Source organism: Carassius gibelio, chromosome B24 (assembly GCF_023724105.1).
Source record: "Carassius gibelio isolate Cgi1373 ecotype wild population from Czech Republic chromosome B24, carGib1.2-hapl.c, whole genome shotgun sequence".
NCBI lineage: Eukaryota > Metazoa > Chordata > Actinopteri > Cypriniformes > Cyprinidae > Carassius > Carassius gibelio.
In genome coordinates, this window is record NC_068419.1 from 2942039 (window position 1) to 3014127 (window position 72089).

General features: G+C 35.6%; 6 protein-coding genes across 10 annotated transcripts; 4 read left to right on the forward strand and 2 right to left on the reverse strand.

Annotated features, from left to right (window-relative positions):
- Nucleotides 1-1071: 1071 nt before the first annotated feature.
- si:ch211-234p6.5 (pleckstrin homology domain-containing family A member 7) lies at nt 1072-13013 on the reverse strand. Of its 2 annotated transcripts, XM_052595533.1 has the most exons (19): nt 12865-13013; nt 9661-9733; nt 9479-9574; nt 9140-9212; nt 8894-8994; nt 8701-8819; nt 8393-8602; nt 7992-8220; nt 7846-7914; nt 7321-7365; nt 6554-6634; nt 6334-6471; nt 5798-5872; nt 5448-5556; nt 5311-5366; nt 3935-4336; nt 3507-3622; nt 3036-3121; nt 1072-2709 (listed from the first exon to the last, which is right to left on the reverse strand). In XM_052595533.1, exons 1-19 carry the CDS (start codon nt 12903-12905, stop codon nt 1796-1798), a joined length of 3033 nt encoding a protein of 1010 aa, XP_052451493.1. In that variant the 5' UTR covers nt 12906-13013; the 3' UTR covers nt 1072-1795. The 2 variants fall into 2 exon arrangements, with proteins under 2 accessions (XP_052451493.1, XP_052451494.1); XM_052595534.1 differs by lacking the exon at nt 3507-3622 and having other exon boundaries at nt 2563-2709.
- A 3255-nt stretch (nt 13014-16268) lies between these two features.
- Nucleotides 16269-17467, forward strand: LOC128013335 (pentraxin fusion protein-like). 2 transcript variants are annotated; one of them, XM_052596252.1, is made up of 3 exons: nt 16269-16345; nt 16479-16542; nt 16736-17467. In XM_052596252.1, exons 2-3 carry the CDS (start codon nt 16491-16493, stop codon nt 17356-17358), a joined length of 675 nt encoding a protein of 224 aa, XP_052452212.1. In that variant the 5' UTR covers nt 16269-16345; nt 16479-16490; the 3' UTR covers nt 17359-17467. The 2 variants fall into 2 exon arrangements, with proteins under 2 accessions (XP_052452212.1, XP_052452211.1); XM_052596251.1 differs by having other exon boundaries at nt 16284-16377.
- Nucleotides 17468-26890: 9423 nt separating this feature from the next.
- LOC128012816 (pentraxin fusion protein) lies at nt 26891-28018 on the forward strand. Its single transcript, XM_052595361.1, has 3 exons — nt 26891-27014; nt 27113-27182; nt 27271-28018. Exons 2-3 carry the CDS (start codon nt 27125-27127, stop codon nt 27897-27899), a joined length of 687 nt encoding a protein of 228 aa, XP_052451321.1. The 5' UTR covers nt 26891-27014; nt 27113-27124; the 3' UTR covers nt 27900-28018.
- Nucleotides 28019-32214: 4196 nt separating this feature from the next.
- Nucleotides 32215-34733, forward strand: LOC128012817 (pentraxin fusion protein-like). The gene is made up of 3 exons (XM_052595362.1): nt 32215-32294; nt 33143-33215; nt 33292-34733. The coding sequence occupies exons 2-3, from the start codon at nt 33155-33157 to the stop codon at nt 33906-33908; spliced, it is 678 nt and encodes a 225-aa protein (XP_052451322.1). The 5' UTR covers nt 32215-32294; nt 33143-33154; the 3' UTR covers nt 33909-34733.
- Nucleotides 34734-61986: 27253 nt separating this feature from the next.
- prr35 (proline rich 35) lies at nt 61987-66153 on the forward strand. The gene is made up of 2 exons (XM_052596521.1): nt 61987-63480; nt 64479-66153. Exons 1-2 carry the CDS (start codon nt 62159-62161, stop codon nt 65179-65181), a joined length of 2025 nt encoding a protein of 674 aa, XP_052452481.1. The 5' UTR covers nt 61987-62158; the 3' UTR covers nt 65182-66153.
- Nucleotides 66154-68353: 2200 nt separating this feature from the next.
- On the reverse strand, nt 68354-69826 carry LOC128012924 (pentraxin fusion protein). Of its 3 annotated transcripts, none has more exons than XM_052595515.1 (3): nt 69678-69826; nt 69210-69282; nt 68354-69130 (listed from the first exon to the last, which is right to left on the reverse strand). In XM_052595515.1, exons 2-3 carry the CDS (start codon nt 69271-69273, stop codon nt 68508-68510), a joined length of 687 nt encoding a protein of 228 aa, XP_052451475.1. In that variant the 5' UTR covers nt 69274-69282; nt 69678-69826; the 3' UTR covers nt 68354-68507. The 3 variants fall into 3 exon arrangements, with proteins under 3 accessions (XP_052451475.1, XP_052451476.1, XP_052451477.1); XM_052595516.1 differs by lacking the exon at nt 69678-69826 and adding an exon at nt 69529-69672; XM_052595517.1 differs by lacking the exon at nt 69678-69826 and adding an exon at nt 69549-69568.
- Between the last annotated feature and the right edge of the window lie 2263 nt (nt 69827-72089).

A 72089-nucleotide genomic window follows, 5' to 3' on the forward strand; every position in this document is an offset into this window, starting at 1 on the left:
CACAGGCTCGCGCAGCTACGCAGCGCTGTCATTGGTTTAAAAAAGTTTACAGATTAAACCAATGGCAGTGCAGTTGCACTGCGTTATTGAAAAAAGGCTTCAGTATCGAGGAAAAAGGAGCTTTTCCCCATACGCAGTATGAGTGAAGTATCGAAAGGGAACATAAAGTACATAAAAGTACAAACAAAAAATAGAAATAAAGACATATATTTGAGAACAATTAACATTTAGTAAACGAGCTGTGTCTCCCCCTGTGGTAAAGAAGTCTTTTTTAACTTATTTCTCTGGAAATCCTACCTTCGAAACTGACTATAACCGTAACGCGAACCAATAGCATTTAAGTTCGGGCTGTGAAACCATAATTTTATTGGTTGGACATATTGAAAGAACACGCCCCCTTTTTTAAAAAGTTTTTGAATGTGAACGCGAAGAGCACGCCTCTGAATGAATCATCTCATTAGTCAACCACTGTCGTAAAATAAAATTTATGTCTATGGTCGTAATGACCTGCAGAAGGAGTCACTTAATGAATCAGAGAAGGATTCTGAACACATTTCTTTAGAGAACAGATTCAAAAGTGATTCGAGTCACCAAGATGAACAAAAAAAGTCATGAGTTTTATTCAAAAACACAAATCAAAGTTTGTTTAATCAAACTTAATCAGACTTAAATTTCAGTGTATACCTCACAAATGGCTTTAGAAAGTAATATCATTTTTCAGTTCTGGACCATGGCAATTGTAAGTTATGTAACCAGTGGTGTTGTATTGAAAAGGAGCAGCTTGGACATTCTGCTAAACATATTTTGTGTTCCATAGACGAAAGTATATGGGTCTGGAGCAACATGAGGGTGAGTAAATGAATACAAAACTTTCATTTTTCAGAATTGGGTTTCCCATGCATATCATAGGCCCTGTATTATATCTAGATTAAAGTTTTGGATTTACATGTTGAGAGCATAGTGTCTCTCTGGGTTTGCTGTTGTTAAATACAATTATATATGAATATACGGGATAAAAAATGATATGATTCAATAAGTAAACAACAAATACAACATCAAATAACACTGAAATGAAAATACAAAGTGATTTTAATAAATAACGTCTAATATTATTATGACTTTTGCCATGCAGAACATTTTCCTGGATCAAAAAATTTTATTTGCTTTAGGAGCAATATTTATGTAAGGAAACAGAGGAAACTGATAACCTTAAAATCTTAAAAGTCTATCAAGGATGTTGATGATCAGGAACATTGTCAAACTTAGCAAAAGCAGAGAATGCTATTAAAAAGCCACAGATGTGTTTACATTATGAGACTATAATTGGTCAAACAAATCACAAAGATGAAAACTGATTAATGCACATGTAGAAATGTAAGTAATACAGTGTTTCCAGGTCAGTTATTCATAACCTTCAGAGTTTGTATGCAGTTAGAGGTATTATATAAGTAGTCAAAGAAATTTAGTGTGCATGTATAAAAATGATGAATTCTTCTCATGACAATTGCTAAATAACACGAAAATGACCACAGTGTTTAATCAGCAGCAATGTGACCCATTCTCAACTAAAAATGCAGTTTATGAGTTTCACATGGAATGTAGTTTTCTTCATCCCTAATAATCAGACAGGATCTCCACACACAGATAATCATCAGCATATTATCATATTCCATTAAGGATCTAAGCTTTTCTGAAAACAACACTTTTATCTATCTACTTAAGATATTCAAAATCGTGCTTCTTTTTTGTGTCTTATTGCCTCGTTCGCTCACACCTTCTGCAGGCTCTCTGTAGTCTACAGGCTGGTGCTGACCACGGTTATCCGCGGCCGACAGTCCTGGACATGATGGTTTATTACTGAGCTTGTCATTAAAGAGCTGTAAACTTTCTGCTTCTTCTCTCTCTTGCACGTAACATCACTTCCTGCTTGACTTTTCTCTGTATTTTTTGTACCGTCCTCCCCATTGACCTCAGTGTGAGACGGTCCAGACTCGTTTACTGTGAGGTTTAATGGTCGTGTTTCATCTCCACTGGTTTGATTCTTCGGATTCTCTTTAATATCTGCTGATCTTGGGGAACTAATCTGGATTTCCTCATAAATGCATTGCTCTGGTTTGGATGGGTCAGAAGCGGGTGTCAGTTGATTGTCAGACGATGTGATTGGTTGAGTGTCTGGTGATTGATTGGGCATTTCTTTTATTCTAGCTTGGGATATTTTAGATGTTGTTTTGGGACTTTGGCTCCACCCACAGTCTCCTCCCTCTGGTATATGAAGCGTTTGATTGGCTCTCTGGTCTGGTTGTTGATGTTCCACTGGATTGAGAGATTCTTGAGGTTTTGTGTCATGAACGTAGACTGGTACTAGCTCACACTGTTGGTTATTTGACAGAAAACACTCAGATTTCAGGTTAGCGGAGACTGAATACTTTTGTTGATCAGAACTTCTGTTCTTTTTATGAGGTTTGTGTGTTTGATTGTTTCCCTGACGTCCCTTAAACACAGTAAGAGTTGAAATATGATTGATGGAGTGGCTTTCTATGACGATGATGTCATTGTGAGATGATTGTTGTGATGTTTTGTCATTAAATTCATTGTGGGCTTTTGCATCAACACGTTGTGGCTTTATTGGGTTGGCCGACTCATTGCTGTGGCTTTTAAATTTGTGTTTATCAGCGCTGTAGCCATTACTCAAGTTTACAACAGCAGAATCTGGAAAAGAAGAGAAACATGACAGAATTGTATTATAATACAATCAATAAAACATAGATGCACTCATTACATGTTGATGTGCATTGAGGTGAAATCTTTCGTCCTTTGCCAATTTTGATGCAGGTGATACTGAAGATGCAGAAATGACTTCAAATAGTATTTAAAATAGTAATCGGCTGAAAACATTAATCATACAGCTGTATTATTTAGCGTTCTCCTTGTGCTTTTTGAGGCATTAATATGAATTAATACCTGAAAAATCCATATGAATGATTCATAGTAGTAAAATGAGTGTGTATGACTGGATACTCAGCAAATGCATGTACCTGCTGTGTACTTCTCTGTATCTTTCTCACTGGCTGTAATGAGTTTCAAGGGATGAATGTCGTCTATGAAGTGCTCTCTGGTGGCACTGGAAAAAAAGAGATTGAATATTTTTCAGAAGAATGTACAGTATATCAACAATAGATAAATTGAATGTTTAGGACTGAACAACTTTAGAACGAATAAGTTATTAAGCGAAATGAAAACAAAACTCAGACTGAATTAAAATGTGGTGTTCTCAAAAAGCAATTAAGTCATAACGCTAGAGATTTATAGATGTGCACAACAAAATAACATGCATGAGATATAATGCACAGAGAAATTAAAAATTGAGTGCAACTTTGAAACCATGCAGGATATCTTAATTCATGCAAATATAGGGTATGCATAGGGTATTTATATTCATGCATATATATATTTTATTATGGTAAATATTGACTGAATTGTCTATGGTTGTAAATTGTGATCCATACCTCATATTTCTGTCTCTTTTATCCGTCTGTCTGGGTTTAGTTTGGCGTTTCTGAGAGCTCACGGCAGCGTCACAGTCAGACTCAGAGTTTGTAATGCACAAGGCTCCAGGCTCAAGCTGTAACATGCATTCATGCACACATGCACATAGTCAGCCATATTTATATTGATTGCATTCTGGGTCATTTTGTTTGCAATTTCACTACGTTTCCCAGCAGCCTCTGAGTTATTCCATCTGTTTCCACATGGTGGTGCTTCAACAATTTAATTACCTTTGGTTCAAATTCTGACGTTCAATAAAGACTAATAATTGTGAAATATTATTTCAACTTAAAATAATTGTTTTCTAAGTGAATATATTTTAAAATGTAATTTATTCCAGTGATAAAAAGCTGAATTTTCAGCATCATTACTCAGAAATCACTCTCACCTCTTGCTGACAGTGTGTCCAGACCTTTCTGTCAGCCAGTGACTTCTCTCTGGCACTGCAGTTGTGATTTTGAGCCGGTATCTTTTGTTGCATCTCTTCCGGTCCGTCAGCCCAGTGTAAGTGTCTGTCTTTGTCAGTCGTCTCATGCTGAGTTCTGCTGGGTTTCTTTGCTGCTCTCCTCTGGCTGTTCCTCAGTCCTGACTGTAGATTGATCTGTTCGGGCGGTTCAGGATAGGAGTCATCCACAAAAATGCGCTCTGCGATTAGTGACGTGGGAAGTGTAGACGTCACAACACGTGTCAGATGCAGTGGTTCATGTGAGGCTTCATGTTCAGAACTCGTCCTGCTGTAACTCTGATGAATCTTCATGTATTCCTGCTGCTCCGCTTCAGTCACACACTCCTTTTACATGAGAGAAAAAGAAAGGTTTCATCTTTAAATCAAACTTTTTAATACTAAGGAACGCTCTGTGAGGGACCCCTTTCCTAAAATATAGTGGTCAATTATTAATATATTATTAATTACTATTTACTTTGTAAGTTAACCATTGCTGTTGTTGTTTTTTCTTCCCACTTTTAGCATTAATGTTGGATAAACCTGGAAAGAAACATTTCAATGTAACAGAATGCAAATTAATTTGTATTTCACATTTTCTTCAGTCTTTAGAAAGCAGAATGACATCATAGTTTTTTGCAGGGTTTTTTTTTTATTATTACTTTTTTTGTAATGTATTCTTATTTATGTATATTTATACTCAAAATATTAGTATAAATTTTTTTTTTTTTTTCAGGCTGACCAGTAGATCTGTGCTGATTCAGTTCAGTATCTTAATAAAATGTTTATTAATAAATTAAATAACATTAATGCAATTCATAAAATGTATTTAAAAAAATACATTTAAATGTATTTTCTCCTTTATTATATTATATTATATTATATTATATTATATTATATTATATTATATTATATTATATTATATTATATTATATTATATTATATTATATTATATTATATTATATTATATTATATAGCCTATCTCTTTTATTTTTATTCTTCCAGTTATGAGATTGTGGTTGGAAATACCAAACCAAACTAGTGAAGTGGTTGAAGAATAAGTTGTAAATTAAAATTTTGCAATCTCATGATTGTGTATTTGTGCCTTTAACCACAAGTTGCTTCATAGGAGATTTGGTATCAATTTAGCAGTATTGTGGTGTGATTTTAAACTCCGAGCTGGTAAACAGAAGTTTCCTGGTTCAATTAGAAAATAACAATGATTAAGCTACTGAAAGATATACTGTTTTTATCAGTAATTGATGATTTGAGGTGACGTGACTTTTAACTTTCTGAAAATGTAATGAAGTGCTGATTATTACCATGTTGATCCCTCCTAACTCGCCCTCAAAGTAGGAAACAGGTTTTGTCTCAGGAACTGTAGGATAGAAAGAAAAATAAATTTATGTATAAATGCTTCAGTGAATGCACTTTGTCACAGACTGATACATTTACTCACCACCCTGCCTCTGTAGACCCAATAAAGCCATAAAGTGGTTCTTGTTCACCCTCAAACCGCTCAAGATATCCTCCATCATCCAGAGCTGCCTCTGTGCCTGAATCTGCTCCTGTGTGCGGTCGAGGAGTTTGGATTGAAACATGTTTAATTAGTCATTTAGCAGATGCATTCATCTATGGTGACTTACAACCTTCAAACTGGTCCAAATCTTTAATGGTTTTAATGTTTGTAATCTGAAACTTTACAGTTTTTATGTATCTGTATGCAGACGGTTGCACCCAAAGGAAGTAGTAAAAGCAGAGCATCAGCTGATCTGTCCAAACATCACATTAAGTATGTGTGTGTATTACCTGTGGCATCCCGAAGTGAAGGATGTGTTGGAGATGAGAATGGAATTCATAATCACTCCACAATCTGTCCATCTCCTGAAGAAGAGAGGCATTGCCAATATAACAAACTGATAAAAGCACTGAATTGTATAATCTCTGTTGCATACATATATATTTTTTTCTCTGTCTAAAATTATGAAATACTTGCCAAAACAAAATTAAATCTGTACAAAACATGTGACCCTGGAGCACAAAAGCAGTATTATGTCGCTGGGATATATTTGTAGCAATAACCAAAAATACATTGCATGGGTTAAAATTGTAGATTTTTCTTTTATACCAAAAATCATTAGGATAATAAGCAAAGATCATGTTCCATGGAGACACTTTGCAAATTTCCTACCCTAAATAAATATATACATAATTTTTTATTAGAAATATGCTTTGCTTAGGACTCTAAATGAAAGAGCAATTTCTTTTCTTTTCACTTTGAAACAAACATATTTTAATGCATATTTCTATTCAAGCCTAACACACACATACACACAGCACTGTACCGATGACAAATCACATATTCTGGCTCTGAGTGTAACCAGCTCCTCCTGAAGCAAAACCTTCTGGGATACTTCCAGCTCTTCAGGAAGTACGTCTTCCATCCCCAGCCATTTGATTTCTAAAGCATACTCGATGCTTTTCTAAAGAAAAGGAGAGAGCAGGCAGGAACATATGTCAGGTGTTTTTATCTACAGTACATGATTTCAGTGTATGTGATCTGACCTTCTCTTCCTGTAACTGAGCCAGCTGCATAGAGACGGACTGCAGCAGTTTATCACAACCACACAGACGAGTGAGGACCACCTGAACAACAGGAAGAGGAGGAGCCAAAGTCTGACAGAAGCTTCTTATAGTTAACTAAAACTATTCAAATACTTTAACTGATGTAAAAAAAAAAAAAAAAAAAAATGCATTATATTTCAGTTAGTAGCTTTGGCATTTCTTATTTTCGTTAAGTTAAAGTTGAATACTAAAATTCATAAGACTGCAATACATTTTTTATTAAATTAATACAATTTAAAGTTAAAAATGGTGCCCTTTTAAAATAAAAATGACAAAAACACAACAAAATTACTTAAAGTTTTAGTAAAAAACTGAATTTAAAAATAAAATGTACATAACATTTTATAAAACTATAATAGAATATTAAGGATACTAAACTAACACTAGGGTGGATTCATGAAAATGTTGTTAAGGAAGATGTTAATTTAATAAGAAATGTCAGATGTAAGAATCTGTTGGATGTTTCAAGTGAAGGTAGTTCTTCAGTCAAAAGTACACTTTTGTTTTAATAGCATCTTTTGAGTCAATAGTCAGTTTCAACTGTTCTCAGATCATTAAGAAAGTTGGATTACTAAAAGTAATGTTCTAAAAATCATTGCATAAATATAATCTTGTAACCTCCAACATGACTATTTAAAGCCCCAAAGGTATACAGAATATTCTTAACTTTATTATGAATTCTCACAAACACATTCCAGTGCACTCACATCTGTGTCATTTTCCAGATCTCTGATTGGTTGTATTTCACCTGCCTGGAGCAAAAAGAAGTAAATAATGGTGTAGAAACTATATATATACTCAAATGACTAATACATTTTACAAACAATTACAAAGAATGGGCAAGTAACACATTGACTTAAACTTGAAATTTTGAAATAGTATTAAATAAACAGTATTTTTCTGTAAAACATGCTCCAGTAATCATGCAATGTAGAAACTTTTTCAGCAAAAGAATGAAAATGTCTGAGTCTTGTTGAACATAAATGCAATGTCAGTGACGTCCAAGTTCTAAATTAATTTTATGTACTGAATTATGGCTAAAAAAACTAGCATGAAAAAACTAATAATAAATCTAATAAAGGGATGTCAGAGACCATGTGATAGTGTTAAAGAACTGTACTGAAATAAAAACAGATGTTCAATCACAAATGAGGAATGTTATATTTGCTGTATTGCATTTAAAATTCACTTTAAAAGATTCATAACATGAAGTTATCGCAGGTTTGTCTCACCTTGCACACTGCCATGTGTTCTGCTGTGTGGTAGTTGGAACTGTAGCACACAGAACACTGAAGCTCAGGCTGAAACACAGACACAGAGTTAAAGAAACTGTGTTTTTGCACCGTATCAGCTCATTGTGTGTGTTCTTGATTCTCACCTTGTCGAGCAGATGTCCTCTCTCTCTGTAGATGCAGGGTGACATTGGAGCACTCGAGCAGTTATCTGAGGGCCAGACGTCCACTCTGCCCATGTTATCGTGACACGGTGACCCATACTGATCTCCGCGAAATGAAGGTTGCTTGAAGGTTGCCTTCGGATGTAGGAAGGAAAGAGGTTCCTCATCTGCGTTCAGCAAACTCTGAGAATATTTGGCAGCTTCAGGTGTGCTGACAAAGACAAATGGGCATCTAAAGGTAAATTATGACTGTTTTGGCACAAGAAACCTTGATTGACTTGGACTTAAATTTATGGGGCCTTTATATTTAAATTAAAAAGGCCAGCAAGACCTTTTTAAAGGTCCTTCATTCTGTATCATCTGAAGCATGTCAGATCATTTACATTTGTCTGCTCTCATATCTTCCTCTCAGCTCTGCTGTCTTCATTTTAATTCCCATCATGTCTTGATCTAGAAGAGTCAGCTCTGTATGCACCCTGCTCAGATTTGTTGTGGTCTGGGCGTTTCGTTCTGGAAAAGTGGCCGAGTGCTGGAGCTCCATGGTTTCAGCGTTATCTCCCATCTGAGTGAAGTCCTGAAAACTGGCACAGCGTCTAAAGAACGAGAAGATACATTAAATTACTGTTAAAATGGGAATTAAAAATGCAAACTGTAGAATGCATACAAATGGAGCGATTTCGGTTTGGTTCACCTATTGATGATGTCATCAGCCTCCATGCTTGCTGATTGGCTGAGAGCCCTGACCCAGCCCAACATGTCCTCCTGGGTTTCAGCGCTCATGATGTACGGCCGCATCCCCTGATGAACAACCTACACGCACAAGTGTACAATGAGACCGTATGAACATTTAGATTTCAGGAGCTCCAGAAGACATTGGCTTTCACCTTGAATGCATATTTCCGGTTCCTGCACTCTCTAGGGGAGCAGTAGAGGATCCTGTAGCTGGGAAGAGGAATACTGCCCAGGACAGAGTCCTCTCGGCTGTCTGGAGACAAAGGTTTAGAAAGGGATTTCAGTATCTAAAGTGAAAACTGTCAATTCATTCTGTTTGAAACGGAAAATGACTGCATTTCAAAACATTTAATTTCAACTAAACCCTGTATAAGACAATCACATAGAACTGGTTTTACCTTTATAATAGTACAGGCAGTAATTGGAAAGAACAAACCATCTTCTTTTCCACAATTTCAGTCCAGTGCTGTCCTAAAGAAAAATAATTAAGTATTGTAGTATTTTAAATTAGCTTTTTAGTTTGTATAATACATGTATTCAAGGTAAATATATTATAGAAAAATTATTTGATAAATTGAGCCTTGGTGTTTTTCATAATATATGACACCAGCATGAACAAAATAAAAATTACATAATTTAAAGTAAGAAAGATCAAAATAAATAAATAGGTGAGATCTTTATTTGTCATGATTTGGTGATGCTGCCACAGAGGTTCAGTATTGTGCTCTGTTCTTTACCCTCTTGTACAGCCATCCTCTGATCACCACAGGACAGTTGGGGTCTCTCTTCGCCGCTTGACATCTCTTTCCAAACGCCTGCACTTTTTCATGACACTGCATGTGTATAATCAGACAGACTCTTGTTAGTAGGTTTGAAATATGTAGTCGTTTGTGTTTGTCCATATGTGTATGTGATTCACCCTGTCTCTGATCGGCAGAAAGGACACTGTGGCGCTGCTGGAGGCCTGACTGACCCTGTCCTGATCCTCCATCCTAGACAGACAACAGCAACAGAACCAGAATGAAGCATTAGTAACCATCAAGCTGCTCAGGTTAGCTGACTTTTGAGTTTTGATTCATTGAGATATTAGTGCTGTCAGTCCTTCATTAGCTCAGTATCAGGTTTAGAAAGGCTTGCCCACATTGCAGGGCTTCTGGGATGCACTCCAGTTCTTCGTTTAAAGCTGCTATACATGCTATGTTTTCCATTTCAAATAACTGCATTGCAGTTAATGCAGGCCTGTCCATCAGATCTGTTTTAAACTGTAAGAAATACATTTTGTGAAATATTTATTCAGCTTTTTTGTGATGATTCGAGAGTTTTCTACTTAATACTGATCTTCAGATGCTTGTTGGAGGTTATAAAGCACTTTTAAAACAATAAAACAGTTTTGCAATCCCCGTACAAATAAATATGATTTAAATGATAGAAAATAATTATTTTGTTTATTTTGGCTTTAGTGCAGTGTTTCAAAAGCCTATTATTTAATTAAAGATTTGTTTTATATTTTTTATATTTCCTCAAAAAGTATAAATACAAACAATAATATATTTAAATTAAAAAATTAGGACATTTTTGGGGGGTTCAAAGCATCCAAATAATGCTAAAATATTTTTTAAAGTTATTAATTGAGCAACTATGGTTGACATCATCACTTATAGTAACTCACTTCTGCTTGTGTTAATCAGTTGCATTATTTCAAAACATTCAATCAGATAATAAGTCATGTTTGACCCCACTGACCACAGTTGCTCAATGAGTTTAGTGAAACATGCTTCATCTCTCTTCCACTCTGTAGTGTGTGTTCTCTGGCTGCTGTGTGTGTGTGTGTGTGTGGGTGTGTGTGTGTGTGTGTGTGTGTGTGTGTGTACAGTACATACTGATAGCCTCAGTCCTCTCTGAAAACGTCTGCTGCATTTTTTATTCACATCATTCCTATATTCCCACTGACATTCTTTAGTCATTTATCAGAATAACAGAGCTATTGTACTGATGCAAACTTGATTTTTTACATTCATAGGAGATGTGAGTGGTGCTTTCCTGTGCAAAAATCAATGCTTAAGTCTTCAGAATGTTTTAAGTGAATTGCTTAAAAGTTCTGAGTATTTGTGTTGTTACGCGTAGTAAGTAAAAAGTACTAAAAGTAAAAGCTTTATTCAACAAGACACCTGATTAGAGAAATCATTCAAACACTGCAGGACACACACCCTGAAGTTTAATGCTAATGGTTAGTATCTTGTTCAGATCACTAACTCTAAGTATAAACAAAAGACTTCACTAATCAAAAAGTGGTACTGCAAAGAACATAGTAATTCACAACACTTTGTGTTATTTCAGAAGCTCACTGCATGCAAAAGTTTCAGATGAAATACTAACCGAGCTCAAGGATTTCATATAGAAAAGTGCTCCAGATTTTATTGAATTTCTTAAAAACGAAATAAAACAGCTCAAGAAGTGCTGCAGGGGTCTGTCTTCGTGCTATTCTGGGTGCTGCTGACACATAACTTTAGAGTGACACATAACAGCTGTTTTGCTTTGACCACTGGATGGGTTCATATGTACGTGAATGAGAAAGAGTAGAATTAGAAGAATGAACGGTCACAGTTGCTGCTGGTCAGTACAGCTGCGGTTGCCAGAAAATCACTTAAAAATATGGCAATGTTTCACGCAAACTGGGAGGCATTCTGGTCAATTAAAACATTCAAATGTACATAACCGATTAAAAAAATAATAATAATAATTAAGAAACTTAATATATTACAAAGGGTGATATTTCATCTACAATGTTCTGTGAAAATACATGTATTGTCTTGATAAATGTTATGTAATTATCAGCATAAATTATAAAATAATTCATACTTTACCAAAAAAGTGATTCACTCAGTATTTTACAGTAAAATATATTGTATTAGTAAATCTAATATTATTTTTCACCATTTGACACTGTCCGGTAACTAACTTTAAATATTAATAGGTTTTTATTGTAGCATTTTTATTGTATTTTCTATATATACTGTATTTTGTACAGTAAAGCAAGAATGCTTGAATACTTGTGGACATTGAGTATTGGATGTGTGGGAAAGTGTGTGAGAGTCAGAGAAATGGTTGCATAATGTCTGTTGTGCAGAGCACACTCAAACAGAGCCAGAGCAAGACAAAGCATGAACTGTTAGAGCCACATGAACAAAACAACAGTCACTTATTGAGCAATGCTCACTGATGACCTTTCAGCTTGTGTGTGAAGACAGAGTTCTTGAGAAAGCTTGAGGTAATGATATTGTTGCATAAATCATGAAAAACATGTGAACCACCACACTGTGTGCACAGTGTTCATTTTCCAGCAGTAATGTAATAGCAAATATTGATCAATGGCAAGTCAGGGAACGTTTATTTGATGTTTAATATACAGTTACAGTTTTAGGCTGATATGTATTTTTTTAATGTTTCTTATGTTTTAAAAGTATCTTATGCTCACCATGGCTGCATGTATTTGACAAAAAAACAGCAATATTTTGAAATATTGCAATGTAAAATAATTCCATTGTAATATGTTTTAAAAATGTAATTTATATATGTGATCAAAGCTGAATTTTCAGCATGATTACTCCTGAATCTTTCTTAAGATCCTTCAGAAATCATTCTAATATGCTGATTTGCTGCTCAGGACACATTTCTGATTATTATCCAATTAATTTTAGTTTCATAATCTGTGGAAGCCATTATATTTTTTCTGGATTTTCTTTTTTTTTTTTTTTTTTATTTGTTGTGTAAAGTTATTTGATATGTAAAACTTTTCTAACATTATAAATGTCTTTACTGTCTCTTTTGATAAATTATTATCCATCCTAGCTGAATAAAAGTAATAATCTTTATCTTTTCTTTTCTTTTAAAAAAACTGTACTGACCCCAAAAGCGTATGCAAACAGTCAATACCATACACCACTAATAGTCTGATTTAGAGTCATAAAGACTGCTGTACTGTTTAAATAAGACTGTATTCTCATGAACAGTGGTTAAAGCAGAACATGAGCATAACCCCAACAAAAAACTAAACAATAAAAACTACACACTATGCAAAGAAACCCAGTATCATGAAGGAAAATAATAAAGTGATATCCTGTACCTGGTCTGTTTTCGGTAGCCAACAGCAACTTCCAGCTCCATGGTGCATTCAGCATCTCTCTCTCTGAGAGACAGACACTCAATACAGTCACACAGACTCGGAAGCGGAGGCTCAATCCCTCTTTCATCCCTTTAACACTGAATCCTCTGTTTCCCATGGTTCACTCTCAGCTCAGACTCTCTTTATTCCCTTCTGATGTCTGTAAAGTGGCATTTAGCTTCATGTCCAACAGTAGGACAGAATAATCCTAAACCAAAATGACTCTAACGACTAATTTTTCTAAGAGAGCAAATGGAGACTCATTACAAAATGCAAAGCTTCTGTTTTTTCTAAAAATAAAAATACAAGTTTCAGAGGTGCTTATCAAAATGTCTCTAAATGAGACTCTTTCATAGTCGCACTGTTGAGTATTTCAGTTTAATCTGGGTATTTTTCATAAAACTAACATAAAGCCTGATTGATTTGATTTGGTGATAATAATGAGTAATTAAAGGGAACATTATTGTAAAGTGTTATGATTAAAACTGCTGTCAATGTACAATCAAAGTGAAATGCTATTGCTGTTTTATTCATCATTTACAGTTGACCTTCTAGCATTTTTGCAGTCCTGTGTCATGTTATTTCATAGTATAAATACAAGTACACATGATTAATATACCCCCATGGGGTCTGGCTGGGCTCAGCCCGAAGGAGTGACGTGGGGCCGCCCTCCTGTGGGCTCACCACCTGCAGGAGGGAGCGTAAGGGACCGGTGCATAGTGGATCGGGCGACAGTCGTAGGCAAGACCCCTGATGACCCGATCTCTGGACAAGGAATCTGGCTTTAGGGACCTGGAATGTCACCTCGTTGGCGGGGAAGGAGCCTGAGCTTGTGCGGGAGGTCGAGAGGTACCGACTAGAGATAGTCGGGCTCACCTTCACGCACAGCTTGGGCTCTGGAACCACACTTCTTGAGAGAGGCTGGACTCTCTACCACTCTGGAGTTGCCCATGGTGAGAGGCGGAGGGCTGGAGTGGGTTTGCTAATAACCCCCCAGCTCAGCCGCCATATGTTGGAGTTCACCCCGGTGAACGAGAGGGGCGCTTCCCTGCTCCTTCGAGTCGGGGATAGGTCTCTCACGGTCGTTTGTGCCTTCGGGCCGAACGGCAGTGCGGAATACCCGGCCCTCTTGGAGTCTCTGGGAGGGGTGCTGGAAAGTGCTCTGACTGGAGACTCCTTCGTTCTACTGGGGGACTTCAACGCTCACGTGGGCAGTGACAGTGACACCTGGAGGGGCGTGATTGTAAGGAATGGCCCCCCTGACCAGAACCCGAGCGGTGTTCTGTTATTGGATTTCTGTGCTAACCACGGTTTGTCCATAATGAACACCATGTTCAAGCATTAGGGTGTCCATCAGTGCACGTGGCACCAGGACACCCTAGGCCGGAGGTTGATGATCGACTTTGTAGTCGTGTCATCAGACCTTTGGCCATATGTCTTGGACACTCGGGTGAAGAGAGGGGCGGAGCTGTCAACTGATCAGCACCTGGTGGTGAGTTGGATCCGATGGTAGGGGAGGAAGCTGGACAGACTCGGCAGACCCAAACATACTGTGAGGGTCTGTTGGGATTGTTTGGTCGAGCCCCCTGTCAGAGAGAACTTCAACTCCTACTCCGGCAGAGCTTCGACCAGATCCCGAAGGAGTCTGGAGATATTGAGTCCGAGTGGACCATGTTCTCCACCTCCATTGTCGCTGCGGCTGCTCGGAGCTGTGGCCGTAAGATCTCTGGGGCCTGTCGAGGCAGCAATCCCCGAACCCGGTGGTGGACACCGGAAGTAAGGGATGCTGTCAAGCTGAAGAAGGAGTCCTGTCGGGCCTGGATGACAGGTACGGACAGGCCAAGCGGACTGCAGTCCGGGTAGTCGTGATGGCAAAAAATCGGGCCTGGGAGGAGTTCGGTGAGGCCATGGAGAAAGACTAACGGTTGGCCTCAAAGAAATTCTGGCAAAATGTTCGACACCTCAAGAGGGGGAAGCAGTGCCCTACCAACACTGTTTAAAGTAGAGATGGGCACCTGTTGACCTCAACTGGGGACATCGTTGGGCGGTGGAAGGAATACTTCGAGGATCTCCTTAATCCCATCGACTTGTGTTCCATTGAGGAAGCAGTGGCTGGGGACTTGGAGGAGCACTCGTCCATCACCGGGGCTGAAGTCATCGAGGTAGTTAAAAAGCTCCTCGGTGGCAAGGCACCGTGTAGTTTTCGTGCCGGTTGTGGAACACTGGACCAGCTCTATACCCTTTCCAGGGTGCTGGAGGGTTCATGGGAGTTTGCCCAACCAGTCCACATGTGTTTTGTGGATTTGGAGAAGGCATTCGACCGTGTTCCTCGCGACATCCTGTGGAAGGTGCACTGAGAATATGGGGTCGGCGGCCCCCTACTTACTGCTGTTCAGTCCCTGTACGACCCTGTAAGTCAGACCTGTTCCCGATGCATGTTGTCACCGGCTCTGTTCATAATTTTTATGGACAGAAATTTCTAGGTGCAGCCAAGGGCCGGAGAGTGTCCCGTTTGGGGATCATATGATTTTGTCGCTGCTTTTTGCGGATGATGTTGTCGTGTTGGCCTCCTCAGACCAGGAACTTCAGCGTGTACTGGGACGGTTTGCAGCCGAGTGTGAATCGGCCGGGATGAGAATCAGCACCTCCAAGTCCGAGGCCATGGTTCTCAGTCGGAAAAGGGTGGATTGCCCACTTCAGGTTGGTGGAGAGTTCCTGCCTCAAGTGGGGGAGTTCAGGTATCTTGGGGTCTTGTTCACATACCGGTCTGTCGTGGTGAAGAAGGAGCTGAGCTGTAAGGCAAAGCTCTCGATTTACTGGCCAATCTACGTTCCTACTCTCACCTATGGTCATTAGCTGTGGGTCATGACCAAAAGGACAAGATCCCAGATACAGGCGGCCGAAATGAGCTTTCTCCGTCGGGTGGCTGGGCGCTCCCTTAGAGATAGGGTGAGAAGCTCGGTCACTCGGGAGGAGCTCAGAGTAGAGCCGTTGCTCCTCCGAATCGAGAGGAGCCAGCTGAGGTGGCTCGGGCATCTATTTCGGATGCCTCCTGGATGCCTTTCCAGGGAGGTGTTCCAAGCACATGTCACCGGGAGGAAGCCCCGGGGAAGACCTAGGACATGCTGGAGGGACTATGTCTCCCGGCTGCCCCCCGGAAGAGCTGGAAGAAGTGGCTAAGGAGAGGGAAGTCTGGGCGTCTCTGCTTAGACTGTTGCCCCCGCGACCCGGCCCCGGATAAGCAGAAGATGATGGATGGATGGATGGATGGATGATTAATATAGTCTTTCATTAAATTAACCCTTAACTGCAAACTGCATGCAGTGTCACTGCAAGACACGCCAACTTCCCTTTTACAGGTTACTTAAGAAGCAACCATCTAGAAGACAAACATCTAAACCGAAGTGATCTTCTCTCATACAAGACCTGCTGATCATCATAAGTATTCTTAGCTCCAACCTAAGTCTCTAAAAAGTGATTGAACACATTTAGTAGTAATAAACTGTTGTAATTTAATATTAAAATCAATGCAGTGGTGAATAATTAATGGATTTTCTTTTAACCTTTTCCTTCAGACTTACAGCAAGATGTTGGTTTTATTTTTCTGTCTACTATCTCCGAAATCAGCAGCTGCTGAAGGTACAAAATTTTTTTAATTAACAGATTACACACACACACACACACACACACACACACACACACACACACTTATATATATATATATATATATATATATATATATATATATATATATATTTGTGAGCAGGATTTTGCTTTTCTATTGTAAAAGATAGATTTTTTTTTTCTGGTTTATTCTGGTTTTGTCTTGCAGTGGGCCTCAGTGGTAAAGCGCTTCTGTTTCCAACCAAGACTAACAGCAGCTTTGTTAAACTCACTCCTGAAAAGCCACTGAGTCTTTCAGCGTTTACTCTCTGCATGCGTGTCGCGTTGGAGCTCCAGGATAAGAGGCAGATCATTCTGTTCACTTATCGCACAACCGAGTTTGATGAACTCAACGTGTGGAGAGAGAGAGACGGTCGCACGGCCTTGCGGATTCAGTCTAGTGGAGTTTCAGCATTTTTCCATCTGCCTCCTCTCTCCACCTTCCAGACTCACCTGTGTGTCACCTGGAGCTCTGCGTCTGGTCTCACTGCCTTCTGGGTGGATGGACGTCGCAGTTTGTTCCAGATCTATAGAAAAGGTTACTCAATCCGTACTGGTGGCACCGTCATTCTCGGCCAGGATGCTGATAAATATTTGAGTGGTTTTGATGCAGAGCAGAGTTTTGTAGGAGAAATTTCAGATGTGCAAATGTGGGACTATGTTCTCCCTGGCAGTCAGATTAAGGCGGTTTATTCAAACCAGGAACCGTATGTGCCAAAGGGAAACGTGTTCGACTGGAACACCATCAAATATGAGATTACTGGAAATGTGCTAGTGGTGCAAGATAACTGATTCTGATCAGGTGTGACATCACACTGTTGTGTCTCTTTAATCTGTTCATCTGTTTTAATGACTTGCAAAACTGTAAGGGTTAACAAATAAATTTTTCTCAGCATTACAACTGCAGTTTCTGTGCATAATTTGAAAAAAGTTTAGAAATTTTCACACACACACAAATATGATGATATAGGCCTAATATTTTCCCCAAAAGTTTCCTCTACAGAAAAAGTAGTGTGAAGTGTGTTTACAGACAAGTTGAATGGTCATCAAAGTGGTGAAACATTTTGAAGAAATGTGATTTAATTTTAACCTACAATTTTGATGTCACAAATATATTTTTAATAGGTTTCCTGCATGTTCGGCCTTTTACTTGTGCTTCTGCAAAGTTAATGACAAAAGCCCTTACATTCCATAATTTTTATCTGAGATATTATTTCACTTATGCATACCTTATATATATTTATATATATATATATATATATATATATATATATATATATATATATATATATATATATATATATATTTTTTTTTTTTTTTTTTTTTTTTTTTTTTTTTTTAATCTGTCTTCACAGAACCGTCCACCTGAAGTAAATATTTTTCATCTGAATATTGAAAAAAATAAATAAATAATATAAAAAAAAAAAAAATATATATATATATATATATATATATATATATATATACATACATACAGTACAATATCCAGTTAATAAAATAATTGTTATTGATTCTATCACCTTAGCATCTGCCTTAGAGTTTACATGTTCCCTTCAGAATATTTACCATAATTTTACTACGAAAAAAATAAAACAAAAAAATTAAACATGGTTCTTGTAGCAATTATAACTACAAATTAACCTTTGATACTTCAAATAATAATTTATGAAGTAAGGTATTCAGATAATATTTTTGTGGTAATAAAAACAGAACTAAGCGAACAGCAACCTTTAAAATGCCATAAAATGTATTATATAAAAACAATGAGGCATTAATGATAGGCTAATTAATAATATTTGTATGGTTTCACTGAATAAGACTGTTAAAATAATGTAATACAAATAAACAATTTATGTACATTACATAGGCTATTATTACAAGTCGAGATGCAATTTATTGAAGTAACTGATGCCACAGTATTGAAGAAAGACAAATGGACTGAAACATAAAAAGTAAACAAAAAAGCACTTTCTTTTAAATTGGATATGGGAGTGCAACATGATCTCGTACAAAGACTTTCAAGCATTTGCAGGGAAATCAGAGTCACTTTGCAAGTCAAATTATATGTTAGTTTCGTATTCTGGCCACAAGATAGAGCCAAAGGGTTCAACAAAATTCATCTGCCAGTTTAAAGACAGTGAAGCTTAGATCGAATTACAAATTATTGAGAAAGACTCACTTGCCATCTCAGGAAGATCGGCGTGCACAGAATAAGGACTTATCAAAAGAATCTTCAATGTTTGATGATGTGTTCAACGGTTTGGGCTGCATACCAGGTGTGCATCACATCAAGATTGATCCAGCCATGGCACCTGTGACACATTCACCCAGAAAAGGACAAAATAAAGACAGGACTCAGAATGGAAAGACTCAGAGTCATTGAGAAACAAACAGAACTAAGAGATTGGGTCAATAGTATGGTGACTGTTGTGAAGGCATACTAACTTCAATCTGCATTGACCCAAAAGACTTGAATAAAGTTGGAGTCATGAGTGAAATGTCAAAAGCAAAGGTTTTCTCAGGGTTAGATGCTAACCATGTATTTTGGCAAATTTGGTTAGATGAAGAAAGTTCAAAGCTTTGCACATTCTATACACCTTTCTGAAGGTACTCTTTCAAGAGGTTACCTTTTGGCATATCTTCAGCTCCAGAAGTCTTCCAGAAGTGCATACCTCAAAGGTTTGAAGACCTGGAAGGTGTTGTAAATATAATGGATGATATACTCGTATGGGGAGAAAATGTGGAACAGCAAGATGCAAAGCTTAGGAATCTTCTGGACAGAGTAAGAAGTTATCAATTTGAAATTAAATTGTGAAAAGTGCAAAATCGAAATGGATAAAATAAAGTACATCAGTCATGTACTAAGTGGAGAAAGTCTGAAGCCAGACCAAGACAAGATCAAAGCAATTGTGAAGATGCCCAAAACACAAGCATGTTTCTTGGCATGGTTCAATACCTTGCAAAGTTTGTTCCAAACCTGACCAGTGCACCGATGAGGAAACATCCGGAAAGTGGAGTGGAGTGGCATGGATGTGAAAAATTCAGCCAGTACCTTTATGAGAAGATCGTAAGGACTTTAACTGTAGTAAGTCATTTTGTGAGAGTTTAATACCTGTCATTTTGATTGGTGACACTGAGTTCAAAATGTATAGGTTGCACAACCAAAGGTTTGAAAGAAGTTTGTGTTGTTCTTGGAAAAAAAAAGGGAGATGTGATGTATGCTGGTTCTTACCACTAGGTGGTGCCCTGTATTCAAGTATCCTGTGGAGTCAGAGAACAGAACATTATTAGAATAAGAAACACAGTCTGTAGGTTTGTTCCAAACGACATATATCGCCATCCGAAGGGCACTTCGGAGTGAAAACAATCATGGCCGCCATATTAAAGGGTCATTGCAAACCAAAGTGCTCAAAACTGGTCAATTCAAAGGGCTCTTCGGAATGAAGGATTTCGAAGGGTACAACTGATGGACAGATGGAAGATTCTTTGCATGATGACAGTGCCTCCATGTGGGCACATAATTATGATGCAGAAGGGCACTTCAAGAAACTGTTGTTTGGTCCCCTACACCCTACATCTCATATTAAAAAGACATTTAGCAACAGTCTTTAAGATGTATATGGTTTATGTAAATTGCTTACTGGAGCTCCCCTGTTCGCTATACATAATAAAACATATTTTTACAGTAAAATCACAAACATACAGTACTATACGGTCTAAGTATAGTACAATAGCTTAACAAATGCAATTTTAACATAGGGAACCGTGTTTTGGTTTCTGATACTGACACTTGTAAAAACCCGATGATGACGTATTAATCTCCCATTAATCTCCACCTTTGTTCATAACCACTCCTCAGTCACAAACTGGCCCGCATTAGCCCAAGGCCAAAAAACCCTGGACACTGGCCCAGAGGAAGCCCAGACAAGGCAAAATCAAGCACCAGAAGTAGGAAACAGTGGAAATAGTGACTTGCCCTGGTGGCTACGCGGCTATTAGTTACAAAAACACACTTCTGCTTCTGATAATCAGTTGCTTTATTTCATAAAATTCAATTAGATGCAAAGTCATTTTTTACCCCAGTTGCTCAACAAGTTTTGTGAAACAAGCCTTATCACACTTTCTCCCTCAGTGGCATGTGTTCTCTAGCTGCTGTGCTGCTTTGTGGTATGAAATTCGCGATCAACTCGAGAGTCAGTCACTTAAATTTCATATGAAAAAGGTGAAAGATCTGTCTCCTCTCCATCTTTCAGCGCGGTCTTCAATCTGCAGACCAGGGCGGAGCAGCGCGAGTGGACTCAAACAGAAACAGAAGACACAATGTGTGTGTTTATGGATAGATTGTTAGAATATCTGTATCTGTGCAATTCTTTGTCATAAATACAGTTTACAACAAAAGGATATGAGGGAGCAATCGGTTTCCCATCTACTGTAAAGTTTTCGCTACGTTGACCGCTCATCACACCGCAGTTGTTTCCTCCAGTGAAAATCTAGCCCTTAACACAAATAAACGCATACTTTAATTACACTAATTTAAATATACTTAATCTAATTATACATACTATATACATACACTACTGTGCAAAAGTCTTAAACAGTTTGTTGTCAGACTTCTTGTGCATTCAACAATCTCATTAGATTGTTATTAAACTTAATGGCAAAATGAATGTTTGGAAATGTAAACTGATATTATCTACTGACATACTAAAGCAAAATATATAAATAACTGGCTTAAACCCCTTTTTTGGGAATGAAAATACTAATGTGCCCTAAGACATTCACAAAACTGATTAAAGACAGTGACAGACAGGACTCATTTTAACTAAATATCAGAGTGATTGACAGAGGTACAATAGAAACATTATGTGTGGTTTTGTCAGTCTACAATCTGCCACGCTTATTCAAACAGAGCGTTCTGATGAGGGGCATCAAAAACAGGACAGAAAATAAATTATTACTTCTACATTATGATGTTTTTTTGTGTTAAGATCTCAATAACATAAGCCCAGATAGCAAAATTCCTGAGGCCCAGTTCAGACTCACACCTGACACTTTCATCTGGCCCACATACCACGTGGGATGATGGCAATTGAGCGGTCTGCTCCTGTTTACCAGATTTGGGCTACAGGCAAAAGGAGGTTATTCAAGTCTTATTAGCATAGAATGAAGGCATTTTGGCACTTTAAGTGGGCCGGTACGCACTGGTACTCAGTACCGCCACTTCTAAATACAGCTCTTGAGCGTACCGCCACCTCTCCTTGCGCCCAGAACGCGCTTTTAACGTACCGGTACGCTCATTTGGACATCTGTTTTAATAGAGGTTTTAATCTTTTGCCTGTGCTGCCGCTTTTTAGTGTGCCCTTCACAATGCAAGCTTCCTAATTCATCTCACCGAAAGCAGAGACTACATTACCCATTCATCCTTGAGTTTTAGAAGTGAAAAGCGCATGCGTCTATTTTGCCGCTGTCAGTAATAACTCAACGTGGCCGGAGAGAGTGTGTGAAATGCGCACATTCAGCTTAGTATTAATTAGGGCCGGGACTTTAACGCGTTAATTGAGATTAATTAATTACACAAAAAATAACGCGTTAACTAAGATTAATTAATTACAAAAAAAAAAAAAAAAATTCTCGCATTCTTTATAACGTATTTTTGCACCGCGGAACGTTTCTCAATGGATGAGTTTCGGCGGACCGATTATACTGGAGCACCAACTAGCGTTCGCATATCGCCGCTGCAGCACATCGAGCCTCAAGTATCACCTCAACGCAAAACATATAGCAGCTAGCGTGGACTTTACACTTTATGTTGAACTATGTATTATTTTGTTGGTGCAACTGGCAGTTTATGTTGAACTATTTATTGTTTTGGTCGAGGTTATTGAGAGTTGGACTTAGTATGTTATGGCCTCTGAAGCAACAGAGAGATGTTTTCTAATAGTCAGTGTTTCCAATGTTCTGAATGTAATTGACAGTATTGTGTTTTACTTAAAAAACACTTTACATAAGGTTCCAGAACCTATAAGCTTCCTGAATTTCTGAAATGTACTATTTCTAAATTGTTTCTAAATATGCTATTGCTACACTTAATGGCAAAAATTGCACTGGTCTGCTAGACTTGGTTGAACAAAAATAAACAATATTTTGTTGCTTAAGCTTATGTATTCAGTCATTATTCAATGGTATACTATAAATCCATGTGAAAAAAAAAAACTTCTCACTGTTCTCAGGTCAAATATTTATATGCGATTAAAATTCGATTAATTTCGATTAATTAATTACAAAGCCTCTAATTAATTAGATTAATTTTTTTAATCGAGTCCCGGCCCTAGTATTAATACAAATACAGTGAACAACACTTAATATGCTCTCCTTGTCACAGTGTCTGGGTTGTGTTCCCTGGGTTTCCACTAGATGTCCTCCTTTTCCATGGTGTCTGTCACCTTATTACTGTCTGTTCCCTTATTTGGTCACCTTCCTCCTTGTTTGAGTTAATTGATTATTCCCCACCTGTCTCCAGTTCCCTCATCACCTTCTGTGTATTTATACCCGGTCTGTCTGAGTATGTGTCACGGAGTCCTTGTCTTATGTTATCCATAGTCTTGATCCTGCCTTGTGTTTTGTCTATTCTTGTTATGGGATAATCTGGTTTTGACCCTGCCTGGACTGTTTACCCCTTTGGATTACCCTTTAATAAATATCTTACATGCACTTGGATCTCTCCGTGTTTCCTTGTATCACCGCCCATGACACTCCTGGCTTCAGACTCTGATTACTGAACCAAGACGGTCAAAATCAGATGATTCGCTGACTGATACCCCAATAAGCCTGAATGATATCACTACAGTTCAGACGCAATCTAATGAAATAATGCAGAAGCTCTTTCAGGTAGGGTGACCAGACGTCCCGAAAAATTCGGGACAGTCCTGAAATCTAAACTGTTGTCCCAAATCTCGAATCTGGCCCTAATTGTCGCGAAAATTATACTAAAGCAAAATCTTGAATACTTATTGTCTGATAAACATTAAAAACTGTCTGCGGAGGTTGAGTCATCCTGCAACCAGCCCCCGCCGGCTGCTCATTGGCTGCAGAATCCTTTTTAATAATAATAATAATAATACATTTTATTTGTAATGTGCTTTTCTTAAACACAAAACACTACAGTAATAAAGTAAAAAAATAAAATAAAACAAAACACCAAAAGCAATACAACGATTCATTAGAGAAAGACAGTCTTGAATAAATGTGACTTAATAAACTTTTTAAAATCACCCAACGTTGGTGCATTTCTGACCTGCAGAGGAAGTACATTCCATAGCTTAGGGGCTTTATATGAAAAGGCTCTTTCCCCCATGGTCTTTATATTACATGATGGCTGGTGAAGTGAAAGAGAGTTAGTAGAGCAAAGAGTGATGAAACATAAGGACTGATGAGATCACAAAGATACTCAGGTGCAGTCCCATGAAGTGCCTTGTATGTTAAAATAAGAATTTTAAAATCAATTCACGCATTTACGGGAAGCCAGTGTAATTGTGAAAGAACCGGTCTAATGTGTTCACGAGGAGAAGTACAAGTGAGCACATGAGCGGCAGAATTTTGTATATACTGAAGCTTGCTCAACGATTTAGCTGGAAGGCCAGAGAACAAGGCATTACAATAATCTAACCTAGTTGTTATGAAGGCATGTATAAGCCTTTCTGTGTCTGCAAAAGAGAGAAAAGGTCCAAGTCGAGCTATGTTTCTCAGGTGGAAAAATGCAGTTTTAGAGATGTGTTTTATGTGCTTCAAATGATAATTGTGGATCAAAAATGACACCAAGATTTTTCTAAGTTCAAAAAAAGGCACGAATTTAGATATTAATTTATCTAATTAATCTATATGCACAAAGACAATAAGACCTTTTTGTCCCCTTTTTGTTTTCAAGCTTGATGAAGAGAGCACAAGTTGCTGCAGCTGCGAGAAGGACAGTGATGCACGCGTACAGGAGTAAAACCAAATTCAGGGCCAGACTGAGATATGCGTCTTGCCCTGTCAAAGATCTCCCCGAGCATTGACCAAATTATTACTCACTGCCAGCAGCAATCCTCACACTTATTGATAAAGCCTCACAAATAACATGCAAGGATTGATGTGCCAGACAGCAGTCATTTTGTAACATTCTTAGTTTTTTTTTCTTACACGCCAGTGAAAACTTATATTTTTGTTATTGCATTTCAAATAAGGCCAATTTAAAGGCTACTCCTAGGCTTACTTTTTTAATTACAAATGGCCTACTGATGTTTTTGCTATTGTATTTTCAATATTATACATAGTCTATTATTTGTGCATTAACATCTGGTTATAGTAATAAACATACATGTACCGTTTGTTTGCAAACAACATTATTGTCATCCTTGCTGCAAGCTTACAAGAGCTATAATATCTTTAAATGTGAAGGGGGGCCCTAAAATATTTTCTTGGGAAAAAGGGGATCTCAGACACTTTGCATTTAGATCATTAAAATAGGGACCATTGTAGTAGTAGATCTAATATTATTTTTCATAATTTCACAATGTCTGGTAAGTAAAAAAAAAATTACAGGTTTTTACTATAGGTTTTTGTTTGTTTGTTTGTTTTTTTATATTTTAATACTTTGTAAAGTAAAGAAAGGGACAACAAGAATGCATGAATACTTGTTGACATTGAGTATCTGAGGTGTAGGAGTGTGTGTGAATGTCAAAGAAATGGTTGCATTATCTCTCTAAAACCAAGCATGAAGTGTTAGAGGCCAAATGAACAAAACAACATTCAGTTATTGAGCAATGCTAACTGGCGATCTGGACAGGATGGTCGCAGCATTTTAGATTGTGCATGCAGATAGAGTTCTTCAGAAAGGTTGTGGTGATGATTATTATTTCAGATTACATTATGTCGTAACCAGGGGCCAGTTTACGAAAACAAAAACATCACAAAACATAACATATTAAGAATATTCTGTTTCTTAAAAATGTTCTTCTATTTTTTATTTCTTAAAATTATTTTAAAGACAGAATTGCTGGGGTGCTTTGAGTAGCTGTATTTGTGCTGAAGTGTTCTGGAACAGTGTTTCTAGTTGTGTCCTCTTTTGGAAGGCCAAACAAAGTAGCTTCGCTTTCACAACGAAAAACACATTATCTCCGCGACATGGCAGTGGTGACAACAGCGAGAATAAAAATGACAACTTCTGTCTTTTGCATGAACATTCGGGCGGTGTTATGCAAATCTTCTCACATAGTGACATAGACATGGGGGTTTGTTAGAACGAGCCGTTTGGGGGGGGGGGGGGGGGGGTTTGAGACTTTAGTTTTTGCAACTTTACAGATCTTCTTTATGCACCAAGAGTTTGTAGAACTCCAAAGAAAAAGGAAACATTTAAATGCCATCATATGACCCCTTTAATAAGACCAGTGTTGGGCAAGTTTAAATTAAATTACTGATTACTGATTACTTCTTTTAATAGTAATCACGTTACTCTTCTGAATACTTAATTTAAAAAGTAATTGGTTACATTAGTAGTTACGTTATTTTTTTTCGGTGGCTACATCCATGAAATGAACATTAAATCCCAGTATAAACGCTCCTGATAAATATTTAATATTAACATTCACAGAACACTGCTATTTTTAACCAAAGCAAGCAAAGGCTGCGGCGTACGTCATTTGACATGGCAGAATGCCAGCAAATATTGCTGCTTTTATAATTCTAAAAAGATGACTTCTCAGTTCATCGCAATCTCACAAAGATCTTTTATAACACAATCAATATTTTCACAATAAATCTTTCCTAATGTCTACAATTTGTGTGTTATAATGAGAGGATTCATTAGAACTAGAACTAACTAATTCTATTAAAGTGCAAAATGCATTTACTAGGACATATTTGAGAATCGAGATATTTCATGATATATTTTGGGAATATTTAAAAAAAGAAGAAGAAGAATAAAACCTCTGCTGAATAAAACAATTGAAAATTTGTAATGGTTTTACTGGTGTAATGGGACTTGTATTGGTTTTACTGGAAACTGTAATGGACCCTGTTCATCTCTACTGGTAATTTGTCACTTTCTGTTGTTTGTAATCTTATTTGCTGTGGAAGCCATAAACATTATCTGTGATGGTTTTATTTATTTATTTTTATTGATTCATTTTTTCAGTAGGGACAAAAGCCTATAGAACCACAAACTACATGTCTGACCGCAGGACAGAAAAATCACATTTTAATATCTTAGCCTCTCATTAAGCAATGTCAATGCAGGATATGTCCTCTTCCTTTTAGAGAATTTTCAAAAACAGATGACTAGGAGGTTCTTAACTGAATTTGGGCTCTACCCATTCTGCTAATAAATACCCAAAACCCTCCTGATCACGATCATCTAGGAGACAAACAGCTGACCTGAAGTCATCTTTCTTTGATAACGCTTGTTAAACATTGTACGTATTCTTGAAGATTTTGTGTAGTTGTTAAAAACAATTTAGTGAAGAATTTGTCTGCTAAAAGGACTGATTTTCTTTTTTACTTTTTCCCTCAGATCTGCAGTAAGATGTTACCAATGGTTTTATTGTTCTCTGTCCTTTTTCTGAAACCAGTGACTTCTTATGGTAACACATTTTACAATGTCAGGTCTAATAGATTTTTGTGAGTAGATTTCATTTCTTGGCTGTAAAAGATTGTATTTTTGTCTTTCAGTGGGTCTTGGCGGTAAAATGCTTGTGTTTCCAGCCAAGTCAGACTACAATTATGTTAAACTCATTCCTGAAAAAGCACTGAGTCTTTCAGCATTTACTCTCTGCATGCGTGTCGTGACGGATCTCCGGGATGATAGGGACATCATTCTGTTCGCTTACCGCACAAGTGAAGTTGACGAGCTGAATGTGTGGAAAGAGCAAGACGGCCGTTTGTCCTTGTATCTTCAGTCTAGTAGAGAAGGAGCACTTTTCCGTATGACTTCTGTCTCCCCCTATCGTACTCACCTGTGTGTCACCTGGAGCTCTGCGACTGGTCTCACTGCAATCTGGGTGGATGGAAGTCGCAGTTCATTACAGGTATATAGAACAGGTTTTAGAGTTCGTGCAGGTGGTATTGTTGTGCTCGGCCAAGACCCTGATAGCTATCTAGGTAAATTTGATAGAGAGCAGAGCTTTGCAGGAGAAATTAAAGATTTGTACATGTGGGACTATGTTCTCTCTGACAGTCAGATAAGGGCGGTTTATTTAAACCAGAAAAGTAATATGCCGAAGGGAAACTTGTTTGACTGGAACACCATCAGATATTTTATTACTGGAAATGTGCAAGTGGCTTATGATAATAATTTCTGATCAGGTCACACATTTGTGTCAGTCTTTATAATCTAACACAGTTGTGTCAATATCTGGAAATCTGTTCATCTGTTTTAATGACAAAAATTGCTAATAAAAAAAAAAGTGTCAGCATTCAACTGCAGTGTCCGTGCATAATTTGGAAAAAGACTTTCAAAAAATTTTAACTGCTTAATTTCAGCCTAGCAATTGTTAATATAAAAAATAAAAGGGGACATATTTGTCCCTAAAGTTAACTTTACTAAAAAGAGATGTGATTTGAAAATCCCATTAATTTTCTCCATAGGGAAACTGATAAGAAGCCTTTAAAGACAGATCTATGAGTTCTGAAGTCAAGTTATCAATGATATATAGGCCATCAGTCTGTTATATAATAAAAAAGCAAATATCTATACATGTCGAAGTGTAAAATACATGCTCAAACACATTTAAAGGTGACATGACACAAAAGAGATCTGGTTGAAAGGTCTCATGAAAACATCATGCACTTCCTTTTTTTTTTTTTACAAACAAATATTTATTTACTCAGAATCTAAATAAAACTCATTTAGATATTGTGGGATTTGTGACGTCACCTTGATCTACTGCCATGTGGTCATGTGGTTAAACAAGCTATAAATAGTTCAAAATGAACCAGTGCTGTCCATCTGTTTGAATGGGTTTAGTCCAGACAAACAGCAACAGTGGCTATATTTATATATTTATATATTTTATATAACATTTTTTGGTAAATATTATCACAAAATGTCCATTGATTATTATGTTTGATACCTTTGCAGTAGCAGTTTTTTTTTTCCTGTGGAGCTATAGAGAGAGAAACTGAGTCTGTTTTTCTTGTGTGTAATTTTTTTAACATCTGTTTCTCATGTGTTCAAGGTTACATATATATATATATATATATATATATATATATATATATATATATATATATATATATATATATATATATATATATATATATATATATACATTTGTTGTTTTATTTCTGATTATGTTATTACATTTACATTTTTATGTTGAGTAACAAAATAGAGGTTAACTCCTCTCTTTCTCTGCAAAGTATAAACTGGACATGACGATTTCTGTCACAGTTCTTAAGATATTATTAAGATTAATAATGATAGTCTTAAAACCACGTAGTGTGTGATGCGCTACAATTATCCAGAGGCGGGAGTAAGTCACAAGTCTCAAGCAAGTCCAAGTCAATTTTTGCTAGAATTAAGCAAGTCAAGCCCAGTTTTTGATGATTTAACTGAATTTATATACAGTATTACAATAACTTAAAACTACAGTAGTAATGGACTGTGGGAGTTTTATTTGCAACAAAACTAGATTGCAATATGCATTTCTACTCAAAAAGTGTCCACATACAACCGAGTTGTTAATAAAATAAAAATCGAAAATAAATAAATAAATAAAAATTCAAACTTAGCATACATAGCAACTGAAATGAGTCCAACATAAAACCATGAAAATTATTAGGTAGACTTGTTTCAATATGCCTCAAACATTGAAGAAAACAATGAAAAAGTATTAAACAATTCACGTAAAATGGTTTCTATGCCACTAAATGGCATTCTTCAAACAGGCATCACCTTTATCGGACATGAACACATCATTAAAGGAATACTCCACACCAAAATGAAAGTTTTAGTCATTAAATCACTTACCCCCATGTTGTTCCAAACCCGTAAAAGCTTCGTTCGTCTTTAAAACACAATTTAGTATATTTTGGATGAAAACCGGGAGGCTTGTGACTGTCCCACAGACTGCCAAATAAATAACACTGTCAAGGTCCAGAATAGTATGAAAAGCATCGTCAGAATAGTCCATCTGCCATAAGTGATTCAATTCTAATTCAACGTTTCATTCAAAATATCTTAAATCTTGTTCCGAAGACTTACGAAGCTTTTATCAGTTCGGAATGAAGTGGAGGAAAGTGATTAATGACAAAGTTTTCATTTTGGGGTGGAGTATCCCTTTAAGGTAGATCCCTCCCTTCCAAACTGTATTTTAATGCAGCCAAAAACATTTTTTTCACTGGTATATATATTTTTTGTTTCTGTTAAGACAATGGGATGAGTATGAAATAGTGTCTGAAAGTGGCCCATTAAGACTATCAGCTCATTGTATTATGTTAATATGCACAGAAATCCTGATTCATAATCATGATTGTGGCGAGTGGGGCGGGGCCGAGAGGCGTGGGAACGAGGAGTGAGGCCAGGTGTAGTGATTGGAGATGAGCTACACCTGCGCCCCACCGCCGGTCTTGAGTCCCACGTAGGAGATGGAAGGATATAAAACAGGAGTGACGACCGTGAACGACGAGAGAGGACCAGGCCTGGGACATTATTTTATGTGTTTGCTTTTATTTGTGCGCGTCCCTCCTTCTCCCGGGTTTCGGCACCACTGTAACGATATGCAACTCCACATACATCGGGAAGAAGGAGGCGGGAACCGGCGCACAATCAAAACACTTTAATATTCAAAATAAACAAAACAGCGCATCAGCCCCTCACGGCGACTGACGCGCACAAATAAAAGCAAACACATAAAATAATGTCCCAGGCCTGGTCCTCTCTCGTCGTTCACGGTCGTCACTCCTGTTTTATATCCTTCCATCTCCTACGTGGGACTCAAGACCGGCGGTGGGGCGCAGGTGTAGCTCATCTCCAATCACTACACCTGGCCTCACTCCTCGTTCCCACGCCTCTCGGCCCCGCCCCACTCGCCACAATCATGTTGTCTAATGAACTCAAATACACATAAGAGAAAGACAAATTTGCGACTTAAGTCTGACTGAGTCAAGTCATCTGACTCGAAGTTTACCTTCTTTTGAGAGAAGACAATCTGTAAAGCTTCTCCTTGTTCTCCTGATTTCATAATCCTGGACAGGGTTTTTGGAGTTTAGGACAAGATTATTATATTGTATAGTGTGTTTTTATAGTCTATAGTGTGAAGCCAGTTTAAAGAAGATTATCTGTGACACGTCCAGTTTAACAGCTCATTTGCGTCTCTGTAGAGACGTCTGAAGGACTCTTCGTGGCAGGAGGGGAATAGATTATGTTTTATTATTTCTCAGATCACGCCTGAGGATGTTTGTTCGTAGCATTTGATTGTTTCGTAAAAGAGGATCAGGGTAATAGAGAGTTCACAATGAAACATATGTTGACAGATAAAGCAGCCAACTGCATTGGATCTGAGAGCAGATGCATCGCAAGCCTTAAGTAAAACCACAGTTTAAGATGCAATCATAAATCAACTGAATGAGTTTACTGCTTGATTTTAGATCGAAAGATCAGAACTCACCCATAGACCCTCCTCTGAAAGAAATCAGGAAAGCGGTCAAAAGTGATGGATTAAAAAATAGGTGTAAATCATAAATGTAATCCGATCAACCAAAATGCATCTTAATGCTAAACAGGACCATTGCATATGTGAGCACCTTTGACGCAGAGCATAGCTTTTTAGGAGAAATTACAGATGTGCACATGTGCACATATTTCTATTCATCTGGTTATTTTGCATAAACTCAAACTATGTTGTAACTAGAATCAAAATTAGGGCTGTCAAACTGATTAATCACGATTAATCGCATCCAAAATAAATGTTTGTGCTTACATAATATGTGTTTACTATGTATATTATGGGTATATTGCCTTATTCAAAATATTTACATATATAAAAATACATATTTATATATGATTTATATAGAAATGTATATTACATTTATTTCTTAAATATATATACATAAAAATAAACACAGTAAACACATATACACACAACGTGATTAATTGATTTGACAGCCCTTAATTATAATTAACCAATAGATTTGAACATTATGCAGAACTTTTGAGCTGTTCTTATATTAAATACACTTTATACTGTATAATACACTGCTGCAGTCAAGTGGTCATATGCAGAAGTGCAGTTCTCATTGCAGAAATACAGACAAAAGTGTTGTCTACATTTAAACAATGTTTTAACATCTACATCTCATTAGCCACAAACCTAGGCAAAGAAAACTATTCGAAAATCTATCATTCAATAAAAATAATGATTTATAAAATCATATAGCACACGTTGACAGCTCCTGTGATCCTGAAAGGGAAAACAGATTAAAGTCAACTTTTTGTCAAGATTACATAAGCTTAAAAAAAATAAAAATAGCTTGCTCTGTCTGACATTTGTTCATTTGGTTGACAAAGAATACAGAGAAAGAGACATTTGAAAACCTCTTTTTGTCTCTTTAATGAGTTTTCAGTCTCATGATCGTGTGAATCCTCACAAAGCATCTTTTGTTGGCTTGTTTGATGTCATGATGGTGCAAGGAGCGAAGCGACTCAGCAGCGTTTCTTTACTCGGAGGCAGAAATAAACATCCTTCTTCTACACAGTGAGTATTCTGGAAGTCTTGCTTTGTTTAGTCATAATTTATATATCATTGAAGCAATCATTTCAACTTAGATGCATAAGGATACTAAATGTTACAGTGTAGTTATAGTAGTAGTAATGATAATAATGATTATATTATATATTATGTTATTATATAGCTATGCCACTCCAGTGTTATTTTAATATAACTGAGATATTAGTTTTTATAAATATTTTTAATTATAGTTTTAATTTTTGTAATTTTGTTTTCATTGACATTTAGTTTCTATTTGTAGTGTTGTCTTTTTTTGTCCGTAAGGATCTATTTGTTAAGTATATTTAATGCATTAACTAACATTAACAATGAGCTATACGCAGTTACAGTATTTATTAATCTTTGCTAACATTAGTTAATAAAATACAACTGTTCATTGTTAGTCCATTAGCTCAGGTCCAACATTAATAGATACTTTCGATTTTAATAATGTATTAGTAAATGTTGGAATCAACATGAATTAAGATCAACAAATGCTTTATAAGTATTTTCATTGTTAGCATTTGTTAACAAATGGAACCTTATTGTAAAATGCCACCAATTGTTTTTTCTTCATTTCAATTGCAGCTTTAGCTATTTTTAAGTACCATTATAGTATTTAATTCGCACAGTGGTTTTTATGTATTTTTTTTTCTAATGTATTTGCATTATGACCAATGAACAATTTTACTTCTAGAACCAAATTTACTTTGCAAAATATTACTTGTTTTCAATTTAAAACCAGTATAAATTATGTATGTTTAAACGGTACATTACAAATATACGTACACATGTATGTATGCCTATGTTTTATGTCATTGTTCCGTTTCCTTCAGACCTGCAGCAAGATGTTGGTGCCCGTGGCTCTGTTTTTCTCTCTGCTCTCTCTGAATCCAGCAGCTACAGAAGGTACTTCGAATCAGGCTACAGTAGGAGTTTGTGCTCTTTTTTTGTGTTTGTTACAGTATTTTATTTTGTCTTACAGTGGGTCTTGCTGGTAAAGTGCTTCTGTTCCCGTACGAGACTGATTTCAGCTATGTTCATCTCACACCTAAGAAGCCACTGGGCCTTACAGCGTTCACTCTCTGCATGCGCGTCGCGACGGAGCTCCAGGGCGAGCGGCAGATCATTCTCTTCGCCTACCGGACGCCCGACTTCGACGAGCTCAACGTGTGGAGAGAGAAAGACGGTCGTGTGTCCTTCTACCTCAGTGGTGACGGGGCGTTCTTCCACCTGCCTCCTCTCTCCACCTTCCGGACTCACCTGTGCCTCACATGGACCTCGCGCACCGGACTCACGGCCTTCTGGGTGGATGGGCACCGCAGCGCGTTCCAGCTGTATAAACCGGGTCACAGCATCCACCCGCAGGGCACTGCTCTTCTCGGCCAGGACCCTGATAAACACCTGGGGGACTTCGAAGCGATGCAGAGTTTCGCCGGAGAGCTCACGGACCTGAATATGTGGGACTACGTCCTCACCGGAAACCAGATTAAAGCGCTGTATCTGAACCACGCGCAGCGCGTGCCGAGAGGAAACGTATTTGACTGGAACACCATCGAATATGAGATTAAAGGAAACGTGCTAGTTGTGCAAGATGATTAAAATATTCAGTCCCGTACAACGATTTCTGTTAATTTGCTATCGTTTTTTTCATAGAATAGCCTATTCTGTTTAATTGGAAATATGACAACAGAGTAGCCTAAGTCCCAGACGTGCCACTTTCGGGGAAACGCCATGCAAAGGATTTATAAATTGCCTATAATGTTGGTTATTTGGTTTGTGATGATCGATCGTTGCATGACATCAAATTACCGCGAGAGCTAGCGAGCAGAGCAGATGTCTATGGACGGCTCCATGCTTTCGAACCCTCTCGCGATACTTTGATGTCATACGGCGATCGATCGATCAGCGCAGCGCAAACCAACACCCGGTTATTTTATAGGCAATTTAGAAATCCTTTTGCATGACAACATAGTTTTTATTTTTATTTTTGTATTTATTTGTTTTGGGGCGGATAATCGATGGTTGATAAATCTTATTTAAAAGTTCCATCTTATTTAAAAGTAACCATAGTCTAACCGTGGTATTGGTAATAAAACTGTGGTTAAACAAATGGTAATCAATACGCAAAAAAAAAACATGGTTACTACCACTGATCTATATATATAACATTAACTATATTATAGATCAGTGGTTACTACACTTTTACTACAGTAAAACCATGGTTAATTTAAGTGCACTGTACTAACAGTAATAGCCTATTTGTGTCACAGTAACAGTTTTCATTAGGCTAATCTTTACTTTCTCAAATAACTGACACTGACTAAATTATATGATTCGATTTATGTATCTGCTAAGAACTTAAACTTAATGTAACAATGTGTCTGTATTTAAAAACAGTGATGTAATAAATTATATATTTGTCGATGTGAGTTTCGGCTGCACTTTCTCCATGTGGCCACAAGAGAGCAGCACCACACCATTCTGAATCACGTGTCACATATTCAATAACAGTTCAATTAATAGGACTGCATCCATCTTCATTTTAAACTAGGCAGTAAGCTATTTCATTTCAACGTGCAAGACTGATACATTAGCTACATGGGTAAATAACGAAGTAGCTATAACAAGTTTATTAAGTAATATATTACAAATAGCAAACGTAGCAAACAGGCTATAGCTATGTTCTGCAATATCAAGCAGCATAATGGGCTTTTTTTGCACAGGAAATATAACTGAAAGCGAATGAAACCGGAAAGCCTCACACATAGCCTGCTTCTTGATATGGTCGACTGTAAATTTTTAAATATGAGAACTTTATTAATGTCACTAGGCATATTTAATATGCAGGACACAAATGGGCAAAACTTTGGGGCAAAACTAAATAACAGCCTTTGCTCATTGAGAATCTTATCATGAACTTTAAAAACAGCTGCGTGACTCTGAGGCAACGCTGAGATCTGCTTTATTTTGAATGTCTGTTGCCAGGGTTTAAATAATGATGTGTTGAAACATGATTGATTATACACCGAGATGTTATTTCCATTCATTACACATTAGCTACAGAACCGGATGACTTTAAAATATATATTTATATATACTTTAAAAAATATATATATATATATACATATAAATAAATATATATATATATATATATATATATATATATATATACATATATACATATATATATATATATATATATATATATATATATATACATTTTTTTTTTTGCCATATGATTCAGATGTCTCACATATTCACAGAAAAATATCTCACTTCCGCATTACAAAATAAGGTGGACATCACGGCACAAGTTGAATCATTGAATCAATATGTGAATGATATATATTTTAAATAAAAATAATAATATTAATGAGAATTTTAAAAAACACACTATATTAATCCACAGTCCTATTCCAAAATCTCAATTTGCCTCGACCAAAAATTCATATTGCCTCCCATGTAAAATGTTTTTATTGCATGCAAAACGTCATACATTTTTGTCATGTTTAACTCTGAGTCACAGGTAGCTGTGTGTATAAACTGAGCACAGATTAAGAGAGTGAGATGTGGCACATCTTACCCCACTGAAGAAGGCCAGGCCGCTGATCTTCTGTGAGTCTCAGAGTGAAGGAGTCTGACGGAGCCAGGGATGTAGGTCAGGTTACACTCTGACAAATATCATAGAGAAGAGTAGATACTTCCACTATCTTCACATGTGGGATTGATTTTATTCTGTGAAAGACATATCTGTGGAAGGAATATCCAGAGGGCTCTTTATAATAATGGGGCTTGGGATGTAGAAGCCATACTTCTACAGATTACAGAGATATGAAGCCATACTACATTGAATTTAAACCAGTTAACAAGCAGTCTTATTTCTGTAATGTAAAGGGTTTTAGAAAGAGCAGTTTTGGACAGTCTTGAAAACATTTTTAAAACAAACAAACAAACAAACAAACAAACAAAATGAGAGTAAAGCAAATCTCTGGGGTTTGTGAGGTGGTGCAAAGATAGTCATTAAATCATAAAAGGGTTATAGTTAATTAATACTAAAACCACAAAAATAATTGAAATAAAATAAACTTTTATATAAAAAAATTGTTTAAATTCTTAAACCTATTTCATCTAGTTACGTATGTATGTATTATATACATGAAACAAAAACTAATAAAAATGACAAAAATGTAAAAACTCAAAATTCATAATATTAATAATCAAAATCTAGGTGATCCTAATATAACAGCTTTACGCACAGAAATTAAGTTCAATAAGTGTTAATATGTTGCAAAATTCATCAATTATGACGTATATTCAATTCTGCTGTAAAGAAGAAATTTATTTATTGATAGAAATCAATAGTGTCAATTCTGTTTAATAACATTACCAGGGTTGCAAAGTAAAAAAATCAATTATAAAATCGAAATATTAATATTTTATTGACTTACTTGGATGTCATATGACCGTTAACCAATAAATAATAATGACAATAATAATAATAACCAATAATAATGTTAAATTACTGACATAACTTAAAATCTCAGAGGGGTTTGACTGACACAAAAGTTTGAGAATTTAATATTAAAGTTGACAAATTGTGCATATTCATTCATAAATTATTAATAAAAGCCAATCATTATTGGATTTTTTATTTGAATTTGAAAAAGCATGGCAGAATTCACATGTGTATTATATAGGTTATTGTATTTTACACACATAATGTAGTAAACATACGTGTCTTCTGAGGATGAGCGACAGACAGAGGGAGGAGTGGGGGTTATTCTGGGCATGTGTCTGCGTGTATGTGCTGGTAAAAACTTTTCCACATGACGGACGAGAGGCGGCGCGGGGCAGGCCGCTGGGGCAGACAGCAGGAGCGTGTGTGTGTGTGTGTGTGTGAGACAGCAGGACAACATTCTGGACCCCTTCAAGCAACTCCAAATAGATTTCAAGGCAAAAGATATTTGCATAAGTAAGACAGGGCTAAAAGCCATGGTGGAGTGTGACTCGTGTTCACTGAACAGATGGAGATCTCTCTGGGCTCTCCTGCAGAAATTACAACTTATTAGAACATCAGTGTGTGTGTGTATGTGTGTGTGTGTGTGTGTGTGTCCTGAAAAACCCGACCACATAAGATACGCAAACTGGAGTTGAGTTGTCATTTGTTAACATTAGCTGACATGAACTAACAATGAGTAATATGATTTTACAGCATTTGTTAATCTGTAGTAATGTTAGTTAATAAAATTGTTAAAGTGCATTAACTTATGTTAACAAATCATTTCATTTTAAAAAAGTATTAATAAATGCATTAATATACCCTGAAATAAACGAAGAGAAATACATGCTGTAAAATAGTTAAAGAGCTCACATGATGCGATTTTAAGTTTTCCTTTCTCTTTGGAGTGTTACAAGCTGTTCGTGAATAGATAAGATCCCTAAAGTACCGAAGACTAAAGTCTAAAACCCAAAGAGATATTCTTTATAAAGTTCAGCCTCATCCACATCCCCCTAAACACCTCATTTTAACATGTCTACGTCAAGTTGTGGAGTCACTGTGTGTTTCATTGTGAAAGCAAAACTACTTTGTTTGGTCTTCCAAAAGATGACACAATTAGAAATCAGTGTTTACTGTATTTTTCGGACTATAAGTCGCACCAGAGTATAAGTCGCATCAGTCTAAAAATATGTTATAACGAGGAAAAAAACGAATATTATATGCACTGGACTATAAGTCGCATTTATTTAGAACCAAGAACCAAGAGAAAACATTACCGTCTACAGCCACGAGAGGGCGCTCTATGCTGCTCAGTGTAGGCTATTGGAGAACTGAGCAACATAGAGCGCCCTCTGGCGGCTGTAGACGGTAATGTTTTCTCTTGGTTCATTTCTCTTAGTTAATTTCTCTTGGTTCATGTCAAATTTATTTTGATAAATAAGTCGCACCTGACTGTAAGTCGCAGGACCAGCCAAACTATGAAAAAAAGTGCGACTTATAGTCCGGAAAATACGCAAAGTTGTATTCACAACACTGTTCCAGAACAGTTCAACCCAAATATTTAGATATGTGCATCATATTTGATGGAGGACTGTTTCCTGGTTCTGGGAGAGAAGACTACAATGCCAGAGCTTCTGACTCACAGTCTGTGAGAAGGTTTACATATGTAAAGGATTGACCACTGATGATTCAAACACAAGTTTTGAGCAGTGTATCGCTTGCGTTTCTCTGATCACAAATGCAGACATGGTTTTATGTTTACGCTGCATGAAAGACAATATAAGCCATTATAATCTGAAATTATGTCCCCACTGGACGCGTTTCAGAAGGCGGGGCATAGAGGAGATACAAAAGTTTTGAGGTTAGTAAGATTTTTTTATAAAGAAGGCTCTTTTACTCACCAAGGCTGCATCTCATTAAAAATACAGTACAAACAGTAATAATGTGAAATATTATTACAATTTAAAAAAACTCTTTTTCTATTTTAAGATATTTAAAAACATAATTTACTTCTGATGCAAAGCAGAAATCTCATCGTCATTACTGAAGGCTTCAGTCCTTATTTTTATCAACACCAAAAACAGATGTGTTCATATTTTTGCATATAGTTCATCATTTTTATATATTTTTCTAAGATTTCCAGGTATGAATGTCTAAAATGTACTGATATTTGCAAGTTTTCCAAAGTCATGGAAAATATCATTAAATTATAAAACATGACACTGAAAATACTTGAAAATTAACTATTATTAACTATTATGAATTAACTAACTAATAAATAAATTGGAATTTTGGGAAATGATTTGAATTCCAATTATGATTTAATGATGCTGACATAAAAATGTTCTTTCAATATATTTTATAATGCATTTCATAATGTGTTAATAAAATAAAAATGAACTGAAATATAAAAATTTAAATATATAAAAAAACGGTTTTTTTATATAAATATAAATAAATAAACAATAAACTAAAAAATAAATCAAATATACCATTAAATAAAAATGAGTTATCAGGGAGGATAAAGTGGGGAAAAAGCATTATAAATGTAGTTAATATAACGTTTGCACCTTTGTTAGGAAGCCCTTGCTCTTGTCACAAAACAAACTTGAACCAGCAGTGTCTGATATCAGTCTGATGTTTCCTCCAGGAACAAATATGAACATGTATTTTTAAGGGTGATGAAATGATGACAGTCATTTTGGTTTTGGTGAACTATTGCTAAAAAGCCATAAGAATGGACACAACAAATGTTGCAATCCAGATTCAAGCTTGCGTTGCCTGCGTAATCACCGTGACTCAACATTTGAGAGCAGACGAGCTACAGAGAGTCAGAGGATCTTCACAGGGTCTGATGAGCTACTTCACTGCACATGCAGTAATTACAACGAAGGAACCAAGTATGTTTAAAAAAAAGACATTTCTCTGTCTCTGTCTGTCTCTCTCTCTGCAGTGCGATGTTGCTTCCCTCTAGGCAAAATGAAAAATTCACCACTGGGCCCCATTAGAGTCAAACCGGATCAGGACAAAAGGAGCAGCACTAACACACACGCACACACACACACACACACACACACACACACACTCAGCAACGCAAATGTAGAATTTAAAACTGTACGATCTCCGTCTGAGCGTCGTATGTGATGCTCCTCATTCACTAGACTTCTCTCCTCACAGCTTCAGTGTCATACGTGAGCTTTCAGAGGTGTGTGAAGACTCGTGACAGTCACGACCAGCATCTGGAACACACTGCAGAGCTACCCATCAAGATACTAACAGAGAATAATACATTTAATGACTACACGAATCTTATGGAGGCAGTATCAGTTAAAACTAGGAAACTGTATAACTGATTTTTAAAAAGAGAGCAGCACATGAACAAGGAGAACTGCAATAGAGTCAAACTACTAAAAGGATTTTGAATAAACAAACCAAAAATCATTAACTACTGAATTTCTACTGAAAGCATAAAGATTGACAGGTCTGAACGTCAGTTTGAAAAAATACACAGATATTATTTGGTTTATTATTAGTGATGAAAAAACTGTCCTGTCAATATTTAAATATTCATAGAAGTGTACATTTCATGTCTGCTAATTATAAAATTATGTATATATATATATATATATATATATATATATATATATATATATATATATATATATATATATAATTAAAAATAATAAATGAATGAAAAATACTGAAAGTGAAGAGATTAAAAATATATAAATATAAAAATATTATATACTTAAATTACAACAAAACAAAAATGAAATAGAAAATAGAAAATATACATAATAAAATAAATAAATATGCTGAAATTACAACATAGCAATAAAGTAAAATAGAATATAAAATAAAATAAAAATAAGTAAATGAAATATCTAAAAATTATAACTATAATAAATATATATAATTAAATACAGTAAGAATAACAAAGCAACAAAACATATATAAATAAATAGATTAAATTTGCAAAATTACAACAAAATAACACTGTATATACATATATATAATTAAAAATTAATACATAAATGAAATAAATTAACAATAAAAACAAAAACAACAAAAAACAGAAAAAAATAAATATTTACATATAATAAATTAATGAAATATAAAAATAACTAAAAATAACAAAACAACAGAATAAAATAGAAAATATGAAAATATGTATGATTAAATAAAACAATAAATAAATTAAATATACAAAAATATACAAAAACTATTTTAAAAAATGTAATACAAATAATAAGTAACTGAAATATAATTAATAATAATAAAAAAAATGAAACAGAAGATGCGTTCAACACTGAACCGGACTGAAAGCATCCAGCCAAACACAGAAGACAGAGGGAATCAGCCGCGTGCCTTTGAGCGCTGAATTCCCCTGCCGTCGCCCCTAGATGATTTCAGAGGTGTCGTCACTCACCATTATGAACATATGCAAGCTGCCAGTGAACGAGAGAGAGAGAGAGAGAGAGAGAGAGACTGGGGGCCATACAGAGAGAGAGAGAATGAGATGATTAAAAATCACATGTAGAGAGATTATTCACAGTGGGAATGTTTTGGCTTAATATGCCTCATGGCTAAGAGATGGGCACACAAACACACACATGCAGGCATATGCAAATATAAGTACGACTCATATGAACACACAAAAACATGCTTAAGTGCTAAAGGAAATGCATAAATAATGAACACAGCAAAAGCTGCACAAAGACAGACCTTATAAGAAGAAGTCAAAGGTTAATCTGTCAGTCAGAACATCAAACAAACTACAGACCCTCAAATTAATACTCAGATTTTTCTGAATTTATCTGACAGATTTATGAGTTACTTTCACACTACGAAAATCACTATTAGTGTAGTACTAACAATATTAACAGTGTATTAACATCAAATCATAACTAGTGGCTGTAAAGGACTTCTGGGACAGTTCTATTAGATGCACATCAACTTTCATAAATTGTTTATAAATCAGGTTACATATGATAACATAAACCATTTTAATTTGCAAACAAAAAAAAATTACAACATATTTAAAATATATTATAGGTTATTTTTTATGGTTTTTATTTTTACTTGATACACAATACCTTATAAAAATGATTATATTATATTACATTTGAATATATTATATAAACGATAATATTAAAATATTACTAATGTTAAGAATTTATCTATTATTATATATTATCTATTATTATATAATATTATTTTAATTTATAAAGTAATTTATAAAATTCTAAATAATAATAATAATAAATAATAATAAAAAAAATAATAAATGTGTATAAAATAAAAAATATATAAACATTATTATATTATATTGTAAACATTTATATTATATTATATTATATTATATTATATTATATTATATTATATTATATTATTATAAACAATAATATTAAATTATTATTAAGAGTCTTGAACTAGACATTTTATTAGAAAGTTTACTTCCGAGGACTGAATAAAGATATTACAAATAATTATTATATCACATTATATCATATGATAAACATTAAATGTTTTTATAATATTAATTCAGTTTTGAATAATGTTTGAAAGCTATAAAAACCACTACTAGAGATAATAATAATACATCACACACATTTATAAACTCTTCTGACCATAAAAAGATGTGGTTGTGCTGAATCTCTTGTTGTCTGTATGTGTATCACATCTGTCGACAGCATATGTAATAATATGTTTTAATATGTTAATTCATCATTTTCATGATTTTATCAGGAGGCGTGGGACTGCAATCTATAAAAACAAACTAAAAACCTTTCATTTTTACTTCTGTAGTCATTTTACCAGAAGCCATCATCACTAAGAGGTCCTCAGCTAAAGTCACAGCGAACACACACACACACACACACACACACAGCAGTACTTGGTGCCAGTAGGCAGGGACTTGCCTGAAAGATTGAAAGCAATTAAAACTATCATCTGCAATGGCTTTAGGCTGGCCTGTGGCTGCAAGCAAGAGCTGCCAAACTCCATCAGACTCTCAGAGCGAGCGAGAGAGAGACAATAGCTGGAGTCAGAGAGAGAGAGAGAGAGAGAGAGGAGGAGATTTCTCTCTTAACACTAGATGGCCACCAACACTAGACAGATGCAGCACAGCAGCTGGATGTTTCAGACACAAACTACATTTATAGTTACAGCGCTGTGTATCTGAACAACTAAGAGCCTTTTACCAACTAATTTAATCTATGATAAAAATAATAATGATTCAGACAGCTTAACTTCAGCTTAACTAACACTTTCAATTCCCCGTCATTCAGACGCTCTTTTCTGTACCAATACGAAAAATATTATTCTGAATCTAAATCAATATATATATTTCTACAAACTCAAGTGTAAATCTAACTCCAATTAGTCCATTTGCTGTAAGCTGTTTTGATGAAAGAATTATTCTGAAACATCATCAACCGAGGTGAAACTGTATTGTTTATGCTCATTAACCTGCTGGTTTTAATCATCATGCATTCTCTGGATCATAACACACTTGATTCTAGCTCTGGTTTAGAATTTTTCACTGGTTCTAATTGCAATTCTATTATTATAGATTTAAGACTAAATTCGATGATGTTAGATACTCATATTGAAAATAAAATATTAAAATAAAACAAATATTAAGCATTAAATATAAAAATACAAATAAAATAAATAAAAAATAAAATAAAAACAAAATCATACGATACAAATAATACAATACAATAGTAATGATAAAAAATGAAAGAGAGTAAAAATTGAATCTAATGATTAAATAAAAAATTAAACAAAATACAAATACAAAATGCAAACATAGTAATTAAAATACAATTAAATATGCAAATAATAATTATAATTATAAATAATACAATGAAATACTATATAATAATATAAAATAATAAAAAAATGAAATGAATAAAACAAAACTTGAGATGACTGAACATGAAACCAAACTGGATCCATGCAGCACATTTTTTATATAAGGCCATGTGCCTCTGTATTCTGAGTCTAATTTGGATTCTGCTTCTGGTTCTGAAACTAATTCTAGTTTTAATTCTAATTCTATAGTGTCTTCATCTTCTTCTCCTTGTTCTTTTCTTCTGCCCTCAGCTGTCACAGTAACTCAGCGTCTACATTATCTCTGCTGATTCCTCCCTGCCTCTCTCTCTCCTTTCCTCTTTGTGACAGTCAGAGTTGTTCAGAGTGACAGGTTGATATCAGAGTCCTAATCGCTGTCCGTGCCACCAGCCCAGGACCAGTCGACCCAGCCCTCGGGTGCCAGAACCCATCACTGTACCACACACACGCACACACAGGCCCCTGCGGTGCCGAGCCACATCACTGTCCCCGTATCCTGCAGCCACCGGGGCCGAGACAGGAACACGAGCCCGTGCACTAGGTACACACACACACACACACCGGCACGCACACATACGAGTGTCATAAACCATCACGACTCACGGAAACACAGACACATATACATTACAACGCAGTGCCAGTTAGGAAGGGTCCCGCGGTGCCACGCCACATCACTGTCTACATCTATACTGGCATCCAGGGGTCAGACAGGAGGATACTGCATCCACACACACACACACACACAGTCTTTGGGTGATTTAAATAATGACTATGTCTAATGATAATGTCTATTTAGATCAACACAAAGGAGGAGATCTTACTCTTAAAATATTTTGCAGCTTGATGACATGTAAGGAGCTTAATAAACATCGTTCTGGAGCAGGTCATCTCTATACTGAAGGTGAAGCCATGTCTGGGTTTCATGTCATTTACATTCAAACTATGCATTATAAGCAACTGATGCATCCCACGGGAATTTAACCCAAGACTCTGACATGCTCTGTTGTTGGAGATACAGGAATGCTTTGTTTTTCAGGACAAAATAGATTATAAATTAGAGAAAATAGATCAATTTTAATTCTGCAATTAATTACTCACCAATGGGTTGTTGTTCCAAAACCATAAGACCTTTGTTCATCTTTGGAAAAACACATATTAAGATATTTATGATGAAATCCAAGAGTTTTCTGACTCTATATAGACAACAGCACAACTGAAATATTCCTTTAGTTTAAATTGTATCTTTTATTTAGTAAGGATGTATTAATTTGATCAAAAGTAAACAAAAAAATTTTTATTTACAATGATGTCCTTTTTAACATTATATTTAATCAAATTATTACTGTTTATTGAGCAACTGTTTTCAACATTCATAATAAGCAAAGCAAATAATTAAGCAAATCAGCAAATAAGAGTGATTTCTGAAGGATCATGTGACACTGAAGACTGGAGTAATGATGCTGGAAATTAACAGGAATAAATTATATTTCAAAGTATATTTTTATAATAATTGGAGTAATTCTAAACAAATAAATGAGGCCGATGCATAAAATACGTCTTTCAAAAACATTCAAACATTTGAGTATGTACATTAAACCTATTACTATTCTGTTTGATCAAAAGCCATGTATAACAATATCTGAATGTCTCTGCATAAGACAACAAAAAATCAAAGCAGGTGTCTGTAACTCCTCGTATTCGGGTTTTTATCCTCTTGATTAGCATAATTGTTCTTCATTTCTTACGAAGTCTCAGTGAGTTTGAGCTGGTGTTCTGGTGATTCAGTTCACACAGGTGTCCAGCAGAAGAAAATCACACAAACTATCGGCACGATCCACTGACCACAAACAAACACACACACACAACGCCGGCTACATTTTTAACACTACATATTTTGATTTAGCACTCTAACTTCTTTTCGTCAAACATTTCACCTTCAACAGCTTCGTGTTTGATATCTAATTCAATGACATTCATACATTTTTAAGCACGTCTAAAGTGTCCAAATACTTCTGGGGCTGCTGTGTGGAGACAGAGAGGCAGAGAGATGCGCTCTTGGGCTGGTGAATTATTAAGGATAACTAATATGTCCTAAAATGTCTCTTTTCCCCGTCCATTAACAACCTGTCACATCTATTCCGTCTGAAACACACAGGATAAAGGTCAGAAAGGTCATGCCTGCGTCCACCTGGTGGACAGAGTTATAGTGCATCTCGAAATGTGTGGAGGTTTAGACTCTTCTAGAGTTTCGGAGTTTCTCTCTGCTTTTCTTTCTGTTTTTTTTTATTTTCTGCTGTATCTCTCTCTCTCTCTCTCTCGCTATTTCTCTCGCTTGGCTTCGCGCCTGCCGGTCTATCTCCACAGCCGAGCTGGTCGTTGCCGCAAGCGACGAGAAGCTGTCGTTTCTTGTTAACATCTTTGCGGTGACCATGTTCCTTGATTAGAGCTAGTGTGTGTGTGTGTGTGTGTGTGTGTGTGGAGGGGGGTGTTAGTGATGGAGCTCCTCTGCCCCCACCCTCACCCCCCCAAACACAACCCCCAGAGCTAGTCTTAAAGATCAGTGATTTGGTCAATTGGCCTGGCACATCCTATAGCACTCAAACCCTGTGACACGCCGGCAGACCAGTCACTCACAGACGGTCACGGGCCGCCCGCGCAGCATGTGTGGAGCTGCAAGTCACGCTTTCTCAGAGCACGTACGGAGCGAGGGACAAAGACACCACATAAAGACCATAGACAGAACGATAGGACAACAGACAGACAGACAGATACAGTAGGTATGCATATAGATAGATAGGTGTGGGCTAATATTTACTGCTCTGTGTGTTTGCTCTGTATCTGACTCCACGTTGGGTTTTATTCCAACAGTCCATTTTCAGGAAGACATGTAGCAGAATCACTGGGTGTGATGTCATATCCTGTCTGTTATACTCAGTCAACATTAGCTTTGTTAGCTATTTTCTAGTAGTTAGCATGTGTGTCTTTGTCATGCTGAGTTGTGGTGCTCATGAGGGATACACGCAGGTTTAAAGCTGCAGAAGGTAACTTTTGTAAAAATTTATTTTTTACATATTTGTTAAACCTGTCATTATGTCCTGACAGTAGAATATGAGACAGATAATCTATGAAAAAATCAAGCTCCTCTGGCTCCTCCCAGTGTCCTATTGCCATTTGCAGAAACTCCATCGCTCCCGGTAAAAATAACCAATCAGAGCTGCGGTCCGTAACTTTGTTTGTGTTCAAAATGTAGAAAAATGTATATAATAAGCGAGTACACTATGAATCCATTTTCCAAACCGTGTTTTTGGCTTGTCCTGAATCACTAGGGTGCACCTATAATAAGTGTTTATATTCGGACTATTTTAGATTGCTTCGGGGGTACCGCGGCGGAGTAACCCAGTACCTTTGTGATTCTTCATAGACATAAACAGAGAGAAGTAGTTCCGGCTACGATGTTCTTCCGCAAGACGCAAGCAGTTCTGTTTATTAACCGCTAGAGCGTCAAAAGTTACCGACTGCAGCTTTAAACCCAGACTGCTCTGTGTCCCACCAATCTAGTTTTTGTGCTTCATATGTAAAATAGAATTGAACTCTCTAATGACGACTGCTAATATAGGAGTAGGGAAATTCTCAGGGAATGATAAATAACTTTTAAAATACAGAATTTATTTATAATATCAGTCAATTTGTATGTCCCAATTACAACCATCAAATTTAAATGGGTTATGTAGAATAAACTGAATCAAATTTGCAAATTTGGCTTTTAGTAAAAATGTAAATATACGTTGTAGATAAGATTGTTAAAAGCAAAATACATTTGCACTGAATTGAATTTTTTCCTGTATTTTCTCTTTAGCACTGTTTACTGACAATTCCTCCGGTAAAATGATTTTTACATCATATTTAAGACAATAAGTCATTTTTATCCACTTATTTACTGTAATGATCAATTATTTTTCTTTGCACAAAGTACAAAAATATTGTAAAAATTACAAATAAATAAATCTTCTAAATCTTTTGGACACAAATTGGCCAGGTTTGGGTAAGAATGACCTACCAGAACGAAGTAAAACATAGATTTTTATATATTCTGTAAAACAATGACACAGAAACATTGCAGGCCAGATTCAAACCTGTGTACCCCACACAAGCACCACAGCTCAACATGAAAAGATCTGCACTAACCAATGGCTGCACTGCATCAGAGGCATTATAGCTGTTAGAAAGCAAAAAGGCCTTTTAAACAATCAGTAAATTGGCTCAGCTTTTGATAAATATTATGTTCAATACATCAATACAACCAATACAATACAGTAAGATGCATGAAGATACAGAAAAAAAGAATTGAACAGCAAACTGGCAAAAGGCGAACAGAAAAAGGGCAAAGGGAAAAGATAAAGAGAGGCCAACTGAGAAACACAGACAGAAGAGGAAGAGAGTAACAGACAGAGAGAGACAGAGTGAGTAATACTGCAGCATGGCTTCCCTCTAGCTATAGCTTCTTGACTTGTTTATGTACGGCAGAGAGAGGGGTGAACATATGGTGTACTAAAGCGTGGACTTGTCTTCCCCACACCCACAGGGGGTCTGTCTCACTGTATAACTCACGCATGAGCAGACAGGACAGGGCGCTGTTTCCTGCGTCTCTGTGGCCTGATTATCTCTGCTGCGTACTGCATTTTGTTTGATTCGTTTATCCAAACTCGCCTTTTCTTGATTTAGGAAAAAACTCTTATACATCACAAAATATAACTACAATAGTTACCTTGTATTATTTCAAAGCTAGGGTTGAATTACTTGAACACTGTGCAACCACCAGTTAGAGACCTACTCATGCAAACAAGAAAAATATCATTTTTAATATTATTGCAAAGCAAAAAAAAAATACTTGCATATTCACTTACGCAGCAAAATTTCATATAATTATTTTTTTTTTTTATTAAGTTAATATGCAATGTTGTTAATGTTTATTTTATCGTTTGCATAATGCATACCAATTTATTTCACCAGTTTAGTTCTCACTCTAAGTTAAAAGTTGCAATGCATTAGAAATCAATAAATAATCACTTTAAGACTGCTTGAAACTTCTTTCATTTAAACAGATTTTTTTCTGAATATCTGCAATATTTAAAATGTTTACAAGAAGCAACATTATGCTATAGTTTTGGCCTGGTTTTCAAAGCCATCATCACACAAATCTACAAAAAAGAAATCCCAGAATGCATTGCACCAAGGTCAATTAAATTAGTATGGATACAAAAAAATATTATTAATAATGGTTATATATTAGTATATAATAATAAACAAATACATGTTAATATTTTTAATTATTAATACATAATATTTATGTATAATAAATAAATAAAAATATTCAAATAGAAAAATATCAATATTAAATGTTATTAAACATCATAATAAATAACATTTATAAACCAAGATGATTTTACATAAGCAAAATTGAGTGAGATAATATGACTTAAATAAATAAATATAATTTCGTTAGAATCTGAAAAAGATATAAACATAAATATTTGTCTTTCAGTAAAATATCACATTAAATATCATAAACCATGATACATTTACAGTAAAACTGCATTGGATAATACAAGGTAATTTCAGAGAATAAATATGTTTGACATTTCTATTTTATGTAAAATAAAATAGAAAATATTTTAAGAACTAATAAAAATAAATAAATGAATACATTTTCTTAAACGTCTCATAACATTAGAAAACTGCTAAATACATTTCATTCCAAAAATAAATGTATCAATAAAAATGATAAAACACACAGATGTGTGCGTCTGCATACAGTTTTTTTATTTAAGCCTAAACATAATTTGAAAAAAAAAAAATCTATAAAATGTAAACTTTCAAGATATAGTTGTAAGAAATCTTAGTGTTCCTAGAGCACACATCAAGCAAGAACATATCAGACCAGCACCACTGACACACAGATCGAGGAGAATTCGACAGGAACACACACACACTCTCACACACTCACTCACACATGACGTCCCTGAAGGTCGAAGCATTTACAAATACACGCACACACAGTTACTCCCTACAGGTCAGTGAATTCACACACAGCCGAACCCTGCAGGTTGTTTGCTGCTCGCACACACACACACACACACACACACCGCAGCGACACACACTCTCGCCCTGCAGGGTGGGCTGATTGACAGTTCTCCTGATGACGGGTGGCAGCAGCTGATGTTTCCCCTCATTTCGTCTTCCTGTTGCCTGGGTCAGGTGACACCCACAGGTGCAATGGTGAGCACCCCTAGAGCTCTGCCGCTCCACTCACATATGGCTGTGTGTGTGTGTATGTGTGTGTGTTTGTGTTGATGTTTATATGCATGTGTTTGTCTCGGAGGAAGTAGGGGGGTCAGTTATTCATAGATCAGAATCACGGAGGCAGAAAGCAGATGTTACCCATCACTGTCAGACAGACGCATACACTGACATTAACGCCACACCAGCCACAGATCTAGTGTCTCCACCGCTCCTGGCCACACATACACTGACACAAATGCCACTCGGAGTTGACGAGCGAACGCTGCTATTACTCATACTTACATGTATGCTACTTACGTAAATCGCTCAAATGTTGATTGAGGTTGCACGATAAACCGACAGCAGTTACGCTGATGGTCATAACTGAACTGCATTTCTTTCTTCTGTGGAACAAAAAAAGAAGACATTCTGAAGAATGCTAGTGGTGCAGACACTTTCACTGTATGGAAGAAAAAAACACTGAGACATTTTTCCAAGTATCTTCTTTCATGTTCCACAGAAGAAAAAGCCATAGAGGTTTTGGAACGAAATGAGGGTGATTTACTTACCCTCCGACCATTTAAGATGTAGATGAGTTTGTTTTTCAACAGAACAGATTTGGAGAAATTTACCAATGGATGCTCTGAAGTGAATGGGTGCCGTCAGACTGAGAGTCCAAACAGATGATAAAAACATCACAATCATCCACAAGTAATCCACACCACTCCAGTCCATGACATTTGTGTCTTCTGAAGTAAAAAGTTTTGTGTTTGTAAGAAACAATTGCATCAAGCCATTTTAATTTTAAACCATAACTTAGGTAAAATAATATGAATCCATAATCCATAATAACGCTTCCTCCAGTGAAAAAAAAACATTGCCTGTTGTCCTCTCCACCCACATATTGTGACTATTTTGGACTTTTTTCACTTGTAAACTCTGTTTGATCTGTGCAGATTTCTCTCCCGATTCAGACGAGACAACCTTTTCCACTAGACAAAGCAATATTTTGTATAGAGGACTATTTTTGCCAGAAGCAATGGTTTGAATTAAAAAAAAAATGCTTTAATTATGGATTTTGCTTCAAAAGACATTACCTGATGGAATGGATTGGTGGGGATTACTTGTGGATGATTGTGATGTTTTTATCAGCTGTTGGGACTCTCATTCTGACGGCACCCATTCACTACAGAGGATCCACTGGTGAACAAGTGATGGAATGCTATGTTTCTCCAAATCTGTTCTGATGATGAAACAAACTCTTCCACATCTTGGACAATTTTGGAGAATTTTGTATTTTTGAATGAACTATTCCTTTAAGATGTCAGAATTCTATTTTAGAATGTTTGATGATTGTTTGAAGATTTAAATCAGGTTTCCTCTTCTTAACTGACAACAACAGCTTGATTCTGTTCAAACAGGATGCTACTCAAAGGGCTGTTCCAAACAATAAAACATCTGAATCCCTTTTTGTATGTTATCTGTTATTGAAGTGTGCATATGATGGACTCTTGAAGAACATAATTTTGCAGTTTATGGACGGTTAGTCTTCAGGCAGGCCTTTGGATTGACAGAAATGACATATTTTGGTGTTTATCATCAAGAATGGACCCTCATGAACAGATTCTATTGTTCACTCTTGCTTGTACAGAATAGAAAACACTCATGTGCAAATGAAATATTCTGGTTGGGATGGTCACTTCCTGTCCTTCAAAGCTTATATTTGGAATTTGAATGCAACAGTGAATGTAACAACAAGCAATATCAACAAAAGCAAAAATACAAATCTAATCAGGTAAAACATTGCTTCATTCTACTATTGATTAAAAAAACATATAGAGGGATAAAAGGAAAAACAGAGAGGGAGGGGCAGAGAAAGAAAGAAGGGTTAGTTGAATAATTGATATTTGCTGAGAGCGATATGAGTTTTCTTAATGTGCCTCACAGCATTAGCTAAGAGTGCTGCTGTTAGCATCCAACACCACAGGGCCAAAAACAGACAAGAGTCCCAAAAACACTTCAGCCGTGTGCTTAGTCACACACACACACACACACACACACACACACACACACACACACACACACGAGAAAGAGCCCTCTCTAAAATATAAACTTATGCATTAAATCTGTGATCTTAATGTGTATGAACAATCACCTCAGGAACATTTTACAGATAAATGGTGAAAAAGTGAGGGGAAAGATGCAAGACATATAATTATGTTAAAGTGAAAGGTTCGTTTTTTTAAAGAGATTAATAGTTTTATTCAGCGAGGGCACGTTAAATTGGTCAAAAGTGACAGTAAATACATTTATATCATAACAAAAGATTTATAGTTCAAATAAATTGTGTTCTTTAGAACTTTCTGTACATCAGAGAATCCTACAACAAAATCTTTCACAGCTTCTTTCACAAAAATATGAAAGTATTTTCAACATAAGAAATAATAATCAAAATAATGTTTTTTGAGCAGCAAGATCAGGATATTAGAATGATTGCTGAAGGATCATGTGTAAAACTTTAATTGTGAGGAAATAAAAACATATTAAGAATTGTGTGGGGGAAAAAAACAATACAATAAATTAAATCAAATTATATTATTATTTCAGCTAATAGACAAAGCAACATTTCTCTCTTTTTTTTTTTGTTTAACTTTTTAAAACTTCAAAACAACAAAATTAATAAAAACTTTAACTAAAATTAACATGTAAACAGAAAAATACATTAAAGAATACAACATATTTCAAAAAAAAATTAAATTACAAATTTAAAAACTATAAATGTTTTTTTTTTTTTTAAATAACACTAACATACACCCAGTGGTTATGTAGAATTATTATTGCATTTACTTTTTTTATAAACTATTCATAGGGTTTAGGATCATACCGTGCAGGAGTGTGTGTGTAATCTCTTTTGATAAATGTGTTGATATTAAAGTAATGATGTACCCTGTGAAAATGTATAACTGCACAGCTGGATGGCTGCATTGTGTGTGTGTGTGTGTGTGTGTGTATATATACTGGCCTAAGGTTGCTCTCTCTGACTCATAATGAAGTCGAGCTGTCATGCTCACAGATGCCTGAACATACGGACACACAATCTCTACTTCATCTTGAGGTTCATACACACACAGAAATACAGTTCATTATCTTCAGGTACACACACTCATGAATCACTGAGCGGGTTCAAATAATGTGGAAAACAACGCTCAGGGAGGTTTTTTTTTTTTTTTAGTTTTCAGAGGATGCTCTTTCATAGATCGGGCCACCGATGTGTGTTTCATTTAAGTACTGTGTTTTAGATGTTTCTTTAGGAGAAATAAAAAAGATACACAAATGAGTCTTACAGCAAGTGTTTACAGCAGCTCAGATCATGTGTGTGGCGAGTGGGGCGGGGCCGAGGGACGTGGGAACAAGGAGTGAGGCCGGCGGAATGATTGGGAAATCAGCTACACCTGCGCCCCACCACCAGTCTCAAGTCCCACGTAGGAGATGGAAGGATATAAAACTGGAGCGACGATAGTGAAGGACGAGAGAGGACCAGGCCTGGGCCTTATTTTATGTTTGGCTTTTTATTTGCACGCATCAGTCGTCCGTGAGGGGCTGATGCACTGTTTTGTTTGTTTTGTTATTATTAAAGTTTCAGTTTGATTGTGCGCTGGTTCCCGCCTCCTTCTTGCCGACGATTAGGAAGTTGAATTCATTACAATGTGATCTTGAATTAATATGATGGCAAAATGTGTGAGTTCACACTGAAATCTCTACCTTTGACTTGACTTGACAAATTTTAATTTGAGACATTTCTTCCTAAACTCCAGAGGAAATACATGTGAGGTTATGTGATGTTATTTCTCCTTGCGTTATTTTCTTATTTGGTATTTTTGTCTTGTATCTAAACATTCTTAAATCAAGATATATAACTTAAATTATCTAAATTATTTAAAATGTATCAAAATTAATCAAGTTTTTGATTAAAACATAATTTTCTGTCAGTGGGCTAAGAAAAAATAAACTTCAATCATAAGAAAGTTTTTTTAAAAAAATGTATTGCTATTTATACATTTAAAAAATCTTCTCAATTAAATGCATCTTGATATGTTGAATTTGTAATTTAAAGCAAAACAAAAAAATACAAAGTATGAATATAATTTTTGCAATATATATATATATATATATATATATATATATATATATATATATATCAAAAGACTTTGTAACATATTGAATAATATGTACAGGTCATATAATTAACTTTTATGTCATTTTTGAATATCATCATAAATTGCTATTTTTTTTGGAATGTCAAGACAAAGACTGAAATTGTAATTTTTGGAGAAATTATTCCTCATAAACACCCTATATATGGCTCATAACGGATGAAGGGTCTCTCTCTCTTTCACCTACAAGCTTTAAGTTTAGTATAATATAGCAATATAATATAATATGTCTCTTTATGAGTGTAGCTTTTAAGCCTTAACGAACAAAAAAAAAATACATATACTGTATATTTTAATTTGAAAGAAAAGTTGTTAATAAATAATTATTAATAAATAAATATTAATAAATTATTAAATAATAATAAATATGACACTGGCATATTTAAAAAAACTAATAAAAAGGACTAAAAACAAACAAGATTAACACAATTAAAATAAAAACACCTAATAAAATGTGACTACAGTGAGTCTATGACAGAAATGTGATTTTATTCCTCATATTTTGCTCATAACAGAGGCAGGTTTCTCTCTTTCACCTAGAACTCTTTCTCAGTCTCTCTCTCTCTCTCTCTCTCTCTCTGTGTTTCTACAGATGGTTAGGCCCTACGGATCACGCTGTCACAGTTCATCTCCTCTCGTGTGTCTGACAGCACGCCTGATCCTCCAGGAAGGGCTCAACCCCCTACAAACACACTGACATTTCTCAAAGGACCTGCGCTCATAAACACTCAGCAACCATCAGCCGCTCGCTCGCTGATTCCCCATTAAACCATCCTTTTAATGAGCACTGCAAAAAAATGCAAAGATTTGAAATGCAGCGAAAATTGTAGTTGAAAAAAATCCTATAAATGGTTCACCATATTCAGCATAAATGTAACATAATTGATGAACTTTGCAACACTGATAAGTACTGAACTAAAACACTGCACTGAAATGTGCAGAACTGCTGAAATTGAATTGGTTTCATAATTGAATAATTTTAACAGTAATTTACTGTTTATTAATGTGAAGCAGCTTTAAAACCTTTTAAACTATATTTATACAGTTTCTGTACTGTATAAATATAATGCAGTATATAAAAAGTCATTTAAAATCACATTTTAAAACATTTTTTGTGTGTGTGTTAGTTACTAAACTAAGTTTAAACAACACTGAATTGAATAATGTTATCGTATGTAGTTATTTTGTTTCATAATTGATTGATTTTACAACATTACTTTCCTGTTTATTAATGTGAATCTGCTTTGAAACTGTAAATATATAAAACATATTTAAACAATTTCTGTTGTAAAAATATATTGCACTATATAAATTAATGCCAAGTGACTTGTCAATGCAATGTAATAAAAATGTAACTGAATTCATATTTAATATAAACTTTTAATAATTATAACACACCGAAAACAAGTCTTAATATATTATGCCTTTAATTTAAAAAAATATTGATTAATGATCATTTTATGAGCTGAAACAATTGAATTTTTAATTCCAAATGGTTTTAAAACATTTAAGCTAATAAAATCAACTTTTTTTTAATTCCAAATGCTAATACACGTGAGCTTCTATAATTAAAAATATTAAAACAATGATTTGACTTGCACTGCTCTTAATTGTAAATCACTAACTATAATAGAAACTCTACATTTTGAATGAATGTGAAGTACTTCATTACTATTTCATATACATTTCAGAGACAAACCATGAACTTCTCGCAGAGATGTCTTTTTTAACTATTGCAGTCGTGAGTGGATTTTGTGGCTAGTTTGTGTTAAAGATATTAAATTATGCAACTTGTGGAGAGAGACCACTGCATTACGCTGGAGATCCACAGACCACAGAAACACTGATGAGGACCGTACTGAAACATCTCAGAGATATGGAGAAGTGGAGTCCTTCGATTATTCAGAAAGCTTATTTTTCATCGCTGCTTTCAAGCTTTCTATGTCCAAACCACATCTACAGTATGTTATGAATGATTGATAGGGTTCTGCCTTTATTTACCGATCCATCATGCACTGTTAGCGGTGCACATTAAAACTTGATTCTGCAGCTTCATGCTTCTCTAAAGACACAAACTGGGTCAAACCGTGAATGCAGAGTGAGAGACTTAAAGACAGAAGTCCATGAGGTAAAGGGAAGTTTCTGATGGCGACATTAAATTCCACTCCAATACCCACCTGAAGAAATAGTTCACTTAAAAATTAAACATTTATAAGCATTCATGTCGATCCCCACACAGACTTTTTATTTATTTATTTATTTTTTGAGTAAACATTAATGTTGAGATTTAAAATTGCACCGTATTTCTTGTTAAACTTGTAATTGGATAATATCTGATTTTCATTCATTTTAATAGGTATTTACTCCTTTTGAAACGGCTAATTGATTTTAATTTTGTTTATTTTTATTTTATCTATTTTAATTGTTGAATATTTTTTGCACTGCTTTAGGCAACATTTAATTTATTCTAAATTAATCAATTAATTCCATTGCATTTTATTTCAGTTTTATTTTAATTCTATGAAAACGTTTATGCACTGCTTTGAGGAATATTTAATTTAATTAAATTTTTACTTATTTTATTTATGAATAAACCATAACATTAATATCAAAATTATGTGCTGACACTTTTGCACTGCCTTGGGCAATATTTATTTTATTTTGGTTTTAAGTAAACTATCACATTAATATTTTAAGTTAACTAATTAAATTAAATGTAAATAGTTTTATTTTTAATTGTTACCTTACTGTTGCTTTAGGTTTTAATTTAATTTAATTTAATTTAATTTAATTTAATTTAATTTAATTTAATTTAATTTAATTTAATTGCATTGGATTTGGGCAATATTTAATTTTAATTGCTTAGGGCAATTTAATTATTTTTTTCCAACTTTAATTAAATGTAATTCTTTATTTTAACTGTTAATACAACTTCTTTAAACCACAATAGTCAATGCTTTGGCAATACCAATGTACAGGTCCTTGCTACGGCAATAAAACACACTAAATTGAAACTAAACTCAGACACAATTCCATAAAGTGCTGTGAAAAGGCTGCTCAAGTTTGCATTAGTGACTTTAAATTGCACTCCGGCCCAATTAAGCAAACTGTCCCAGTACAGCGGGACTGAAGAGTCTCGACTTCTCCTTAATGGACTGGACCGGGCCAGTTTCCTAAATTGGACCCATTTGAGCTTGTGCCAATAGCAGCAGAGGCAGGAGGGGCCTGTGCCTGATTGTACTGCCCCAAGGCATCCCTCCTAGAGAATATATATATCTGCCTCTCTCTCTTGTTCATCCATGTGTGTATGAGTGTGTGTGTGTGTGTGCGCATCGCTCTCCCCTCATAAAACACCCGAACGCACATCACCGGCCGCCTCTGGAACGGAACATGACACAGACACGCAGCAGGTAAGTCAAGCCGTTATCTGCGGATAAAAGTTATTATGACGTATGAGTTTAGAGCAGGTTAAGCACTTTATTCGCAGTTAGTGTGATTGTCTTTCTGTGTTTGAACGTCTCGAATGCAGCGGTGTGCATCTGTGTTACTAAGATGAACTGCTGACAAGAAAATGAAAAAGTCTAGATGCATTTTTTTTTAAAGAAGCTGTATGGGATGATATTGTGTGTCAGTAGAATAATGCAGGATAAAATGCGCAATCCATATGATGGATAATGCATACTAAATGTGTAGAATTAAAATTCACATGTTTTTTCAAATTCATGTCTAAGTTTTTAAATGAAAGGGCCGATTACACAATCTAGGAGTAGTTTGAGTGTTTGTTTTCAAGTCCAAAACTGTCCTAAAGTAGAATCACTTTGTGAATTCTATGCACAAAACTAAAACTCAATATTTGTCATATTTTTGTTATAAGTGTTTGTGAACAATTGATGACCATTAAGCTACACTTGAAATACAAAGTAAAACTACAAAAGTGGATTTTAAGCAAAAACTGTTTGGGTTTTTCTTTTTCTTTTTCTTTTTTGTTAAAATAAGACGATCGGGCCACATTGTCAGATTAATATTGGGGCAAGTTGTCACATGGGTTTCAAATGCTGAAATGTCACTGAATTATCTTTTTTTACTGCCGTTTCATTGAGTGTTTTGCATTTCATACTTCTCCATCTGTTTGAATGTTGCTATAAAAATCTATTATATGCTGTAGAATGATAAGTTCCATTGTCACAACTTACCCCATGTAGTGTCCCGTCACAAAGGTCAACTTGTGTTTAACAAACTGTATCTTTTTCTAGAGACAAAAACTGCTTTTTATTGAAAAGTATGCATCAATGCAAAAATTATTTTAAAATATATCAAATATTTCCTTGAGTTTAAAGTGTGTCCTCTTGCTAAAAGAATGCTAGAAATTAAGACGTAAAACATAAAATAAGCTTTATAATATTGATAATAAACATGAAAGTGGATGAGAATTGGATTTTAAAAAATATAACAGAATTTCTAAAGTAAAGCCTTGTTGTTTTAATTATTATTATTGTTACATTTAAATTAATAATAAAATAATTAAGTGTATTTTTGATATAGATTAGAGTGACATTTGCACATTAGACAGTGATTTAACATTTTTATTAAATGTTGACTAATTCTTTTAATAAAATATGAAAATCAAAGCTGAAATTAACTTTAGATAGTGTTTATTTTCTAGATCCTTCATCAAGAGTTAAATTGAGAAAAAAATCATGCATCACCATCCAGCGCTTTCTGCTGAACTACTGTGGAGGTACGACACACACACACACACACACACACACACACACACACAAACAGAGTCCACACAGAATTACAGAAAACATTCACACGTGTGCTTCACACAAAAGAACAACATATCATTTCAAATAAGAGTTGCCTATAGCTTTACAACAATATTACTGTACATGCCAATGTATCTTAGACAGACGATTTGCTTTCCAATCAATCATCTTTTTTGTTCGCTTCTGTGTGTTATCAGTTCTTGGATCTGTCGCAGCATGTCGATGCTTTTAGCAAGCGTCCCTATTTAAGCGAGACAATACATATTTAACACACAGCGATCAGCGTGTTCATGTGAGTGTCATCGACCAGTGTCTGACCGAACCCCGAGGGCCTTAAAACGGACACACCACAAAGAATGTCCCGCAGTGAGAACAACTCTAAAATAATTTTATTGATTAGCGCTAACAGCAGCGTTTGATGTCCAGTTAAAACCAGAGAACGGGTCGAGGAGGGGGACGTAACCACAATATAACACACACACACACACAGACAATGTTCCTGTGAATTATCTATAACAAGCGAAACACTGGAGGATGTACAGATTGCGGCAGATCACCGCAGATGTGATTTCATTCTTTCTTTGAGTGCTGTAATAGATGAAAGTTTGGTGAAATTCATCGCCACCCGTCTTCTTTAAACCGAAATAACCTCGGGCTTTAATTGTCTCAACACCCCGAGATACGAGCACAAAACTCATGCCTCACAGCGGGACATTTCATCCTCCCTTTAATTTCCTGCCTGTGATCTGGTCGATTTCTTCATTCTCTTCTCTCGCTTTTTGTTCTTTCTTTCCACCCAAAGCAAAACGCCAGGAGCAAATAATAAATAATCAAGAATAAAGTAAGAATAAAGAGTATTTTTATCATATCATAGCATTTGAGTGATATGCCATAATTTAATTGCTTTCATTGTGCCCTGTTCTTAATGCTTTTATTAATAATAAAAATGATTAGTTGAATTACATCAAATTATGGTTTAGTTGGTTATTTTTGAAAGTTGTTTTGAAAGTTTTGAACTGTACAGTAGTTTAAATTCTTTTCTATATAAACAAGTTTAAGAGGAAAAAGTATTTAAATAATATTCTAATTTAGAATTTTATATAATCTTTGCTCATGATAGGTTGAAACAGACTTATGATTTTTAACTGTTATTATTTTAAATATTTTAAAATGTATAAAAAAATATCAGAAAAATAAATAAAAAATGTAAAATGTTTTTTCAATGCCTTAAAAATAAATTTTTATGTATTTACTTACTGCAAAGTATTTCCATTAAGTAATATCTGTCAATAAAATATCTGTCAGAGCAACAAAAAGTTTTTTTTTAATAATTTTTAAATAAAAATGATTATTTTTGTTGCTCTAGAAAAACTAATGTTAAAGTAAGCATGAATAAATGGTAAAATATAAATATAATAATACAATAAAACAAAAATATATCAAACTTAATTAGTTCAATTACATTTAACGAATTAGAAAACCAATTCTGTTCATCTTAAAGTTTTTAACTTATTTATTAAAGGCCTTGATGCATGCTTTCATGTAATAATATTTCATTTAAAATGCATTAACAAAACATGAATTATAAAAAAGTGCCATTAATGGGGGGGGGGGCATCACTTGACTTAATAGTAAAACATTATTATAAAAAGCCTATTATAAAAAGCAAATCTATAAAATAGTTATTCAGTAATGCATTTGAAAAAAAAAATTGTTATTCATTGAAGAGTAGGATAAAAGTCATTCTTTCTTTGATTGTAGAAGACAAAGCAAGAGAGAAACACACAGTGGCTGTGCAGAGGAATGATGAGACACAGTGTAATGTATGAGAGAGACAGATGACGGTCGTGGACGGACTGATAGAGCGGGTAAAAGAGCAGTCACTCTGCCTTGACCCACATTCCTCCGCTAACGATGCCCCGCGGGCGTGATGCCAATCTCTCATTAACACACATACACGCGGGCAGCCTCGCGTCCCTCTGCCCTTTGTCAGGATGTGCCTACAGCTGACCTTCAGGGTCCTGCTGTAAATACTACAGTCAACATGAGAGCAGCGCACAGGTGCAGCCGCCTCCAGAAACACACACACACACACACACCTCGCCGCTGCAACACTGGACGTAATGAAAGGTGGCAGATAGAGGACTTTCGGCACTTCTGAGAAAACCACAAAAGTCTATGTGAAGTCCAAACTGACTCGATTTACTTTCTTATGACACGTTACAAAATGATGTAAAATATCAGTTTTTATTAAGTCATCATGCCTTCTCATGTTTACAGCCACCTGACACTTAAACCCATCCAATCAATTTCTAATTAATGCATTTACATCCTGTTTAATACATTGTTTTCCATTTAGTCAATAAATGTCTAATTTCAGATTACCAAATTAAATTGGGTTGCAAACATGACTTCTACACTGACGTTACCTGGCAAGTGTTTTCTCTCCATTCAAATATAAATATTTATTATTATAAATATATTTCTAAATATTTTATATTTATAAATACATATTACACTAAAAACTCATTCATTCTTCACTGTTATTTTTAATATTAAAAAAATATTAAATGTAATTTAAAATTGTTAAATTATTGTTTACCTGTAATAATACTTTAAGTCATTAAATATGATCATTTAAAATCTTATTATATTAAGTAATAATATTTTTTTAAATAATATATTATATAATTACATTTAAAACAATTTCCAAATGTGTCCAAATCTAAAACTTTTGAAACTTTTGTTGTAATCATGACTTTTTTTTTTTTACTTTTACTTTTATCAGACTTTTACAATTTAAAATTTGATTACATTAATAAAATAATACTTTGTTTACATATTTTTCAATATTTAAATAAAATATTTTTGTTAATATTTACCTGACTTAATAAATAATTTCAAATATTATTAAATAGTTAAAATAATGTTTGATAGAATTCTAAATGTAATGTATATATATATACAACAATTTTAAGTATTTTACATTAAGAAATGATATTTTATAATCAAAGATGTAATCATATTTTCTTGATTTTCTCAACAGCTGAAATCTGATGGCTGCATTCCCACATCATCCTAGTCCTGACCAAATACAAGTTTACAAGATTACACACACAATTCATCCTACAAACACACACTTAATGCAAACCTGTCCTCAGAAACACACATAACCCTTCAGACATCCAGCTTTGAGAGAATCCCGTTTTGTGACTGTTTTCATTTCGCACCATGTCGAAGGACGACTGTAAGGTGGGCTGTAAACACAAGGAACGCAAGCCCAAAAAGCCGCACTACATCCCGAGGCCTTGGGGCAAACCCTACAACTACAAATGCTTCCAGTGTCCGTTCACCTGCATGGAGAAATCCCACCTGTACAACCACATGAAGTACAGCCTGTGCAAGAACTCCCTGTCGCTGCTCATCGAGTCCGACTGGCCGTATAAAAAAGAGCAGCTCCGGCTCCAGCAGGGCGGCGTTCGCTCACGTAGCCCCGCTAAGGGTCACTCAGAGCGGGTCGCGATGTCAGACGAGCCCTCGCATTCGGCAGCGAGTCTGGAAGAGGGTGAGAAAGGAGAATCTGAAAGAGACGTGGAGAAAGACAAAGAGGTTGTGGAGCCCAGTGCATCGACGGTTATGAATCCTGAATCTATGGATTCGAGAGGAAGCAAGCGATCAAAGCAAGAAGCTGAACTGGTGATGGCCGACGTCTTCTCGCTCGAGGAGCAACTTTTGCGAGCACGTTCAGTCGAAGTGGAGTCAAAACTCAGACACTATAGAATGTCTCTTTCTGGACCAGCGGCGTTGCTTTCGGAGCAATGGCGCATCTTAAGCAACCAGACGTCTGGTGCGAAGCCCAAATCTGATCCGGTGGTGTCTTCTCTGCCTTGTTATCCTCCACCGGCATCCACGGGTCAACTCGAATGCCCAGAAACACCAGGTTTCAATCTGTCTCTGCTCGGCGTTGGATATCCGTTGGCTCCTGGACTCCTTTCGTATCTAAATCCAGCACTTAGCTTACCTGCGAGTACAGCGAACACAAGCGCACCGCTGCCGTTCCTGGCATCAACCCATGCACAAAGACACTCGGAGCGTTCTTTACTTCCTCCTCACCTGTATTACCCTTTCCTGTGCGAGCACACTTTCGGAGCGACGCCTTCCTCAACGTCCTCTGAGACTGGAAAGCTCATCAAACCGCCAACCGTAAGCCTGCCGGCCCCGACATACCCTCCCAAACTCAACCTGTGGAAGGTCCCGGCCCTGCGGCCCACATCCTCGCCTGCGGCCTGGCCGTCGCCCTCCTCCTCCTCCCCAGAACGGAGCCACGGCGTGAAGGAGAGGATACGGTCCAGGGACGGGAAGAGCGGCTGGCTGCAGGACACGTCCTTCATCAGAGAGCAAAGTCTGAAGAGGACAGCGGTGTCCTTGGACTCCCATGGTGCACCAGGAGAGAAGAAACCAGCTCTTGAGTTTGCCCTCGACTCTTTGAAAAACGCTCACAAATCTGCATCCATCGCCTCCATGATGTCCAGCAGGCTGCCAATACACAACAGGTAAGATGACGGGACTTTCTTTAAAACCTGCTGTATTGTAAATATACATATTTATTAAACCAATAAATAATAAGTATATTTGTATTAATAAAAATTAATATATGTATTATTATTAATAATAATAACATAGCTCTAACCTCTCTCTCTCTATTAATATATATATATATATATATATATATATATATATATACATACAAATTATATATAACAATTTATAAAATTACAAAAATAAATTATATATACAAAATTATAAAAATGTCATATATGTTTCTATAATTTTGCATATATAATTTTGTTTGTAATTTTATAAATTGTTATTAAATTATTATATTAATTTTCTTATATAAATTATCAATTTTTATTTGGAGCTTATAACATAAGCAAGAATTGCTTACTCCAAATGCTATTATTTTTATAATATAATATAATATAATATAATATAACAAACCACACACACTCTATATTAAAATTACATTTAACTATAATAAAAACTAAAATTAATAATATATATATATATATATATATATATATATATATATATATATATATAGGCCTATATATAATTATGATTATTATTATTATTAAATGAACTATTTCTTAATATATATATTTTTATATATATATATATATATATATATATATATATATATATATATATATATATAAAACCTACTTTGTCTTTTACTTTATATAAGACTCTGTATATAAACAATCTGACAGTGTGTTTCAATGATTTTACCATATTAAACCAGTACTGTAGACACAACTTAATGTTAAGCCTAAGTGTTGAAAAGCATGACCTCTTGTGCTTATTACTTTGAGAGAAAATAAGGAGTATTTAAAGATATCCAGAAACAGACATCCTAGATACACTGCATCTAGATATAAATATATACACCAGGGACGTCTTGCCTGACTGTTCTCTCTCTCTGTGTACTACACGCTCAGGATGGAGTTGATGAATGGTATTTAGTTACAATTAAACTGTGTTTTCACAGCCCCCGCAGTGACGTCTCGTCCCCGCCGCATATGTCTGAGCAGCTGGAGGCGAGACAGAGAGGAATGGAGAGAGACGTGGACCCGGCAGCTGCGCTCCTGCAGGACTTCAGCACGTTACTGCAGGAGTACCAGAACACAGAGCAGCGTGCCGCGTCTCTGCCGGACCAGTGCCACCTGTGGGCGCACCTGGGAAAGATCCGCTCAGAGCTGTCCCACATCCAACAGGCGCTGGAGCACACGGCCCGCTCCAACGAGGGGCCGCTCGATCTATCCATCAAAAAAGACCAAGCAGGGCTCACGAACGCAGCTGGAGACGTTCCAGGAGAAACAAAAGACACAGGCGATGAAAACTGCTCCGAGACTGAAGACGACGAGGAGGAGGAAGAGGAGGAGGATAAATACGAGAGAGATGCGGTGGAGCGAGGAGGCGGTGTTAAAGAAAGGCAGAAGTGCTCTCTGGAAGCGCTGATGAAACTCAATCCGTCCCAGGAGACTGTGGTGAAGACAGAGGTGCTGTCCGACGGTGGGATGGCGATTCGGCCCGGGACGGCTGAAGCTCTGTGGCACAGCAGAACCACCAAGTGTGAAGCAGACTCAAGTGTCTTCCTCTGCTCCAAAACACCTAACAGACCGCCGTCCATTCAACATCTGGACACGCTTTGTCCGAGCAGCCCTTTAACAACCAACGACACACTGGTGTAACGAACATGAACCAGAAGAATAAACTTACATCATTTACACTGGACACACGACTGAATTCATGCTTCTTTGTTGAAAGTAATTAATACTTTTACTCTGCAAAACATGACAGTAAAAACTGCAAAAGATTCCATTTTTTATATACATTTCTATGAATAAACAAATCCTGAAAAATAAAATCAGTATCTGCAAAAATATAAGTTTCCCCAAAAAAATTAATAATAATAATAATCAGAAATGTTTCTTGAGCAGCCAATCAGCATATAATAACTATTTCTGAAGGATCATGTGACACTGAAGACTGGAGGAATGATGCTGAAAATACAGCTTTAAATCACTAAAATGTATGATTTACTATAAAAGAAACCAGTTATTTGAAATTGCAATAGTATTTAGCAGTTTGACAGTTTTTACTCTATTTTTGATCAAATAAATTTGAACCTTTGGTGAGCAGATAATACTTCTTTAAAAAACCAACTCAACCCAGAGTAACACTATAGAAAACACTACATGCTTTACAAAATCAACTGTGGAAAAGAAGATACAGGTATGAAGAATCAAGCACAGATTTAAATCAAGCAGCTTATGCCAAAAAGAACTGATGGAGGAAAATATGAAGGACAAAATACATGAATACACACATGTTAATTAAATTCAAATCCATGTACAGAATGAGGACACAATTCAAACCCTGGTTTAGGTTAAGGAACTACAACTTTAAACTATTTAATATATTTGTTTGTAATATATGTAGTTTTCTGACATGTCACATATTTTATTTATTCTTGCATTTCTTCACTCCATAAGTTTGTTTTAAGACTAGTCTTCTGTAAATAATCGACATTCAAATAAGAAGCAAATATGATTGTTTCACACAATAAAACTACTGCTAATCTCACATTACTGTTTCATCAGTGTGAATTTTGTGTTCTTTTAAGATGCATAAAAAAATCCTGCAATAAAATGTTCAACATATTTTAGTGCTTGTGTGAATATCTTTGTTTCAGCATTGCAAGAAAGTTGTGAAAAAAAATATTTAAGTTTAGTTTACAGTATGAATGCTTAATAAATGTGACCCTGGACCACAAAACCAGTACATTTAGACATATATATCATATTAAAGCTGAATGAATACATTGATGTATGGTTTGTTAGGATCTGACAATATTTGGCCGAGATACAACTATTTGAAAATCTGGAATCTGAGGGTGCACAAAAAAAAAAAAAAATCCCCTTTAAAGTTGTCCAAATTAATTCTTAGCAATGCATATTACTAATCCAAAATTAAGTTTTGATATATTTACAGTAGGAAATTTACAAAATATCTTCATGGAACATGATCTTTACTTAATGTCCTAATGATTTTTGGCTTTAAAGAAAAATCGATCATTTTGACGCATGCAATGTATTTTTGGCTATAGCTACAAATATACCCCAGAGACTTAAGACTGCTTTTGTGCTCCAGGAACACAAATACAAGCGGACAGATTGTGTGAAAGAGGTTAATGTTGGGGTTAGGAGGGCTGTGGGGTAAAGTGGTTTGCCGTAAGACGTGGTGATACAGTGATTACAGGTGTACAGTATTGATCCTGACGTGTTGCTCTGCTGTGATAAAGGTGAACTGTGACCGTGAGCTGTACCTGAGAAGAAGCTCCTCCTCACTGAAAGGTCAAGGCTGCAGGGACGAGACGGTCAACGGGCCCTAGACAGAAAACCTGAAGGTCCCCAAACCTCTCACCTGCTTTCTTACACATGCATCTGAAAGGTCACCTGACACAAACACAGATGTCAAAATGCAGCTGGTCACAACAGACATGATTATTATCACAGTTGTTTTCAGAGAATAAACTTAAACATACACATAAATAACCTATGAACAATTATGTTGTTGCCTACAGGAAATGTAAAATTATTAAACTGATTGACATTTGCCAAAATAAATGGCTAGACACATTTAAAATTTCTAACAAGGAACAAACTCTCAGTGGAAGAATATGTACAAAAATAATAATAATAATAATAATAAAATAAAAGTGAAAGGTTTAATTTTTCTCTCTCTCTCTCGTCTCTTTTTTTTTTTTTACAAAACAATAAAAAACAAAAAACTAATACAATCTACTTATATTGTTTTTAGATTTTACATTACGGGATTAAATAAAACATAAACCCAATTTAAAGAAATTTGCTAAATATGTTCAATCGTCTAAAATAAATTTCTTCAATAACAAATGTTCACCGATTTAATGAAATTATTAGACACAAATAATTTGGTATTGAAGGACCTAAATGTGACAATCTTTAATTGAAATGAAATAGGCCAATCCATATAAAATACATACACACACACACAGGCCTATCAATAAATATAAACTCATTTGATTACGATCAGAAAATATTTTTAACAGTAAACATATAAAATAGCCTACATCTAAATATATGGGACAAGAATAATTAAACAGGCTGTTTATTCAACGCTGGAATATTTTAGTGTTTTATTATTTAGTTCACTTAAGGATAATAATTGGTCTTCACCACCTTCATTTTTGAGGTAAATATCAAGCATCAATCTTTCCTGACTCTTGTGGGGAATATGAAGCTCAACCACGACCTCTAGCGGACATGAGGTGAAGCGCTACAGCATTAGCACAAACGCCATGGATTTTCACATATTATTGTACCGATACAACAGATATATAAAAACCATGTACAAACGTCTCTACATTCCTAAAACTTACCAAGTTTCCAAAACACACCAATTGCGTTACAGAAAATGAAATTAAAGAACCCAATCTGGAGTAACAAGAGATAAGAACCCTAGAAGCACGTTTGAGTGCATTTCAGTGAACTTGTCGTTCCATCGCAGTGCAGTAGAGGGCGCTATAGAAGTGTTCCTGGCGAAGCTCTCGTTTCCGGCCGGTGAACTTTTAAAATTTTGCTTATTTTTTTTATTTTTTTTAACAGTCTATGGTTGTGATGGAAATGGCATTACAACCAAAACATAACATGAGTAATGCAAATCACACAGTAAAGCATTGTCTTTAGATAAAAATGGTCACATTTTCACAAATATACAAAGAGGGACTTTGGATAAAAGTGTCTAAAAAGGTGCGTGTATATACTGTATATAGGCAACACATGCACAAACAACTTTCAAAATTATGAACAGACACTGCAGTTGTAATGCAGAGAGCTTTTACTGGTTACTTTTGTGAACAATTCCTACTTGTTGGCCCTTACAGTTTTGAAAATCATTAAAACAGATGAATCGATTATAGAAATTGACATAACTGCGTGGATGAGCCGGTGTGAGACGTGACAACTGATCAGAATCAGTTAATTTGCACCACTAGCACATTTCCATTAATCTCATATTCCACGGTGTTCCAGTCGAACACGTTTCCCTTTGGCACATACGGTTCCTGGTTTGAATAAACCGCCTTAATCTGACTGCCAGGGAGGACATAGTCCCACATTTGCACATCTGAAATTTCTCCTACAAAACTCTGCTCTGCGTTAAAGGCACCCAGATATCTATCAGGGTCCTGGCCGAGCACGACGGTGCCACCAGGACGGATTGAGTAACCTTTTCTATAGATCTGGAACGAACTGCGACGTCCATCCACCCAGAAAGCAGTGAGACCAGACGCAGAGCTCCAGGTGACACACAGGTGAGTCTGGAAGGTGGAGAGAGGAGGCAGATGGAAAAATGCTTCTTCGCCATTAGACTGGATTACCAAGGCCACACAACCATCGTCACGTCTCCACACGTTGAGTTCATCAAACTCAGGCGTGCGGTAAGCGAACAGAATGATCTCCCGGTCACCCTGGAGCTCTGTCGCCACACGCATGCAGAGAGTAAACGCTGAAAGACTCAGTGGCTCTTCAGGAAGGAGTTTAACAAAGCTGGTGTTAGTCTTGATTGGAAACAGAAGCAGGTTACCACTGAGGCCCACTGCAAGACAAAACCAGAATAAACTTAAAAGAAGGTTTTTTAAGATTAAAATCAATAGAAATATAAATAAAAGTGGTACCTTCAGTAATCGCTAGAGTCGGAGAGAGCAGACAGAAAAATGAAACCACTGGCATCAGCATCATGCTTCAGGTCTAAAGAGGAATTCTATGATTACACGTTTGTTTGCATGCATATTATTTTTAAACATTTTGTCTGCAAGAAGGACTGTATATAAATAATGGGAGTATATCTTCTGACAGGTAAAAGTGCAAAAACATTAGTCCTAGTTTAATAGATTAAATAAATTCTTCACTGCTCCATTATTTTAAAATATATATATATTTTTAACAGGCTTAATCTTAGTCTCAGATTAAAATGCATCTTTGATCTTGTCTTACTGAAAGCAACTCATACTGACAATTCTTAATGTCAGTGCCCTTAATCGGTTTCAAGATAAGGCACATTAAAACTAAAAATGAAAAAACACCTTAACTAAAGCCTAATTCTGCTTGTGAAACTAGGCCAAAAACACAATGTTAATACTTACAATGTCTACTAGATCTTATATGACAGATGCGCTATTAGATTAGGGATGGGGTTCCTTCTTCTTCTTCTTCTGTTGTTTATTGGAGTGCCATAACGATAAGTTTAGCTTCAACCTTAATTAATCACACCTGATCCAGCTAATCAAGTCCTGAATCAATGCACCTGTCACTTGTTTTTATCTGATCTGTTAATTACATACTGCTGAACCTCATAAAAAAAACATTTTTCAACTTCATTTACAGACTATAGTATAGAGAAACCGCATCGAGCATGTGAGGTAGCATACGATCATTTCCTAACAGTGTCATGATATGCAATGATCTTATAGGACTGCTAAAATCATGTCATTAAAATAACAGCACAGGACTGTCACCCAAAACTGAAAATTTGCTTAAAACTGACTGGCCATCCGTGTAGATGAGTTTGTTTCTTCACCAGGACAGATTTGGGAAAATAGCATTGCATCACTTCCTCAGCAGTGAATGGATGAAAATTACAATTCAATTTGAATGCACTTACACTGTGGGTCTGGTACAAGTGAGAAGCATTCAAATCTATATTGTGAATAAAATGACTTTTTTCAATGAGTTTTAATGAGGAAAAAGCTTGGGACATACTGTAGAAGTTAAAGATCCCTCAGGTGATGTTACTCTTGTTGATACCAAAATGTATATATGCTAATCAATCCAATAATTCAGAGCTGCATTTACCAAAAACACTGTATGCTTAAGTACATCATAGACCCATTGAAATCAATAGAGCTACGATCAATTTATGCTCATGATGCTTTGGGGAAACACAGCCCTGTATGTCTTCAAAAACTGTCTTCACATTAGACAAAGAGCAAATACAGTTTATCTCAGAGTAGCAATGACAAACACCCTGATGGGTAAGACAGGCTAAACCAATACATAACTCCCTATTCCTCACAGACTTGAGGAAAGAGCAGCTTTCTGGATTCACATTGCACATTACAAAGCAGCTTAACAGATGCCAGTTCTAAAATCACATTAAGATTCTGTGCACAAAACAGTTATCATGTGTGTGTCCAGTTCAGCACAGCAGGATTAAGACTCTGATCCCATAAGCAAACACACACATACACATAAACATAGACACTCACTATAATACAGATCTGCACAGCTGTGATGTTCAGTTCCCAACAAATCCAACAAAACAGCAATGCATCAACACCCAGCATCCTAATCTGCAGCATCTGCAGAGATACTTATATCTCTTTTTGGACTAAGCAATCTTAATACTTGTGCCATGGTAAAAACCATAAAAAAATATATATATTCTGTATAATTAAAGTAAAATATAATAAAATAAAACATTAGATTTAAATGGGAAACTAACTGTAATAGGTGACTATAAGTAAATAAATAAATTAAAATAAAAAATAAGAAAAACAAAGTTATTTACTGTACACAAAAAAATTGGGCAGAAACAATAGTAGTTTCTTTAAAAAATATATATAACAAAATTTCTGAAACTTAAATTCAATTGAACTTAACATTTTACTAAAATTAAATGTACAATTAGTTCATTTGGGCTAACTGATAAACAATCAAATAAAAGCTAATTCTCAATATAATATATAAACATTATATAAAAATACTAAAATAACCCTTTTTAAAAAAAAGTCATAAAGTAAATGCTAAACAAATCTGCTATTTATTGAATTATCCTTTGATATATATATATTATTATTTTTATAATGAACTAATAATATTTAATATTTAAATTCTCTTAATTAAACTCATTCTCCACATCTTAAGCCATTTTAAAACATTTTTTAAAGCCATTTCTCATTTAAGCATTATTGGCTACCAGAAAGCATCTGATTTTAGATTTTACTTTACATGTGGACACATTCTACATTTTAATTAAGACATTATTTGTGTCATTTTTGGATCTTTTAACTAGCGAGGACACATTTGGCTCTCACAATGAAAGCAAAGCAAATGTACACGCACACTCAAGTAAATGAGGACACAACATATTATTTTCAAATAAACTCAATTCCTAACCCAAAAAGAAAACTTTTGCAATTAAAATGACTTTTTCCAGTTGAGCACATCCCCAAAGTGCTCAAATTTGGGCCTCAAAGCATTGCAACGAAGCATAAAGCACGCACAATAACCTCCACAACCCTGCCATATTCATACTTTTGCACACAGACTGTTTCCTTGAAAACTGGAGGAAGGAAAGAGAGAAGTTGGCAAGGTTTCAGGTAATCCTGCTAATCTGAACAAGAGATGCCACTTCACTGAGCGGGACACACAAAAGTAGCACAATTACACCGTGTTTGTGCTTTGGCAGCATGACAGAATGAGACGGATGCTTCATTCACTGACACTCATTCAGAAGTATCAGTGTTAACTCACTGTAGGGCGGCGACGTGTTAGCG

Bases quoted from the DNA above. Each gene is read 5' to 3' on its own strand.
- LOC128012817 (XM_052595362.1), top strand. From the start codon at position 33,155: ATGTTGGTGCCCGTGGCTCTGTTTTTCTCTCTGCTCTCTCTGAATCCA. The intron at 33,216-33,291 runs GTACTTCGAATC...TTTGTCTTACAG, and splicing joins GAATCCAGCAGCTACAGAAG to TGGGTCTTGCTGGTAAAGTG.
- si:ch211-234p6.5 (XM_052595533.1), bottom strand. From the start codon at position 12,905: ATGGAGCTGGAAGTTGCTGTTGGCTACCGAAAACAGACCAG. The intron at 9,213-9,478 runs GTAAAGAACAGA...ATTTTTCTTTAG, and splicing joins GAGGATGGCTGTACAAGAGG to GACAGCACTGGACTGAAATT. The intron at 7,366-7,845 runs GTGAGACAAACC...TTTTTGCTCCAG, and splicing joins AACACATGGCAGTGTGCAAG to GCAGGTGAAATACAACCAAT.
- LOC128012816 (XM_052595361.1), top strand. From the start codon at position 27,125: ATGTTACCAATGGTTTTATTGTTCTCTGTCCTTTTTCTGAAACCAGTG. The intron at 27,183-27,270 runs GTAACACATTTT...TTTGTCTTTCAG, and splicing joins GAAACCAGTGACTTCTTATG to TGGGTCTTGGCGGTAAAATG.
- prr35 (XM_052596521.1), top strand. From the start codon at position 62,159: ATGTCGAAGGACGACTGTAAGGTGGGCTGTAAACACAAGGAACGCAAG. The intron at 63,481-64,478 runs GTAAGATGACGG...GTGTTTTCACAG, and splicing joins AGGCTGCCAATACACAACAG to CCCCCGCAGTGACGTCTCGT.
- LOC128012924 (XM_052595515.1), bottom strand. From the start codon at position 69,273: ATGATGCTGATGCCAGTGGTTTCATTTTTCTGTCTGCTCTCTCCGACT. The intron at 69,131-69,209 runs GTACCACTTTTA...TTTGTCTTGCAG, and splicing joins GACTCTAGCGATTACTGAAG to TGGGCCTCAGTGGTAACCTG.
- LOC128013335 (XM_052596252.1), top strand. From the start codon at position 16,491: ATGTTGGTTTTATTTTTCTGTCTACTATCTCCGAAATCAGCAGCTGCT. The intron at 16,543-16,735 runs GTACAAAATTTT...TTTGTCTTGCAG, and splicing joins GAAATCAGCAGCTGCTGAAG to TGGGCCTCAGTGGTAAAGCG.